The 65,445-nt window shown below is 37.8% G+C and overlaps 2 protein-coding genes across 3 annotated transcripts; one reads left to right on the forward strand and one right to left on the reverse strand.

Annotated features, from left to right (window-relative positions):
* The first annotated feature begins 6,228 nt into the window (after positions 1–6,228).
* Positions 6,229–20,172, forward strand: LOC100893517. Its single transcript, XM_003727607.3, has 14 exons — positions 6,229–6,293; positions 6,897–7,056; positions 7,733–7,915; positions 8,327–9,355; positions 10,308–10,397; positions 12,097–12,189; positions 12,904–13,000; positions 13,715–13,806; positions 14,666–14,768; positions 14,929–15,120; positions 15,717–15,887; positions 16,779–16,908; positions 18,381–18,448; positions 19,639–20,172. Exons 2-14 carry the CDS (start codon positions 6,944–6,946, stop codon positions 20,170–20,172), a joined length of 2,895 nt encoding a protein of 964 aa, XP_003727655.2. The 5' UTR covers positions 6,229–6,293; positions 6,897–6,943.
* Positions 20,173–25,045: 4,873 nt separating this feature from the next.
* On the reverse strand, positions 25,046–55,265 carry LOC115929199 (ZZ-type zinc finger-containing protein 3-like). 2 transcript variants are annotated; one of them, XM_030997695.1, is made up of 12 exons: positions 55,116–55,265; positions 48,863–50,806; positions 46,755–46,893; positions 45,779–45,917; positions 44,972–45,045; positions 43,674–43,754; positions 42,461–42,562; positions 41,456–41,554; positions 40,804–40,953; positions 39,066–39,161; positions 37,740–37,867; positions 25,046–25,963 (listed from the first exon to the last, which is right to left on the reverse strand). In XM_030997695.1, the coding sequence occupies exons 2-12, from the start codon at positions 50,761–50,763 to the stop codon at positions 25,807–25,809; spliced, it is 3,066 nt and encodes a 1,021-aa protein (XP_030853555.1). In that variant the 5' UTR covers positions 50,764–50,806; positions 55,116–55,265; the 3' UTR covers positions 25,046–25,806. The 2 variants fall into 2 exon arrangements, with proteins under 2 accessions (XP_030853555.1, XP_030853556.1); XM_030997696.1 differs by lacking the exon at positions 41,456–41,554 and adding an exon at positions 41,667–41,765.
* Between the last annotated feature and the right edge of the window lie 10,180 nt (positions 55,266–65,445).

Below are 65,445 nucleotides of genomic sequence, written 5' to 3' on the forward strand. Positions count from 1 at the left end.
TATTTAACTGTTACTTGATTTAAAAAGACGTTATCATGCACTGCATTTTATGGTCTCCATTGTGTTAATAGATGCCAGGAAAACATCACTTACGGGGTTCAAATAAACACCCCAAAAAAATCGGCTCGCCGCTTCGCGGCTCGTGGACGATGCTCCGCATCGTCATTATTGGTCAACCCCCCCCTGAGCAAAAAGCTAGATCCGCCCCTGAGTATGATGCTTGCATTGGGGAATCCCCTTCCCATCCTGCATGAATCAGATCATCTGATTTCCTCTTTGCCTCAGCTGTTGATCTTTGACTGATATTCATCAAAAGCACACGGTCACACAGCTACCGACTACTGTGCACTTACATGTAGAATAGTAAGCAAATAACTACCGTTGGTGAAGGTGATGGGACAAACTATCACTTCCGAGGCGATTTGGATGTAGCTATCTTTCCGAAGCGAAGCTGAGGAAAGATACATGTAGCGTATACATTCTGATCGACGAGGAAGTGATAGTTTGCCATCGCCTGAAACCAAAAGGTGATTATTTGCTTTATATTCCACATCTAAAAACAATATAACTACAACAAGAAAAGGACGTGTATGCATCTACATGAAAGACACCAGGCCCAAATTCACACCAAAAAGGTTAAAAGTTTAACCCAACCCCTTGAGGGTACAGTGCGCGCATGTGTTTGCTTTAATTGCGCTCATTGGTAATGCGCGCTTAATTACGCCTATTTTAGTGCGCTTTTGGATAATCTTCAGTGAAAGTGCATTGCCCTTTGTAGATAGTACCTTTATCTTCAGTAAAAGTGCATTGCCCTTTGTAGATAGTAGTACTATCTACAAAGGGCAACAAACTTTTTGCTTCTCCCATCAATGATGGGCGAACTATCTTTGATCACGTGATTTACTTATGACCAATCGTAGAGCAAGATTCTTAGTATGTGGAATATAATAAGAAATAGTGTGCAAGTTCAGTTACGACCATAAACATGAGGAATTTGGTCACGAATGCAAAGATTGCAAGGTTTGTTTCACAGTTCACTTGTTTAGACAAGTTTTACACTGTCATAACATTTATATTTCACAAAGTTTCTCGGTAATCTTAACCCCCCCCCCCCTCAAAGGGTACCCCCTCTTTTGTTATGCATCAAAATAATCTTAATGTAAATGTACAATAGTGGTTGATGGAAACAGATAAGTTTGTGAAACAAATGTAATAGAGTTCATATGCATCATGATTCATAGATGTAGTTGGGCCATTCCATGAGAAGAAGGACATGACATCAAAAAAAGAAATGTACCTCTTATGTTAATTCTTTGATTTATCACTAACCTTATGCCATGGATGTTCATAAAACATTAGGGCCTTTCAAATTCAATACAATTTTTTTTTCATTTTTGTTGATTTCCTATTCTCAAACTATCATCAAAAACGTACATGTGGGACTGCAGCTGAAAAAAACCAATTTATTGCAGATTACACAGGATTCTTGTAATATTTTTTCCTGAAAATTTCGCTAAATGGAAAAAGATGAATATATTTCCCTATTCTAAGGGGTCCTGGGATATTTAATCTATTACATAGGGGTAAAAATGGCCTCCGGACAAAATGTAACGCGAGTTATCGTAACGTGAGTTACCGACATATTTGCTTCCTGCATTTTACTAGTCCATTGTTTCTTATCTTTAATATTGTGATCTTATACTAGTAAGTCACAACCTACTATCAAATTAAAGTAGGAAAGATTTTGTCAAGATTGTCTAGTATGAGGAGAAAAGAGGGTCTCGTAGAATTGACCATGTCCTTTTTTTGTAACGCGAGTTACCGAAATTCAATAATCCAAGAATCTAAAAATGTTTGTTCTTCAATTTTCTTTTTTGTTTCATTCAGTTGTTCTATATCTACCCTGTCCATGTTTGAAAAAAGTATCTTGTAGATCCTAGCAGTTCTAAAGATATAGGCACATTATCGTGTCAATGTACCCATTAAGTGTAACGCGAGTTACCATGGAATGGCCCAGTTGGTCTACAGCAAAGTAAACAAATAAGTCAATTTCTTTATTAATAGTTGGAGAAAAAACAGAAGGTCTGGGGGTTTTGTGCTGGAAGATACATGATGTATATGTTTTCCTTATGAATATGACCAACTACCGACAAATTTGAAAGAGAATGAAAGACTTAAGATTATATCATTTAAACACACAACAGCAAAAATCAGTAATTAGCATAAACAAACATTCTCACTTGACCTGGGTTTTAATGTCACAACTGTTTAAATCAATATGGCAAAAAGTGTAAAAATTCAAAAAGAAAAAAAACAGTTACAATTTCTTAAAAACAAAACAAATGTCTCAGGGAACAGACTTGAAGATGAACGAGACAGAGATCTACGAGATAACAAATAGAAAGGTAGAGTCCACACTCCAGACCTCTAATTTCTAAAGAAAAGCAATAATGACAAAAACATCAAACTCAGTCAAACTCAGTCAAAGACAAAACAAAGTCAAGTAAAAGATTGACCTTGTGTTGTGGCCGTTAATACTCAAAACCGTCAACACTTTTCTTGGACATCCCATTTAGAATTAACACACATTTCTATAGGAAGTCCGCGTAATAAAATAACCTCAATTCACTGGCTACTTTTATGGGTTGTCTTCGTGAAAGTCAATGTAAAATGCATCAAGAAAATCATCGCGGAATCTGTTTTTCGCATCGCCAACTTGCGGATCCAAAATCAGAATCGTTAGCGAAAAAAGCAGACGATGCCTATTTTCACAGACGTGAAGACGATCCTCGTTTGTGCGATCGATCCTTATTCTTGGACCAGCGCCCCCTACTGCTGATGTCGCGATGACGCAGGTTTTAAAAAAAAAAAAAAAAAAAAAAAAGTAATTTTTACTAGGCCTAGAGTAGAGTCTCCGGTTTGCGGCATAGCCCGGTTTGCGGCCAGGGGTATCACTTTTCAAAATAAAATCAAAATGACTCGATAATAATCATTGAAACCTACCGTGGATTCCCCGGTAAGTTCTGCGCTGCCGAAAACGTCCGTAGCAGATGCTCTTGTCGGTACGGAGTATCCGTCAGCGATGTCGGAAATCTACGGCACCAGTCGGCGATGAAAATTCCAGCAGGTGCTTACTTTTAAGTTAAGAGATCGAGGCATGACTAGATCAATATTGTAGCTCTATTTGTCCGATATTTGTCCGATTGGAGGTGAAATTTGATGTTTTTGTGGAAGTATGATGGCTGTGGTCTGTCTCCTATCGCAGATATTTTGATTGTGCCACCGCATGGCCAGTTGCATGGGGTGGCCGCAAACCGGCACGTAATTACGTGATTTTCTGGTTTGCGGCGGGGGGTGTTAATACACACATAACATGCGGGATCGTGTATGATGGTATGTGTGCTGATGTGTGTACCCGCTGTGACCCGATAGTTTCTAGTAGTACGTACCCCCGTATGGGATGATCCATTCAGTAAAAAGGTGAAATTGTTTAAAACTTGTAAAATTTACCGTAGCAACAGATAAACATGAGAATTTGGGTTACCCGTAGTAATTTGGTATATGCTTTGATCGTGACGTAGCGCATAAAGCTTTGTGACGTACGCGTGCCGCAAACCGGGTTACGCACGGCCGCAAACCGGGCAACTTTTACGTCTTCTAAAGTGGACAGTACTGACCACGCTGTGGGTCAGTTACGTTATTTGTGCCTTCTATTTAATAACTAAATATATGAACTCTCTATTGACGGTATTGAAGTATTCTGTGAGTAATTGCATCAAAAATAAAATCGGCAATTCCCACTGGACGGCCGCACACCGGAGCCGCTACTCTAGACTCTACTAACTTATATCTAAATCTAGTCATGACTCATGTTCTTAATCTTATTTTTAGATCTAGGTACATAGTACAAGCAAAGTAGAAATGGAATGATGGTTGGTATTTACACAACGTCTGAAGTGAAATAGACTTTGCGTTTCAAAGCCTTCGGACTTGTTTAGTGCATGCCGACCGAGCGCGAGCGCTCAGCTCCTAGCTCCTTGGAGCATGGAGCTGCGCCGACCGGTTAGCGTTGTATTTAGTTAGATTAAGTACGGGGGTCTACACACCTTTACAATGGTATTCCGCTGCCACCGATACAGCGGTTCCCCAGTAGAAATAATTCCTCCAACAAAACGGTGATAGGCGGTATATAAAAGCAGGTTCAATCGCCGATGAAAACGTATGCATTAGATATCATCCGTTCAATTGTACATCTGTCAAATTAAAACCACGAAACTTGTCCATTTAGAATTGCTACTTGTGATTCCGTTTGCAACGTACAAAAAATACATAACATTAGCAGAAATATGGCCGGCTGAAGTGAGCAACCGAAGTAGCGGTGCTCAGATATTTCGATATGGTGGTGCAGAAAGAACCCATGCAAATTTGTTACAGTAATTTTTGTTTTCCTTAGTTCGGAATGGGATCATTGGAGAAACACAAACACAATAGTTGGTGAGTTAAATCCATGATTGGATCAATCAATCAGTATCAATAAATAATAATTATTTTCATTTTAAAAATTTCAATTAATTGTCAAACATATGTCGAAAAAAATAATATCGGATTCAGGTTTGCCCGGAAACGATTTATGCACTCTTGGGAGCTTTTCAGTCAGGTACCATTTTACAAACGCTCAAAAAGTTGAGCAAAGTATAATGACTTTCGCATCATACCTGGAACCCATTTATCACCTTGGTAGAGAGAAGCCAAGCAGAAAAAAAAAATTGGCTTAAAGACATAAACGATCAAAATTTCAACATGTTGCAGGTTTTAATATAATTAGAGCCATTTTTAACTGAAACATGATTCTTTTATTTATGCAGATTGGTCATTTATTGAAAAGTCAATCTTGTATTATACGCTATGATTTTCCCTTTGTGTTTTGTTTTGCTTGATATATTCTGACTTTCTGTTCATAAGGAAATATCCCTCGTTTACTTTATTTTCATTTCATTTTTTTTTAACCACTATCTCGAAGATCTTGACTCACTCACAATAACAGAAATATATATATATACTTTGGTATTACTAAAAGATTTGTAATGAGTACAAAATAATTTTGGGAAAATAGTACTTTGCCTCCGACATGCATATCAAAATAATATAAGCTATCACTTTTATACATTTCAATATAAGGGCAAGTTACAGAATTAAGTTTCATGTTATATATCGATTTTGTAATATTTTTTGTTTTCATGTATCCGATTATTTTTTGGGAGAGAGAGTACAAGAACCAAAACAAGAAATAATTCCCCTCGTAAAAGATCCTTTATACTAGCTAGGAATCACAATGTTTTAAAAACAAAATATATACAACTTTGGGACAAATGGATTGTCTGACATCGGTATCATAGTGACATTTCAAACTAATCAATTTGATATCACTGGAGGGCTGATAGACAAAATGCAGAGAGGCATGCAGAATATACAGAGGCAATCGTTTGTGAGAGGGGTTATCAACTTAGTATCAGTTTCTGTCAGCGTTGCATACCCCCTCAGTATTCTCTCTCTCTCTCTCTCTCTCTCTCTCTCTCTCTCTCTCTCTCTCTCTCTCTCTCTCTTAATGTACATTCTTCCCCTCCTGTTATCACTATTATGGGAGGGGACACTGCCAGCCTTGAGCCTGCCCCCTTGAACTTAAGTACATCGTTCGCCTTTAGTACACAGGAAAAAGAATGTGCCCCTTTATTGGCATGTGTGGAAAATTTGGTCTTAAACAGTTACCAGATCTTTTCTTGTCAGGAAATTTTAGAGTAACTATATTGGCTCTAAAATCCCAACACCCCCTTATTTCTTTTTAAAAACTTTCTGGCTTGCTTTGGTTGTCACGAAATTGGAGGATGAACTACTGCACTCCATTTTTGGCAACATTCCTGGATCTGGGCCCGCTTTGATAATCATAATTAAATCAATTTGAATGGACACAATGATACCGGTATATTCAAAGCTTCTGAATTAAAACAAGTGCGTCTTCAAAACTAAAGTCTTGTATTCTTTTCACTTTATTGTATCAGATCTAATGATCTATTCATAAAAGTGTGATAATATTTATGTGAAATAGAAGAAGAAAACATGTTGCTTTTCCAAATCAACATGATTGTTTTGAATATTAGTCTGATCAACTATAATTATAAAATGACTTTTGAACGTCAGGTATTTTCTTCTTTTATTCCGACCTTTCAAAGACACCAACAACAACAAATTTCGCAATTCAAATTCCACTTCCACGTCAAAAGTACAGAACTTCAAAGGTAATAAAGGTATATTTTAGTATTGTATGTGTAGATTCGGACTATTTAGTTTATTCCTATTGATATTCAGCGACTAATTTTCTAGAAATGGCATTTAGATTGGTTAAACATAAGCCAATAACCAAAATATCTGAATCAGGTATTAATTATAGCAGTCCCATTTGTTAACATTCATGTCATGTATTTACATTAGAAATGGGGAAGGGGAAAGGGGGGGGGGGGGGGGGTGGGGGAAAGCGTCAGTCCTAAAAAGGAGGGGGACTTGTTAGGATTATCTAATCCCTTGAATATCCAGATTAATTTACAATTGTTTTGTATATAACCATAAACAATAATTGATTCTAACTGAGATTATCATAAATTCATATCGTCATCAAGTGACGATATTTTCGTCAAATGTGTCAATCACTCGACTCGATTATAGTTTGAATAATCTTTGCCAATTATTGGCTTGTAAACTTAAACATGTGCGACCAAATACTAAATATTTCTTCTTGAATAAACTTATAATTCATTTGTATCTAGATCTGTTTCTATTTCAAATACAATTTCTATTTTAGTGTGCATGTGTTGATTCTTTGCTTCTTTTTTTCTTCCTCAAAGTACAGACATGTGAACAATAGTACCAAATTGGAATAGAAGACATCATCATGGCTGTTCGTCGTGACAAACACAAGACGCCTGTCTTCTTAGAGAAAGCAAATAAAGAACAGACTAGGATCCAGGAGAAACTGCACATTAAACTTAAAGCTGATATTTACAGGTACAGATCAAATCATTTAATTTTATGCTGAATGAATAATAACATTACACAGACATTACTTAAAAGAATAATACAATGAAAGTAGGCTTATAATCTTTGAATTACTACTCATTTACCTCAGTGACGCTGTATCTAATTTGATTATTCTTTTTAAATGGTGGTTATTACTATATTGATAATTTGAATAATTAAACCATTTATTTAGCTGTTAGTAATATGAAAGAGATGAAGAAGGAGTTAAAAAAAAGAAGGATAGAGAGATAGAGATAGAGAAATAAGAAGATTAGAAGAAAAAGGAGAAGAAATAAAGAATAATAAGAAAAATTATATGAAATACTTGCCATTTGTAACTAGTTTCTGAATCCCTGAGCCATGTCTAAAATACTCCCTGTTTATGTCCCATTGGTATCCCCATCAAAACAGGTTATTTCAAGATGGGACCTATTCAGACATCAGAAGAAAGAAAAAAGAAGTAGAACAAGAAGAATAAAGAGAAGAAGAAAGATAGAGAAAATAAGAAGATTAGAAGAAGAAGACAAATAAGAAGAAATTAAAGAATGATAAGAAAAAAATAGAAGAAATACTTACCATTTGTAACTAGTACCGGTATCTGAATCCCTGAACCGTGTCTAAAATATTCCCTGTTTATGTCCCATTTGTATCCCAATCAAAACAGGTTATTTCAAGATGGGACCTATTCAGACACCACCCTCCCATGTGGACCAACACCCATGCACATCCATAGGGCCATCTTTGAATCAAGAGTTCCTGGTCTTCTGGATATCCTCTGTCCGGATGGTGTACCAAATAAGACGGTCCTAGACCTCATAACGGCTGAAGACCTGGCACAGTTTGTCAAGTAAGAAGTTTGATGGTTTTGTTCTGAAAGCACATTAGAGGTTGACTGTTGTGATGGAAAGATGACTTCTTTCTCTCTCCATATAATCTCTTTAGAGCCAGAAGGTCGTTAACTCTTTGTTCAAATATATGAGTTAATGTCCTTCTAGCTCTACACAGAGGGTGTATAAAACCCCTGAAATAGAGCACTGATTCTTAGATGAAGGACAGTCATGCTCCCTCTTGTATTTTTGAGAAAACAAAAACTGTTTGTCATAAATTATTTCTTGTGTGCAACTGTCTGAAAATATGTATTCCTCTTAAATTTTAAGGGAAGGTATGCAGATTGTAGTTGACTCAAACCTTCTTTAGAGACTTGCTGTTTGGAATGACTACATGACTTCAAATTCCATCTTCATTTCTATTTTTCTAGGTGTGTATACCAGGAGGATGATCTGGCGAAGGCATGGGAAATGTTTCTCTCTCACATTGCTATTCCTGACGAGCAAAGAGCAGGTGGAGAACCAGTAGAGACTTCGTCTGCAGGAGATGCAGAGCTACATCCTGGAGGTGTCAAGGAGCTGGAAGATGTGTTGCTGGGTGCGCAAGGTGGAGCAGCTGCCTCCGATGTACCCATACCAAAGGAATCCTCAGAGGTTGAGGAACCCTGTCAAAGACACAACGCCTTAGAGAGTGTAGATCCTGCATGTCGGGATCAAGAAGAAGGGCCAGGAGAAGATGGTCGGACATCAAATTCACTGCTGCATACCGAAGAGGCTGATTCTGCCAACATTCCCCTTACAAATGGGACTGAACAACTAGAATTGCCTGTGGATGATCATCAAGGAACAGAAGCTGTTTCGGCAGCCACACCAGGATCTCAGATGGACAGTGTTCAACAGCTAGATGTTTGTCAGTACGTAACTATGGACTCACCTATGGGCCTCGTTCCCATGCGGTTGCTGCAAAAGGAGGAATCTGCTGCCGTCACCTTTTGGGATGAAGCTTCAAGCCCTGGGCCGATTACTGATCAAAACATTCCAAGAGTGCACTCTGAGCAGGAAAGTGGATTGGATAAATGCGATGAAGCTGATGCAGCGATCGTTAATGGTATCCCTGCTTTAGTTCTTAATGGTCCTACAGTGCAAGAGACCAATGGCACTGAGCATAAACAGATAACCAACGAATCACTCCTAAATGGTGATCCAACATCAAGTAGTCAACAGGAAAACTCTGATGATCAAACAGTTTCACTAAAGAAGCAAGAGAGTCCTGTAGAAGATCTCAATGCCACTAACACAAACAGTGATGAATTGCACCAGTTTGTTGCAAGGGTTCATAAACTGCCAGCGCCCTCCGGAACCCTGGCGCAAAACTTGATGCGTCTCCTGGACAGCGATTCTTCCACCTTCAGTGATGTTGCTCTGGTACCTGCTAATGATACCAGGATTCCTGCGCATAGGTATGGTTACTGTACGGTGTGAACTTTGAACTCTGAACTTGTGCATGACAGGATGTCAATCTAGGCCCCATCTTTAAAGAGTTCCGATTGATCCAAATCAATCCAAATTAATCGCAAGTCCTCTAATCGATTGCAAGTTTGCAGTCTCTTATTTCTTGAGTACATAGTTCAAGGGGATATCAATCGCAAATAAGTTGTGATATTGCAACTGTTTATAAGACGAGGCCCTGTTTTTACGCTGCTCCTTGTCTGAACTGAAAGCCAGTCACATTGATATTATTGTGGTCAGGGTTTGTGGCAAAATTGGTTTATCTTTGTTTCAAATTGCATGAACTTGTCCATTTCAGTGATCAGGCATTTGCCCCTGTGACACTTCTCTGTGGTTCTATTTTGTAAACAAAACAAAAACAGGGTTTAGGCTGAAGTTATAATTAAAATTGATGTTAGGTGTAGGGTTACCGGTAGAAGCAGTAATGGAGCCAGGATTAAAGTTCGGAATTCAAATAATATTGTCAAGAAGTACTTTCAGATTAGAGGACATCATTTCTGTAGAGAATATCTTGTTGCTTCATGGATAAAGAAAAGGGCAGACAATGATTTTTATGCCAAAGAAAAGGAACTTTTATTTCTGTACATGACCATTAAACTTTGAATGTACAATGTATGAAAAGAGAAGTGCTTATTCACTTTCAATTCAATTCAATTCAATGCAATTTATTTATGTTTCCAAAGAAACATTACAAATCAATTATAAACATTTATAACAACTTAGGAATACATATATTAGAAACAGAGGGGTCCACTAAAAAGCAGTGCTTGTACAAGTGTGGCTCCCTCAAATGATACTTAGAAATAATGAGTAATTAAACTAACTTTCTAAGGTTGTGGGAAAGAACCTGCTTATTTCTGATTACTGCATACAATGACTAGTCTGACCTTGCTACTTTCACAGATTTCTTCTTCACTGCCGCTGTGAGATCTTTGCTGCTATGTTAGGAGGTGGATGGATAGAGAGTGAGACGCAAGAGATACAAATGAAAGGGTGAGTCGGCTATGATAGAACATAACTTTGCTGCAAAAAAACAAAAGTGTAATTATTGTTTTGTACACAATGTAGCTCAGAATGACCTTGGGGGTGTAGCATGATGAGACTATGTGTCTTTCCCGTGGCCTGACTCGGGGTCAATCGATATAATACGACTACGGATGACACGACCGCAGTATATACGTGCGTACAACATATGCGAAACCAAAGCGTGAGGAGAACTTTGGTCTGTTTCGCGAAAGCTAGCACACGCTGACCGTTAATCAAGTCCATTCGTTTACGTGCAGTTGTCCAAAAGAAGTCGTAGATGCGTTTAACCAGTATTTGCCATGCTACACCCCCTTTAAGCAATGCTAAGTATTAGCAGAAAGCAAAATGTATTCTCCAGTGCAGAAAGCAGTTTGCAGAAGTTGTTACAGAAAATAAATGGCATGAAGATTTCCAGTGGGTCAATAGCTACACTACATAACAATGTTGCCAATTTGAAGATGGAAAACTGATTAAATTTGCTCTTTTAAAGGTGAATTGCCGTTTAGTCTACAACCAGTTCGTCTACTACCCAATTAGTCTATTCCCAATCAGTCTATTCCCATATTGTCTACACCCAGCTCGTCTTCTATCCACATTTTGTCTACTTATCATTTGGCTAATGACCATTTAGGCTAATAGACATTTGGTCTAATTTCCATTTGGTCTAATCTCCAATAGGTTTACTACTCATTTGGTTTATCACTCATTTGGTCTAATAGTCAGTCTGTCTATGATGCCCATTTTGTCTACTATTCTATATGGCAAAATAATCATTTAATCATAGCAATAATAATCATCTAATGACTATTAGACCATGTGGTTAGTAGATTGGCTAGGTGTAGACCATATGGGAATAGACCAATTTGGAAGTAGATGGACTAGTTGTAGAACAAATCACTATAAACCCTTGGAATGACCTTTTCTTCCATTAAGACATTCTATGAAACTGGTACAAGTCATGAATATCGAGAGCTTAATCTTTATAAACACAAATAAACCAGAGTAAATTCATTTCTTACAAATACTCTCCTAGCTTGCAATTACAATGAAGCTGATCTTGGCCCTGTTTTATGAAAAGTTGTTTCAATAATAACTGCCGATCTATGATCAAATCTGCTCATAGCTAATCAAATGTGAGGATTTTAGTAGCTAATAACAATTATTGTATCTTTTTATTGATAAAAAGTTCATGAAACGGGGCCCTGAATGTATCAAATGTATATATTTGTAGAATATATGTAAATGTTTAAAGATAAACTTTAGTACTGGTAATGCGATTGCATTGTGAAAGAAAAGGTGTGGAAAGGATCAGAAACAGTTGGTCATGTAAGTATTGGTGTGCACTGCAAGGTTCTGGAGTCATCAAAATCATAATAAATTTGACCGAGTCTTGGTAAAGTAACAAGCACTGTACACAGAAAGCTATATATGGGACAACACACATGGTGTCGGGGCTAGTACTACCTTGATTTCCTTGTCTTTCTATGCTCATTACTCAGCCAGTATACATTTTCTTTCAAAATTGTTTGGCACACATCATTTATTTGTAATCTTGAACATTCAGTGTAAGTTTCGTTTGATTCTGTGAGAATTAATTTTCTTTTTTTAACCAGAACTGGAGTTTATCTTTAAATCTTCTTAAAAAAACACTTCATTTCTTTTCTAGCCTTGATTTCACCATGAGTCGTCTGGTTGTGGAAACCATTATACAATTCCTGTATGGAGGTGCTGCCAGTCTTTCAGATGATGTCAATCTCAGGTAAGCTTGGGAAAAAAGTTTTGAAGTTTGAGCACCAATGAACGCAATCTTGAATATTGATTCATTTCATTTTTAGGGTTACATTAACCAAGTACAGTCAAACTTAAGGCCATGCTACTCAAGGGAAACACAAAAAGTAGCCACTGTAGAAAGGTGTCCTTTCTAGACAGGCTCTTTAACACATGTTTCCTCCTAAAGGGAAGTGACCACTAAACACAGGTGGCTTTTGTAAAGAGGTGGCCTCGAAGACAGCATTGATTACAATATAATTTTGTAGTATCTTTATCTACTAGAATTTGAGAATACTGAATGTTTATACTTGACAAATGGTTATTTAAAGGTCCTTGTTTTGTGCTGTTTACCTGTGTGGGCTATAAACCTGGTTCAGAAAACCGCTGTGCAAAGTCTATGGAGTGGGAATGAGGAAAGTATTGCGTGTGACGAAATGAAGCGCTACAGTACGTAGAAAATGGTGGTTATCATATTTCATCATATTTCATCATAGTGCCCTAGTTTGTTTGATTGGATCCTTGAAATAATGATTCTGTTAACAATATCCTGATCTTCAGCTATATAAGTAATTAAATTTTCTAGTGAAAGTTTGTAGCTACGACCTTTGCATTAAAAAAGAACTTGGGTTAACATAGTCTTACATTGTTTTTTTTCATTAAATTTGTAAAAAAATATGCAATTTTTTAAAATAATCTTTTGCAGAGATCTCCTTGGTGCAGCTGATATGTATGGGTTAGAGGGATTGAAAGAAGTCACTGCCTTTCATCTCAAAAGAGACTGGTGTCATCTCTTTCACAAGGTGAGCATTTCCATCTTCATGTCAGTCATAGAAAGAAACTATACTAATCTGCTCTTTGGTCGGGAATTTAGAAATTTTTCATAATACATGTAGATCAAGTAGCAAAAGGAAGATTATGCTATTAAAGATAATTATTATTATTGATTAATTTAGTATTTTGTGTCACCTGTTCCTGGAAGGGGGAAGCAAACAAAATCACTGCAACCCTTTGGTCCCTCCCGATATATGAATTCATTTCTGCTCATGACAATATTTTATTCAGTTCTGATTTCTCATGATTCCATGTACGTACCAAGTGTCATGTATTTTTGAGGATAAAAAATGTTGTGATGTGGCAGTTGCTATTGATAATAGTATTCTTCACTTTTGTGATTTATTTACCGTTACAGATATAGCTACAGTACTCATTCATTTAAAAGAATCAATCTAATTTGGTTTTCAAAAAGTTATCATATGAATCTTATTGTAAAAGAAAAAAAGCACAGAAGTTATTCCAAAATCAAGTTAACATTCTTCAAATTTATCAATGGACTGATGGACTTTCTTTTGTGGGATTTCCCCGGTTTTGATGATTTTGTTTTTCATCTTTTTAGTGTTTGATACGATTTTCAACTTTTAGTAATCAATGAAAAGGTCAGTAGATTCTGTGTAAATGTAGTACCATCTACAAATCTTTCATTGCCTATGACTCAATATCCTTGTTGTTTCGTACAGCCGCTGTGTGCTGAATGCTCAGCCCTGGTACCACATTGCTATGCATTAAGTGAGAGCTTTGGGTTGCCTGACCTATCTCAAATGTGCCTCAGGTAAATAATGATATACAGTGCGTCCCAGAAAAACGAAACCAAGAATTATTGATGTTTTAATCACAATTATAATTGATAAATGACACATATTTGTAAAGCTTAGATCCTTCAGTTGATACAACTCATATGATGCACATTTCACGCATGAGAGATTAAAAACAATTTGAAGAGAGGGAACCAAAAAGTCATTTTCAGGGCGGTATCTGAATTTCAAAGAGAAAATCACATTTCTAGAGCCCTTACATATGACACTTCAATCAGGAAAATTGAGCCAGGAATAACAACGTTCTGTTTGTTTAAAGTAATGCTTGCATTTCCATAATTTGATTAAACAAATTCGTTTTCACTTGCTGCCTGCCATAGCAACAAACAGAGTTGACAAAAGACTAAACTCCGTTTCGTTGACGATCAGCCATGTACAAAGAAGACGAAAGACTTGATGCATGGCTGATCGTCAACGAAACAGAGTTTAGTCTTTCGTCAACTCTATTAGAGAAACAAAAATGAGAGCATCGTAAATTGTAAGTATGCTATATTAGCTTTACATTTCTGAAAAAAGTTTGTACACATTCTGTGGAAAGTATTAAAGGAAACCTTACTATTTTGAAAGGTCACAATGTGAACAAAAGCTTTATTACTTTGTATCAATTTTAAATGCTGTACAGAATAATAATATAATTCCAACAAGGGGTATTCCACAAGTAAGGCTTTTGATTTCAAATTTGCAAATCATCAGACCTTCCATCAAATGGAAACATTAAAGTGATCACAATAATCCTCAGTTACTCAGGCCCTTGGGTAGGACATAAAGCTGTAGGTCCCCTAATTTTTAATCATCATATTTCATTCTATGCCCTAGGTGGATGTCGAAAAACATGGACCGTTTCTGGGTCCAAAAGACATTCTCCAATTTGCCTCCAGAGATGCATGAAAAGTGTTCCAAAGACGTCATGGAGATTTTGGTAAGTACAAAGTACAGTACTTTAAGACATCGATGCAGAGAATATCTGTAACGGGATATAAACAAGGAATATATTTAAGGGAAACAAAACAAATTGGTCATTCTATACAGTTGATTGCTAAAGCAGGTTTGACTGTACCTGTAATGTTCTCTCTTTTCAGAACGGTAAAAATGCTATTGAGGTTTTGTTCCAACTGGATAAGATCAAACTAAGCCTTCCTCTAGGCCAGAGCTCCTGGGCCGAACCCGCCAAGGAGATCACCTCCAAAACTTGGAAACAAGTCCTGCAGTTTGCAGCCAACTACTTTCACAACATCCTTGATGGACCAATGTTTGAGGATAAATATCTGAAGGTAAATATGTCTGCATTATGTTTGCATTATGTCAATTTTAATTGTATTAATTCATGTCCATCCCCCTAAAATATAACGCTTCTCGATGATAGGAAAGAAGAGGGGGGGGGGGGTGAAGGGGCTACACAGGCTACTGGGTATGTGATTGCAAACATACAAGTTGAGAGAATGAAAGTGTTTAATAAATCTGACTTTGCATCTTGATGGTAGTGTGCAGGTCAGCGCACTTTGACACCATATGACCCCTGTGACCACCTCCAATACTCTCATGTACATTGTATCTTGATTGGTAGGGCATGGGGTGGACGAAGGACGTGATGGATCCGGTGTTAAGAAAGCTGGTTTATTATTGGGTTTAAAGCAGAAGGTCAATTACAAAATGACCTCCTGTGACCCTGTGAACTCCACTATTACTTAGCTTAAGCTGTCCTTTGTATAGTTCATGGGATCGAGGAAGTTTGTGATGAATCTAGTATTAAGAAAGCTAGTTTATTTTGGGGCTCAAAGGTAAAAGTTCAACTACAATATGACCTACTTTGACTCCTGTGACCTCTGTGACCTCCGCTAATACTCGTCTTGACCTTTCCTCCATGTAGGGCATGGGCTGGAAGAAGGACGTGATGGAGCCATTGTTCAGGAAGGTGGTTGCCGGACTGTCACTGGGGAATGCTGATCTGAACTTCAGAGCCGTCTGGCGACTCTACAAGAGGGAGAGGACAGACAAAGAGAAGGAAGAGGGGAAGACACCAGAGGAGGAGTGGAACCCAGTAAGTACAGCCTAAGAGGTTCAATATCAGGGCACTACACGTGTTGACCCCTAATAAGTTCTTGCCTTTAAAGCCCTACTGTACTACTTGTAGCTACTTGCTCCCTCTATATAGAAAACAATGCCTAATCGGTGACCATTGGTCCCCCATGATCCTCTTTTTCTTATGTTAATTGAGAGCTGAGTTGATGAGGTAGCCACTTGTCAGTTAACCACGGGTGGTCTAATCCCTCCTAGCCAAACTAGTACAGACAGCTTTTAAACCTTTCAGAACAGGATTTATTTTTAGGGATAAAAGAAGGCCATACTATACGAGCTCCAAACATTGCTTCTCTAAAGAAATATCAGATACACTCTCCAGAAAAAAGCGACTCGTGTGTAGACTAGCTGATGCATCCTTTCACACGCTCGCATAGAATATTACCCACACATAACCCAATTAAGTCTTGGGTTGCGTGTATGGGGCTTTATGTTACTCTTTATTGTTTCATACTTCTTTAACTGTTAGCCCATAGAATGCTGAGTGGGAAAGTCTTTTGAGGTTTATTTTATACATTCTAGCTGTATACAGTATATATTTTTAGGCCATGGGTACACTTTAAGTTCATGTGTAACTTACTATTCCCTACATGAACGATTTATTACATACAAAAGCCAATAAAAAATTAAAGGGGTAGTTCACATACTTCACAGAGTAACCAATCAGCGTTTCACTGATCAAAAATTTATAACTTTCTTATTTTTCTTCCAAATTAGTGCTCAAACTTTCACTGACCTGTTCCTCTCAATTTTCGTCGTCTATTAAAATCAACTTAATATCAGGGTGGAATCCCCCTTTGTAATTGAATCATTGAGGTTCATATTGAATAGTATGATTGCAATCTTTTTGTAGGATGCTTATACAGCTTTTGGTGGATTCTATGACAAGATCTATAACTATGTGGTGAGCAACGCAAGTTACATCGTCAATACAGAAATCTTTAAACAGTTGCCTGAAGATCTTCAGAAACAGATAAGAAAAGGTGAGAATCTGTATGATATGCACGTCATATCCTTTTTATAGTCAAACCTGCTTTCCTGACCAACCGTCTCCAAAGACCACATTTTATTGTTTCCCTTGAAAATGGTTTCTCATTGAAACATGTACTAAAGGAACCTGTCTACAAAGACCACTTTTAATGTTTCCCTTGGGCGGTCGCTATAGACAGGTTTGACTGTAATATGTCCAGATCGTTTTGTTCTGTTTCGTTTGAGTTCCTTATTGTTGATATCATTACTTTATTCAAGTACAGTAAAATACAGACAGAGTAAACATATATGTTTGACAAACATGAAAATCATTTAACCATGTAGTGATGTAGACATGATAATGAGAAAGTTGCAATTCTACCAGGTCCATTTGCTTATAAAGACAGGCATATACATCAAATTCATGAAATTAGTTTGTAATCTGGTAGACACGCCTCTGAAACTCCCTACTCTTTGTGTAACTGACAAGCTAGAAAGCTTTAAGTCGGGCCTCGATACCCATCTTTTCAAGCAAATGTGTAGTACATGACTATTGGAGAAGCCGGCGCCTTTGAATGTTTGAAACAGATACATGGCGCCATACAAGTGCTGTGGATCATCATCGTCATCATCATAATCTTACATGATGGGCTATAGAACGGTTCTTTCCTGCTGTAAAGTGTAATGAAAGACGCTAAGAATACCTGTTTACTTTAGTTGTATGAGGTTTTGGGGTTCCACATTATAGTTATATAAATCAGGTACTCGCTTTGGTCGTTGTTTGTTAGATTTGTTGATTTGCCCCATCTGCGTGTGTGTGTGTGTAATTGGGTTTTTATAGACGTGTATCAATCAGATATGATTATTTACGTCTTTGGACCAACCTTTAACGTCACCATCCGAAAGACGTGACTCAGCTTCGAACCTGCGTCCTAGGGTGAATCAGTTTGTCACTTCCATTGTTAGCTGGATTACAGGCACATGCCACAACGCCCCGTTGCCCCATCGTTACTGCCTTTACTATCACAGTACAGTTTAATAATTTCCTGTAGGTCTGCTATCAGAGTTTTGTTTCTTTCTACTTTTCTGTGGTGGGCGGCACAAACTACTATGTTTGTTTCAAATGGATTATTTGTCTTAGTTTAAATGATTAAACAAACACATGTACATTAAACTCTCCTTTGCTGTTCCATAGGATTGGGTAAATACTCTTTATCATTTCCCTCTCCATTTCAAGAACGCCTGCACAGACAAAGGAAGATAACATTGTCGTGTTTACTCTTCAATCACTACAGAAATACAAATATCTTTTATAACCAATTCTGTTCTGCAATCCTGCAAAATATACAGATATAGACAAACGAACACAAAATGACATGCAGTATAATAAATTTTTTATAGATTTTTCAGGATTTATACAAAATCAGGTTGAACCAGAGAAAGATGCTGTGGTTTTGAAATTATTTTTTTTGTTTTCCCTTTGCAGATGCAGTTTATGTGGATACAGGCATGTCCAAGACACTTAAGAAACCTGTACTCTCCAGCTCGCAAAGGGTAAAGCATTCCATTTGTTTGCCTCATTTCACATTCCATTCTCTTGCTTTCTGTTTTGATGATATAATCAATTCTGTATCTAGCTCATATTACATATTCAATAATATGCTATGGAAATGATTACTGTGACTTTAGTTTAGTTATGACACTTCTAAGGTTTTGATAAAAATTAGGCTTATGATTACCGTACACCATGTGAGAGGCGAGGATTGGGGAGTCCTGAAAAGGACTGTTGGTAATCTTTCTTGTGTATAGTCCTAAAAAGGACTGTGGTAGTGATAGATGGACTGGTTTAATCTTTCTTGATCTTATAGTTTTAAAAAGAACTATAGCGCCGTTATAGGCTATAGTAAGAAGAGGATGGATGGGGTAGGAGGGGCTCGATGTTTCAAGTTGTGGTACTTGAGTAGAGAAGTCTGTAGATTGACTGTAGCAGAGATACCCAGTAGTGAAAATAAGACAATGTGATAATGGGTGACTATTCGGTGGCCTGTTATACAAAAACATGTTAGAAGAAAGCCATGTCTATAGTAGAGATTTCTTGTACATGTATCTTTTTGAGTTCTTGAAAACTTCTTCTTGATTCATAGCTGGCACATTACGACACCTGCGCTCCATTGTTCTGCCCCATCTGTTGATATTTCGTTGTTTTGTACTCTGCTTGTTTGTATGATGTGGGCAATTCCTTTATTGATCACAATTGCATGTGATATCAATTGCAACTCTATTTATAAGAGATATACAACCTTTAGCCAATCATCATGCACAGAGTCCCACGCTGAGCAGATAAAATGCAAAAATGATTTTCGCCTCGTAGCTGTGCCCCTCACCTCTCTTCTAGAAGTAGGTTTGAGTTCAGGGGAAAACACTCCGCTCATCAGACAGAACTTGAGGTTCTGTGTGTAGGAGAGTCACACCCTATGCATGTTAATACGCTACACATCTCGCAAAGAGAAGGGTGTAAACCCGATGTAAAGTGTGCCTGTATACAAAACTGGTAATTGACATACAGATCTTGATGATAGGCTGCATAGCTCTTTCAAGATTAACATTAGAAGCAGCCTGCAGTTGATTGGAAGACTTCTGATGTGAAGCAATTACAACTCTTGATATCGCAGGGCCCTGATGGACTTTCTTTTGTGGGATTTCCCCGGTTCTGATGATTTTGTTTTTCATCTTTTACTTTTCAGCCCAAGTCTGCTCAGGTGAGGAGGACACTCTCCCATCCTATCCGAGCTTCATCTCCTGCATCCTCCACCTCCTCGGCCTCCTCTGTATCATCCGCCCCATCCTCATCCCGGAGAGGAGGAGTGGGGACTGGGTCAGCAAGGGGTGCAGGCGGTTCCTCAAGGGGTGTAGGAGGTGCAGGTAGGGGTGTTGGAGGTTCATCGAGGGGTGCAGGAAGTTCAACAAGGGGTACAGTAGGTTCAGAAAGGGGTGTAGGAGGTGCAGATAGGGGTGCAGAAGGTTCCTTAAGGGGTGTAGGAGGTCCGGCTAGGGGTGCAGGGGGTCCATCAAGGGGTACAGGGAGTTCAACTAGGGGTGCGGGAAGCGGATCTGCAAGGGCAACAGGTAGGGGTGGTGCAGCAGGCAGAGGAGCTGATGGCTCAGCAAGGGGAAATGGAACTGGTAGGTCTAGGGGTGAAGAAGCAGGGGCGGCTGGTGTGGGTGGAGCTCAGAGACCAACAAGGCCAAGGGACGGAAGACACCCTCCTGGACGTTGATTGGAAAAGAAAAAAAAATTAAAATAAATAAAACCAACATTATGAAGTTTAATGATATGTTATATTGAATAGGATACAAGCATGGTACTTCCATGTTGAATATGTTTGATTTGATGTATAAATATATGAATTGTTTGGAATACAGTTACGGTTACATGTATTTCAATTTTATTTGCAATGTCTGATATATGTTCGTTAAAAGAAAAAACATGAATTTTTTAATACATTTTTTTTATGTGTGCAATTATACCAAAGTTTGTCTTAATTTGCTACTTAAACCTCCACTGATGCAATATACTTCTGTGTGATTTTGTAAATATTTGAGAAAGACCAATTTATTTTGTCACCTTAATTTATACAAATTTTATAAAATCAACTGGTTTGGTTGCTTAGATATGGTATGATACAAAAATGTACTCAATATATCTGTGAAAAATGCCTGGGATTGAAATGTTACGATCCTTGCAATCAATATCATGTGATGAGCTATGGACCAATCACACCTTTGTATATAAAAGAGCTTTCTAATACAACAAATGAGGAATGATACTACATGCTTATTAAAGGGAAATTCCAGGGGTCGTATTCTGAGATTTATTTTAAAGGTAAAGACCAGTATTGGAAACGCCCTAATTTCAAAAAATGAAATGGAAGCTCTTATTACCAATCATGTGAAAGAAGTTTTGACTATTAATACACGATGATACAAATTTTGACGGGAAACCGCCTACTAATTGATATATTTGGTAAGTTAGTTTATCTATTGGTCTGTGAGAGATAAATGTCGCGCAGGTGTGCGTATAGGCCCATACATATCTTCTGTGTAACGTGCTTGTAACTTTACAAATACTTGGCCAAATTTCTTATCATTTTGATGATTCCAGAACCTTGCAATACACACCAATACTTATATGCTAGATGATCAACCTTTTCTGATCGATTTCACAACGTTTCTTTCACAATGCAATCGCATGACCATAACTGGTCTTTATCTTTAAATCAGATAATATCTGAAATTTTATCCCACCGCCTTCATTTCCTGTCTAATTTTAGTCAAACTTTCAGCAGTAGGCTTCTTTGAATTTGTTGCTTTCCACTAAATTAGTTTGCAATCAAGGTTATATTTCTCTTTAACCAATGTCTTGTTCTAATTTCATTTTCTATGAATCCTATGACAATTTACCCATGAGACTGGAAGTAAACAAAAAATAGTGTCAATGGCAACTACTCGCTACCTCAGTTCGTTAAAGAAAAAATGTTTCCTTCTCGTGTGTAGTGTGTGCAAATAGGCAAGAAATGATTGCAATATAGTGGGAAAATTTCATTCAAGGCATATTGCATGGATTGCCTCTAAAAAAAAAACATCTTTGTGTGTGCCATGACTTTGGTGCCATCATTCAAAGCAACTGCCTTTTGCAGGTCTGTTTTATTGTGCAATGTACAATTGAAATATGGCTTTTTGTTCATTCTATCAGGATTCAACGGTATTCCTATGATAATGATAATAATAATAAAAGTGTCTAGCACACTGCCACTCCTACAGCGCTCGAGCATTTTAAGGTACCTGTATTCATTTCTGCCAGGTACCTATTTACCTCACCTGGGCGAAGTGTGGCAAATGTAGATTAATGTCTTGCCAAAGGACATTAGTGCTGTGACAGGATTACTTTTGCCATGACAAAACAAATTACTACTGATCGATGTTGTCCCTTGCAGTTGCATTTTTTTATTACTTTGCTGCAAATCTTAGTCACTGGCGAAATTTGTAAACATTTCATTCCTGCCAAAGTTTGTGGTTTACAGTGGTATATGAACTCTGATTTTTTAGACTGTTGAATGTTAGACATATGTACATGCTGCTGTGTTTTTGTGTAATCATGATGAAAATAATGTCTTTGTCTAAATATAATTCTCTGCGATGTTTACATTGAATGTAATGTATAAAGTGTGTGGATAGTGAGATTTTATATCATGTATACCCATAAAATGTGTAACACTCTGAGAATGAAAAAGTCCAGATGTGATTTGAAGAAAATTTAGGCTATAGAATTGAGATAAAGGACCAAAGAAAACTGATGTCTGTAGTATTTGTCTTTTGACAGTGTTAATATTAATACAGATAATTAATCAGAGTTGAATATAATGATGCTGATGATGAAGAAGATTAGAGAAAGCAGTCTGAGATAAAGGAAGAGAAGATTGGAGAGAGAGAAGACTGAGATAAGGCAGAGAAGATTACAGAGAGCAGTCTGAAATAAAGGAAGAGAGGATTGGAAAGAGCAAACGGAAAAAGAGCAGCATAGAGAGAGCACACTGAGATTAGGAACATTAGAGAGTAGAATAAATTAAGGAAAAGAAGATGAGAGAACAGAATGAAATAAGGGACAGAATGAGATAAGGCACAGATTAGAGAGAACAGAACGAGATAAGGGAAAATGGCAGATTAGAGAGAGCAGACTGAGATAAAGGAAAAGAAGATTGGGGAGAGATGGAGAGCAGAATGAAATATGGAACATATTAAAGGTAATACAAAGTTTTGGTATGGGGTCATGAATTTGGTTCAAATGAACATATTGGAAGCATATGTGATCCTATAATATTTAGTGATTGTTGTCGCGGTTGAAATCGAGTCTAAAGTTATGAAATTGTAAATAATAAACTATTTATGTTGTATAGCTCCCTCTCAAGGTCAAGATCAAGATATTAATTAAGCTATAACAAATCGACCGATTAGCTATTTCAGTTTGGAAATTATATATCACAACTAATATTCTGAGATTTTCATGGTCGCAGCTACCATTGAACGACCTTATGGGCTATTTGAAATTTATAACAATTTACCAGGAGCACCGGTAAATTTTTGTATTCAATTTTTATCGAAAGCAGAAGGGTTTTAGGGGCTAAATTTTCTAGTGCTTATAATACATCCACAGGGGTATCCAATTATATCAAAATTGTAAAGAATCATTATCCAGCCAATTTCAAAATTTCCCAAAACTTTGTATTACCTTTAAAGAGAGCAGACTGAAATATGGGAAGAGAAGATAAGATAGAGAGAGAGCAGGACGAGATAAGGAACATATTAGAGAGCGCAGACTGAAATAAAGAGAAGATTGGTGAAAGAGAATGAGCAGACTTAGATAAGGAACAGATTAGAGAGAACAGACATAAGGCACAGGTTAGAGAGAGAGAGACCGATATAAGGAAGTGATTAGAGAGAGAGAAACCGATATAAGGAAGTGATTAGAGAGAGAGAGAGACCGATATAAGGAAGTGATTAGAGAGAGATAAGGCACAGGTTAGAGAGAGAGAGAGAGAGAGAGAGAGACCGATATAAGGAAGTGATTAGAGAGAGAGAGACCGATATAAGGAAGTGATTAGAGAGAGAGAGAGAGAGAGAGAGAGAGACCGATATAAGGAAGTGATTAGAAAGAGAGAGAAGAGAGCAGACTGAAATATAGGAAGAGAAGATTGGATAGGAAGAGAAGATTGGAGATGGAGAGCAGACTCTCTTTCTCTCTTGCTCTCTTCTCTCTAACTCTTTTCTCTCTCTCTCTCTTGCTCTCTCTCTCTCATCCTCTCTCTCTCTCTCTCTCTCTCTCTTCACTCTCACTCTCTCAATCTCTTTCTGCCTCCCTCAGGTCTTCACCACATCAACTCCTTGATAGTCTCAAATAATATACTGATGAATTAAGATGAGAATAAAAATGTCCATGTAACCATTTTATACATGACCAAATTATTTGGCTACAAAAAGAAAATTGTACACACATTGAGATACAAGTTCACATAAAGTGTAAGCCATATCAAAGGCCCAAATACATACAGGAGGTTCATATGTTACATCAGACCTCTTTGTGAATTCTGGCCATTGACTTCTAAAGGGTTTGGGAGAACTCGGCATCGCTAGGCAATGTAAGGTTTCAAGAGTTGAATTACAAGATACACACCGGACTTTAAACAGCCATAAGGGTCATTCCATGAGTTTGGGGCAAAACAAAAATGACAATGTCTATTTAACATTAGTATAAGATCTTCTACTACACACGAAAAATGAAATTATAGTGCCCTCCCAAAATCATTTGTTTCAGTTGCTTATCTTCAAAACCTTTGCTCAATATGTGTAAACTTCTTTTACCAGCATTACATAGACATCACATTTACTGTATATAACATTACATAAACTTTGGGTCGTTAATGCTGATTCACCATGAAGCTAAAGTACAAAAATCATGGCCTTGTTTCTCACTTCTGGTACATCACAAAAATTCCTCAACCTCATGAAATGACCCATCCAAAAAACATTGAAACAACTCAATGCATTTCAACATTACCTTTTTGGTAACTACTTTACACATTATAAAAGATCTGATTGATGCAAAAATTCACCCATGTACTTGAATGCGATACAGCTCTCTCAAATAACTCAGATTTTCCAACGAGTCCGCGTTGACAATAATAGCCCAGCTCCCTTCTAGACATACATACATACATGTATCTGCCTATTTAGACAATACTTTTATGTACCTCACGGGTTGATTTCTTACTGTTTGTGTCATACATGAAGTAAACAAAAAAAGCTCAAATCAGAAACATGATTACAATATTGCAGCATTACTTAGCTCACATATGGCAAGCTACACTAATACTGGGGGGTGTTTCACAAAGATCCTAAGTTGAACTTATCTCTAAGTTGGACTTAAAAATTATGGAAAGCCATTAGCATCTTTGAAAATATTTTGTAAAAGTTATTTTGAAAGGCATTAATTGTTTATTCAAATCATTCATATTTTATATCATCAAGGAGATTTCATGTTCTGGATGTGGAATTTATAAAAAGTCTAAAATACTTGAATTTCTGCTTTTGAATATATTTCATTTTAAGACTCCAATGGCTGTCCATAATTTATAAGTCCAACTTCAAGTTAAGTTCTACTTAGGATCTTTGTGAAACACCCCCCAGGAGTTGTCATGCATACCAGAGAAACAGAAAGCTTGAAGCTGTTGTTGCAAATGTACATGTAGTTATTCAAAGTCCCCATCAAGATAATAAAGTCTGAATCTGACAAATTCTAGAATTTGCGGAATCGTGATAAGGATCGAGATAGTTGTAGTCACCAGGGTCGGTATTCAATTCGATACTTAGAATAAGTAAGAAATTTACTACGTAACTAAATTGCTAAGCTAAGAACTTTACTTATCTTGTATTCAAATCAGATTTTTAATCTTTTTTATCAATCAAAAGTAATGCTCAATTAATGGTCGCAATAAATGCGCGCTAATATAATTGTGCGCAGGTTATGATACTGCGTTAGAAAACCATATGCCTGCCAATCAATGCCTCCAAATAATTGACTTACGTCTGGTAGGGAGCTGTCTTAAATTTAGGGTAAAATACTTAGCCAAAAGTTTGAACTGAATACCCAAATTGGCTAAGTATTTTATCTAAGCTGAAGACTAAGTAAAATACTCATATATCAAACTTAAGTATTGAATTGAATACAGGCTCTGCATGATGTCTCCATTGCAGGGACAACAATGTTTTGAAACTCATTGACATACATGCACATCTTAAGACTGCCTTCTCGAGTTGACAAACAGGAATATTTGAATGGAAATAAGAATAATCATCCATCAAAGAACGGCGGGACTGTAATTCGGATCAAGATAGTTGTAGTCACCCGACGTCCCCGTGAAGCTGGTATAGTCCGAGTCAACGAAGCCTGCTGATTGGCCGATATGGACAGGGTCCATACGATGGGATGATCGGTGAACCTCCGACTGGAAATCACTGCAGAGGAGAAGGGGAGGGAAGAAGGGAATTTATTTCATCAATAAGCTTTGTACAACAATATGTTTATATTTATATGTCTGGACATGTATGTATATTCATGGATGCCAGTTAGAATTAATCAGAGGGCCTGGAAATCACTTTGAGCAAGCTATTTTGTACACAAAAAAAGCCTAAACTATGGTCTGAAAAAACCCTCCACGGCCTGAATTCAGACTGTTGCCTGAAAACTGGCATCCCTGTATATTTGCTTTTTTATAAACCAAATGTAGAAATAAACTACTGGTAAACTTGAAACAGAATAATGACAGAATTTAGTATCTTTTGTTAGAAAACTGAACAATGATTGAGAGGGACACCTCATCTGGGTCATTAGTCAGGCATGTAACCAAAAATCATGAAAATATTATGATTTAAAGTGGAAATTCCACCCCATCTGGAAATTTGTATTTATTTAAAAAAAAGAAAAGTGAAAGGAACAGATAATCAAAGGTATAAGGAAAATACAATCAACATTAAGAATTTATGAATCTTTAAAGATGCAATCATTCAAATGCAAATGGACAACTCTGTGACATAATTCAAGTACATGGTACTGTCCAAGTTTCTCTATCGCCTTGCACCGAAATTTTCATGAGCTTCCATTTGTAATTTTCACTGTACTTGTGGCAAATTAGACTTCTATCTACCTGTAATTTAGAGGGGTGCGGAAAATGAGGTTTTAGTTTGCTTTTGTATAATACTGAAAGGGGAAAATATTTGTTTTTCCTTTATATTTGTATTCTGTTTATATTTAGAGATCTATTGATATAAAGTTGTATTTCCATCAGATAGGGTCTTTTAAAGGGTACCATTAGGAAGGAATTCCTTAAATAAAGTACTGAAACCTGTAGCCTTGCTAAAGCCTCTGGAATATTGGAGCGCCTTGATCAACTTTTGTAGTGCAAATGTGCACTACCAAATATCCATTACCATTATTTATCATTGACATCATCATCATCATTAATATTAGTATTATTATCATTAGTATTATTATCATTATTATCTCTCCCTCTTCCTCTCTCTCTCCCCCTCCCCCCCCCTCCCCTCCCTCCCTCCCTCCCTCCCCCTCTCTCTCTCTTTCTCTCCTCTCTCTCTCTCTCTCCCCCTCTCTCTCCTCTCTCTCTCCCCCTCCCCCCTCCCTCCCCTCCCTCCCTCCCTCCCTCCCCCTCTCTCTCTCTTTCTCTCCTCTCTCTCTCTCTCTCTCCCCCCTCTCTCTCCTCTCTCTGTTTCTTCCTCCCCACTATCCTGACTACTGTATTTCTAATGAATGTCAAACTCTGTAAATATTTTACAAATTGGCAAATTGCCCTGGAAAAAAATCCTGAATTGAATTGAAATATTGATTTTTTCCATTATGTGACTTCTGAAATGATGGAATAACTGTTGTAACGCAAGTTTTTATCAACAATTGTGTAAGCTTTCTATCAGAAGGTGAAGTCAGTCATGCATGTGGCCCTATAAAAGGGGATGCTTTTCAAATCATTGAACAAGAATGATGAAAAAGAATATTTTTTTTACCGAAGAATGGAAACCCTGTTACGAAAATAAAATTGGTACGTTGAACGAAAGATTTATGAGACTTAAATATTGTTTGCTGCCCTCTTGTGCCACAAAGTCAGATGTCAGGGAACCATTTTGTTTGATGCGACAAAATTTGTCACGAGAAAAGTTTTGTCAGGAGCAAATTTCAATAGAGCAGGGCATAAAAAGGATTTTTTGAAAGGGCAGAAATTGTTTAGAGACCTTCTCGTCTGTTAGAGTGCAACATTTTTACCAGCAACGCAGGAATTATTCAACGAGACAACAATCAAAACTGTTGACCCGTAGATATCAGTACAGTACAGTTCAGGCCACAATGAAGTTATTCATTTTATTTGTATGTACATGTATATATACAGCAACTGCAGAATTGGTACGGTTCATCCAACAACCTACAACTGATAAGCAGTGTTACGAAGAAGGAGAAAATGGTACATTGACATTAGCTTATTATGTATGGGGTACTACACCCTTACATAGTTACATAGTAGCTCTCTCTACAAAACTAGATGGAAAATGGGTCTTTAAGAGCTATGGGACTGAACTCCACTGGTATGATACCAGTGATCGAGATACAAAACATGCTCGCTTCAGAGTAACAATGTCCTACATCAACAGGACTGTGGAGTATCGGATGGATGTAACTTCCTTGGAATACCATGATGAAACTGACCCATTGAATGCTTTCATCATCGAAAGTCACAGTGGTATCATGAGTAAGTCTTCGGTTAACGCAACGTTTCGTGTTGAAAAGACCTGTCCACAACCAACCACGTCATCTGTGACAAACAAGGGCAAAGGAGACAGCAATCAGGACCATACAAGAGATCCTAAAGAACCTCCAACGGCCACAGCTCCCCCGAACAATGATACCACCTCAACAGGATGCATTCCGGTGAGTTCAAATAGAAACACAGTGCCCAATACGCACTTACTGCACATGCAAGTTCAATATCTGCTTGCAAGTTATTTTTCGAATGGCGCAGACAACAGCCCTCAACACGTTTTCAAAGCAGGTTTTTTACTTTTCAAGATCACAAAAGAGGAATTTAATTCTTACAATGTTAAGATGTGTCAGTGATTTGTCTCATAAAATTCATAGAATACTTGTCTGTCAGGCCCACAAACAGTCATTTGATTATAAATTAAAGAATTCCATGAAGGTGGGCTGTCTATTCGGAAAATAAGTCTACCTTTCTGACAATCAAACATGGTCAAATTTCTCTAAATTTGGGGCAAGATGGAACTCTATAAAAAGTCATCTCAGTGATGTACATGTAAGTTTCTATGTAAAACTAGAGCTTGCAACATTTGAAAATGAAGAAGAAACATACAATGTGTAAAATCAAAACTTAGAAGGCACATGTAGTGCACAGTGTTGGACAATGCAGAAGTGATTTCTATTGTTTTATGACAGAAGATTTGGGTAATTTCAAAGTACTTGTACCAACAATAACAGACTAGAATATTCCTAATGTATTTGGCTTCCTGTTCTGGCTTGGTATCTGACAAAACCCAAGCGAATATTCCATATCAACCATTTTATATACCTCACTTAAGAAATCTAGCCATCTGATTGGCTGAAATTGGAGTCATGATTTTAACCATTCTCGTAAAGAAACGAAAAATGTCAAAACCGTTTAATAGTCCAAGAGTAAAATCCCTCAAAATTCTAGTTACCGGGACAATAATCAAATTTTGCTGCGATACCCATTGGTTTAGGTGTTAACCGCGCAGATCCTGACATTACCCCGAGGCGTGCCTGGGCGGGGGGGGGGGGGGGGGGGGGGGGGGGGGGGGGGGGGGGGGGGGGGGCATGCCCCCTACCCAGGCAAGCAGGCCTCTCAAAGCAGTCAATATCTCTATACCAATGAACTCCTGTCTTCGAAATTTCATCATTATTTCAATTATTATTTTTTGTTGCTAGCCTTGTACTCAACTTCCATATACCTCAAAATCTTCTGTCTTATGCAACTATTTAATGATTAGATATATTCCAGGAATTCATTACCGGTATATTTTTCCCAATCTAATTTACAGGCTAAACCTACCATACCTGAAGTTTTCTGCACCAGTTCCTACATCCTATTGGCGATATGCCTTTGCATCCTGGTCATCTTTGGTATCACCGTTTTCATCCTGTACCGGTTTTGTATCAAACGGACGAAACCCAAGCGAAAACGCCGTGTCTTTTGTTCAGGAACTCAAATGAGCCATGGCAACAGAAACCGGTAGCGTACTGTTGTGGTGATGACCACTTATCACAAGCATCATATGCAGTCATAAGGGCATCCAAGTTTACATATCACGTAAGATATTGTTTAGAGTGAGTCTTTAAGTTCTCATAATCTCAAAATAGTTTGAAACAAGATGACTTCAGGCAGCAAAATACCTGAATACCTCCATATTTGGGCTACAAGATGGCCAAATATCCTTCTATAGCTGTATTTGACAGTGAGTTATCTAAATAATGTCAGATTCGGGCAGTAATAGAGTGATGCCAAGTGAATCTTCTATGATGAATTTGATATTGGGGTGACGCGCAACTTTATATCACTTATAAGGGTGCCACAAGTTAAAAAAGGTTTAAAAAACGCTGCTCAAGATGGTTTTAATGAATATCAGACAACATGCTATTGTGAATGACTACATGTGCAATGGCAACCTTCTTCAATTATCAAATGTATCCACCCTCTTTCATACAATGCCTTTGTTCCTGTGCCTTCTCAAATTTTGAAAGTCAAATTGCCTTTCATTATTTATTAGTACCATATCATCACTTTATCAGTCTTCTGTTCAAAATAGTGCCTCCAGAACAACTGCCTTGTATGGGTCTTTCTTTTACTACAAGTATGCCTCCAGAAGAACTGCCTTGTAATTAAGGGTCTTCCTTTTAAAGGTACTACAAATATGCCTCCATAAAAACTGCCTTGTACATGTAACTTGTAAGGGTCTTCCTTTGACTACAAGTATGTTTAAATCTGAAACATACACGTTTGTACAGGTGTATAGTGATCATGTATTCAAATGAGATATTTATTGAATTATTAGATTCTGTTTATATATAATTACACGTACATGAACATGTAGAAGCTAATGAAACAGACTAGTATGCAAGATGAGTGCTATTTTTATGGTAGAAATCAGATAGGCCTGCACGTAAACAATTATCTGTAGGTACACATGTTTATATATATAAACTAAACACCAAAGAAACCTGTTCTTTTAATACCTATGTCTATGCAGGGTGTACATGTGCTTTTATTCATACACCTTTTTTTAAACAATGATTGTGGAATTAAAATGTATGCACAAACCAAGGAAACATTATGACATTGTAAACAGCCTGTACAGGTATGTAAACTATTATCTGAAGGTAAATATATTTATACAGTATATTCAAACGAACACCAAATAAATCTGTTGTTTACCCTATGTCCATGCTGGGTTTACATGTGCTTTAAACATATCTCGCAATCATTTTTGCAATAAAATATATGCACATACCAATGAAATATTATAGCAACGGCATCAGTCTATTAACTGATGTCCTTGTATGCAATATTGTACATTTACATGTAGGTGATATATATTGTGGCCCAGATGGGACATCGCGAATCGTGAAATCGCAAATCGTTGTTGTAAAATTTGTGTCAAAATATGCGACGTCACATGTGTCGTTGTGAATTTCACAACAAAGATTCGCGATTTCAGAATTTGTGATGTTCCTTCTGGGCCACCTTAGATATAAACAGGGTTTTGTGTTGATAAGAACAAACTATAAAAAGTTGCACATTTAAGTTATACGCTCAAGTTTTCTCTTGAGAATTACACAAAAGTTGTGTTATTAATTGTTGTTTGTTTATACAAAAAGAGAAACCATAGTCGGTTAGAATAGCAATTTGAAATAGGTAAAATGTCTGGATTTTACTTTAAAATCTATTTTCCACTTCAATGACATGCTTACCAGTATTCTCTTTTGCTGACACCTTGTTTATAAACAGTATTGTTGACTTCCTTGATATAGCTATATATTATTCATTGATTGTAAAATCAGGTGCAAAATTTCCCAGTATTTGTGAGTGGACATGATATATATATATATTGTTAAAGGCATATTCTTTAAGTTGTAAGCGCTATTGTGCAATGTGTATGATTTTAAATTTCAAGAAGTATTAAAATGATTCTCACTATTTTCTTCATGTTACTTGTCATAACCACAATAATGTAAAGTACTTATTGAACCCTGTTTATGCACACGTACATACATGTACGGTATATAGTAGCTCATGAAACAGACTAGTATGCAAGATTAGTGCTATTTTTGTGGTAGGGGGTTTTGTGTTGATAAGAAAAAAATATAAAAAGTTGCACATTTAAAATATACGCCAAAGTTTTCTCTTAAAAATTACACAAAAGTTGAGTAATTAATTGTTGTTTGTTAATACAAAAAGAGAAACCATAGTCGGCTAGAGTAGCAATTTGACATGGGTAAAATGTCTTGATTTTACTTTAAATTTATTTTCCCACCTCAGTGATATGCTTATTCTCTTTTTCTGCCACCATGTTTATGAACAGTATTGTTGAATCTTGATATAGCTATATATTATTCATTTATTGTAAATTCAAGTTCAATCGTTTCCCAGTATTTGTGTTTTCGGACATGATATATATATATATATATATATATATATATATATATATCTTCTACCGGTATATTAAAGGTATATTCTTTAAGTTGTAAGCGCTACTGTGAGATAAATTTTGAATTGTAATGGAAATAAGTATGTGTGTTCTCTTTAATATTTTACAAATCTACTTCTTCCATTCATTGATTTAAAATTATAAGTTCTATTATTATGAAGAAAATAATACATTTCTTCATCGGTATAATTTATATGATTTTGTGTTTTGCTTTTTCATTTCATGTCAGTAATATTGTAGTAGTTCAATATACAAATGTTGCATGCTCTGGCGTTGCATATTACAAAATATATAAATTGACATATTCAATATTTCCAGATTGATGTCATATTTCACCATGGCCACAGGCCGAGGTTGAAATAATGGCACACAAGAAAAACTGGATATTGAGGTGAAAATATGTTATATTGATCATTGAGCAATGCATGCAATATTTGTATACATGTATTATACATGTACATATATATATTTAGAAAGAAAAGAAAAAATTCATTGTAGGAATATATCAAAAGGCATGCATCATCTGATCATATATACCAAGGAAATGCTTCTGATATTTAATCAACCGCTTATCATATATACCTTGCTTTTTTGTATAATTATCTTGTAAACAGACAATGTGCAGTTAACCAAATTAGTCGACTGTACTTCTTGTAAATTTCATGGTTTTTGTGGTTTTCGTAACTCAAGAATGAAAAGTTGAGCTGGTTGAATTAGGGTGTTTGTTGAGTACTTTTGGATGTATGCTTTAATGTCTCACATTGTCAAGAAATGTATATTGGGACAAATCAAGTTTACACATACCAGGGGGGTGTTTCACAAAGATCCTAAGTAGAACTTAACTCTAAGTTGGACTTAAAAATTATGGACAGCCATTGGAGTCTTTAAATGAAATATATTCAAAAGCAGAAATTCAAGTATTTTAGACTTTTTATTAATTCCACATCCAGAACATGAAATCTCCTTGATGATAGAAAATATGAATGATTTCAATAAACAATGAATGCCTTTCAAAATAACTTTTACAAAATATTTTCAAAGATGCTAATGGCTTTCCATATTTTTTAAGTCCAACTTAGAGAAAAGTTCAACTTAGGATCTTTGTGAAACACCCCCCTGTACTTAAAAATGACAAAACTTGGTAAGGGTATGAATAATTCAGTTGTTAACTTACATGTATAGGACTTAAAGTGAAAGCACTAGCACAATATTTGTTGTCCATGTGCGTTGAAATACAGTGCTTTACAAAAATGATGTACACCCCAATCAGTTATACCAGGAGGAGAAACCTGAGGGTTACTGGGATTCAGTTTGCTTTAGCCTCCCAGGAACAGGTGACGCCAAATGCTAGTCCTTTATTTATTTTAAAAAATGCACTTGTATATCAGCTTGATTATCATTGATTTATAACCGTTTTGTTAATCAGAACTGATTTATTACATCGATACTAGCGTAATTTTCTGTCTTAAACAGTAAATCCATGTATACAATAAAAACAGTTAAAACAGTAGAACCATACAGTATATTCCAAATGTATAAGAAGTACTATACATGTACTTGCTTTAATTTAAAAAAGTAAATAAATGAATCCGGACAGATCAATTTTTCACATACTGAACAAAATATTATTAAATTCATAATTAAGGTTGTGAATAATTATGTTGTTAACTATATGCCGTTATGAGTTTTTAATTCCTAGGTAGACAATACTGTTTTCTTCTTGAGTCTTATGTAGAAACACATTCAAGTATTACATTTATATATGCTCTATATTGTTCAACATCCTAATTACAAATTTGGACACCAAACAAAGAAATCATTGCTAAAATCCTGTTTTGTTTACTCTGTCTCACATCATTAAAAGCTTGCATGCAAAAAAATTCATAAACATGTATATGCTGTTCTTTGTTTTATGTTCTTGTTCAATTTCTTTTTACATGTTTTTTACATGTACCGTACATGTGTGGATGTTGCTGTGTTGCTGTTTAAAGAGAAGATTGAGTTTTGGGGAGAGGTGAACAATAATTTGTGAGTGTTTTCGTTGTTATTATGCAAGTGTGGAAGAACATCAGGGAAAAAATGTTTCATGGAATGCATGGCTCTTCAAATGCCTTCATATTCTAAATATTACATGTAAAAGCTTAAAAATGAGGACATGTTTATGTAGCCCCATATACATTTTTCTGTGTACAGTGCTTGTTACTTTTACCAAGACTGGGCCAAATTTCTTATCGTTTTGATGATTCCAGAACCATGCAGTAACACCAATACTTATATGCTACATGATCAACTTTTTCTAATCGATTCCACACCGTTTCTTTCGTAATGCAATCGCATGACCAGAACTCAACTTTATCTTTAAGTCTTGTTGTGGTTTGTGCATTACTGAATGTGGATTTGCAAATATGGAAAAGAAATCATAAAGGATATGAGTTTAGGGGGAATGAAAGGAGGAGAAAACAGTCCTGAGAATGAGAATGAGAAAGGGTGAGAGATGAGAACGAAAAAGAAAATAAAGTTGGAGGAGGAAAGACAAAGTTTGGGAGAGTGATTACACACTAGCACTGGCATGAGAGATTTCAGGGGCATTTTACATTGCAAGCACAAACCGTCGGTTTTTCTAACATTCCGGAGTTTTGTCAGAAGCTGCTACAACCTCTGGAGGGTTTTTTTTTTTAAACGCCGGCTGAAACTCCACCGGTTTTTCCAGTATAAATGCTCGCTCTCAAATTTTTTTTTGCAATGTGAATGGGCCTTATAAATGAAACTGGTAACTAAGGTTACACAAAAAAACAATGAAAATAAATTGTCCTTTGCCCGAGAGAGAAAATATATCACTAGAGACTTAAATATACATGTACATGTAGGCAGTGCACAATTTGTTTCACACGGGTCATGTGATAGAAGTTCTCGACCTAGATTTTGATTCAAGAAGCAAAAACATAACTTTTTTTGGTCACAATTTTGTTTACATGACAGATGTAAAGAGAGATAAAAGTATATAAAAAAAAAAGAAACAGGAAGAAACAAAGACAGAGGAAAAAAAGCTAAAACATAGTTTGAGCAAGAGAAATTTCTGAGAGAGATTGAAATAACAGAAAAGACAAGTAAGACAGAGGGAGAGAGATTTAAAAAAATATAGATAAAGAGAAATTGAAATGAGAAACCAAATTATGAAGAGCATGTTTAACATAGTTTTTAGTAAGAGAAATTGAGAGTAATTTATAATGATACAATCAAACCTGGCTTTTATAGTGACCACCCGTCTACAAAGACCTCATTTTTTGTTTCCCTTGAAAATGGTTTCTCATTGAAACATGTACTAAAGGAACCTGTACATAAAGACCACTTTTCTTGTTTCCCTTGGGTGGTCTTTATAGACAGGTTTCACTGTACTGTATATACAGAGCGGAAGCAAAATGAGAGAGAAAAGGGAGACTTATGGAAATCCATATGGAGGGGTGAGCACAAGCAATAATAAATTCGATTGTAGGATTTGTAGCATTACATAAAGCAAATGAGCAATTATCAAAGAAAGAAAACAAAGTCTCTCTCTCTCTCTCTCTCCTTCCCTCCCTCTTACAACACACACACTCATTCGCTTTCTTCCCCTCTGTCTCTGCTCATGCAATTATATGTCTCCTTCAATCTCTCTCAATCCATCAATGTATAATCAGCTCTCTATACATGTACAACAATCTTTAGCTCTGGTTATTTAAAGTACTAAAATGCTCTTCACAATAACTTTTATGATCACTTAAGAAATGGAAATTGGAAAGAAAATTGCTTAATAATAAAAAAGATCTTCTGGCATTCAGCAGCTCACGTACACTGTACCCTCTCCTTTCTAGATTTTCATTTCCAAAGCTTGACAATTTTCATCAATAGCTTCTACACATGTATAGCTTTATTTATTGTCCTAGTATACTTTACTTTTTACTGTTGCTGCCCTGCATGTACATGTAGGTAACATTTGCATGACCTGGGCTGAATTTTTTGTTTGATATGCACATACAATTATTATGTTCCTATGTTTTATTTCGATGGTAAAAATAGCCATTTCCGCCAAAATCTAAAGATACACAGGCAAGTCATCTATTTTCAGCTGTCACATTTCTTGCTTTCAAAATCGACTGCACATGAGCAAGCCGGATTCCAATGTAATCTCTCTCTTCAAATTGCGCATAATATAAAGATTAAACTTTAAACGCTAAGTTTTCATTTAATCCTTCCATTAGACATGAGCAGAATAACTTTCGCGCTATGTAGAATAAAATTTTTTAAAAAACCCTGAAAAATAGTTTTTACGGTCTTCGCAAAACTATACACACATGTCGGATTTAAACCCTTATTCACGTACAGGATTTGGTGCACACATACGTCTTTAGAGATTTCCTTTAATAGGGCAGTTCTCATGGTGCAATCTTCGACCAACAAAAATCGATAGGCATCAAAACAGTTTGATCAAAGTTTATGAATGTCATGAACTTGTAATTTTCCACAGTAATGGGTGTTTCATTAAAGTTTCTTCAAAGTTTCTCTAAATAGTGTAACTTTCAAACGTACCAATCCCCAAAACATGTTGTGCTCTTGATGTAAAGGGTTTCCTGTTGCTACACGGTAGTCAAAGTATGAGCTTCAAATATTACTTCTACAAAGAGATATTGCAATATAAATACATTCTCAGTACGCAGTAAAACATCTTGTCGAGTAGACTAGCTAACACACGCCCACACACTCACATAGAATAGGGCGCACCCGGAACCCATGTCAGACTTGGAGTCCGCGCCCTAAATGCGGGGTTTAATGTTATCCTTTATATCTTTTCGTACTTCCTTAACTATGTACCTATAGAATGCCAGGTAAACGGTTTGTTTGTTGATTTTAAGCATTCTACCTATAGAGAAATTATGTTTTTAGAGTTAATATGTCCCTTTTGCAGCCAACATCAAATTCTGTAGAACTTTGCAGGAATTATGAATATGTCATGTATGTCCTATCTGTGAAATTTAAACGTTAGCAGTGTCCTAGTATTCAAATTATGCAAGGAAACCCATTTAATTTCTAGACTTCACTGTCAGTGACTGACTAACTTTCTTTTTTCTTTGGTATTAACATACATAATGAAGGGTACATGAGCATTTGTCTCCATCAATAACCCACTTCTTGTAATAGCCAAAATTAAACTGGTTGAATCTTTGCGTAGCACAAAACGTACAATACATGGGCCTGAAAGTCGGACTATTTAACAAAAGGACTACAATCCCTAAAGTCGATTTGACAACTAACGGTTTTTATTTTCTCACAAAAAGACATTTCAAGCCCTTTCGTTTTTAGGGAAGTTCTAAATTAGTATTATCTTTCAAATGCCTTTGGAATTTAACCTTTTCATATTGTGGCCTGCAAATGGGAAATAGTACCTTTAATGTGATAAGGACACTGTCCAATCAACAAACCTTGCTGCCATGTGAACAGGCTTACCAATACTTACTCATTCACACAGCTTTGGCATAGGTCTGTGGAGATTTCCATGGGGCAGTTCACACAATGCCATCTCACACCAACGATGGGTGAAACGTCACAACCATCACAGCTATAGCCAGCGTGGCTCATGTCCGTCTGTTGGAAGATTTTTATGAGAAAAAATGCAAATAGAGGGTTGCACTACAAGGTACACGGTCATTTCCTTTTCAACAAATAGCCGATGGTACAGTGAAACCTGCTTTTAATACTGAGTGACAACCTGTCTAGAAAGACCACACTTTTTGTTTCCCTTGAATGGTGTTTCTCATTGATAAAATAACCTGTTCGTAAAGACCACCTGCTTATAAAAAAATAAAAAAATTCTTGTCTTGCTTTGGCAGTCTTTAAATACAAGTTTCACTGTGTATTATCGGTACAGTAAAAATATATCAATAAGAACTCAATAAAAAGTGTTTCAAACTGTCTTTGCATATTTATTCTCTATCTGGTTGGGTCAGGCATAAGACCTAGTTGCTCTCTGATGTATAATGTGTACACTTAATAAACATTTGTAAATTGTGTGTTCCATAACATCTCTTTCTTTTTATGTGTTAAAAATGCTTAGTGACTCTTAAAGGGACTTGGTAACATTGTTCAGATGAGAGATAGTGGTTCTAAGGTAGTGACTTCAATGCTAGATGTACGATTAAAGATAATCTGAAAATTTGAGTGAAAACGGACCATTATTCATGGTACAAATTGGGCAAAAACTGATCTGATCGATTCCTTAATTCTCCCAACTAGGTCTAGATCTAGATTTATAGAACAATTTAGTTACACTTTAGGTGAATGGAAATCTCACAAAGCAATAAAATGGCTCTACATTCCATTCCAGACATTTAAGTGTTGACAGATTTTTTATAGCCTGTTTTATGTCTTTTTTTTCATGGAAAAATGGTTGGGAAAATTCAAAAATGGTTGGAAGAATTTACTGTTAATCACTGTTAGAGGGTGCCTCATATCGACGCCTTCAAAGAAAACCATAGATATCTTTGTGGTTTGAGAATTTTTTCAGGATTTTTTGCCTGTCAGAAGGATAGTACAGTAGAAGGAATATAGTAAGTAACATTTTATACAACAATTAAGCAATTTTTTTCATCAACCTTCAACAATGTTACTAAGTCACTTTAATACACTGTATGTTTTTAAAAAAAATTAGCTACTTATCTGAGCATCAGTGAACCGATAGGATTGGCCTATTGGGATCCTATTTGGGACAAACAGAAAGACGAACAAACAAACGGAAAAACAAACAAAAAGACAAATGAACATACAAAGAACTTCCTCTACCTACCTGCTGTTTGAGCGTGATGTTTCTTAACTTCTTGAGTCTCACCAACTCTTTGTACTCTTCCGAGCCTTTCAACTCACTTGGGATGTCGTCTTCTTCCTTCAAAGAAAAGAAATGAAAAGCGTTATTAAAGATAAACTTGAGTTCTGGTAAAAAAAGAAAACGAATTCTCACAGAATCTAACGAAACTTACACTGAATGTTCAAGATTACAAATAAATGTCATGTGCCAAACAATTTTGGAAGAAAATGTATACTGGCTGAGTAATGAGCATAGAAAGATAAGGAAATCAGGGTAGTACTAGACCCGACACCATGTGTGTTGTCCCATATACATCTTTCTGTGTAAGTGATTGTTACTTTACCAAGACTCTGCCAAATTTAATGATGATTTTGATGACTCCAGAACCTTGCATTACACACCATTACTTACATGCTATATGATCAACTTTTCTGATCCATTCCACACCTTTTCTTTCACAATGCAATCGCATTACCAGAACTCAAGTTTATCTTTAAGGATAATCATCCGCATGAAATGGTATGGAATTATGTTTCTTTGGATACTGGAATTATAAATTCAAATTCAATCCTCTAAATACTGATAAAGTACAAGTAATGAAGAAACATGTAAAAAATAATGTGCTGAATGATAGAAAACATCTCTGGGTCCCTTTAAATAAAAATTCCTATGGATGAGTTGAACATCCTACTAACTCAGTTAGGGCTGACACCCCAGGTTTAGTCGTATTTAAGAAAGGGAAAACCTAGAGTGCTGTCTAAATTTGTTTTTTAAACTGGACTTAAGACCAAACTTAAACCCATTGTTAAGTTTGTATTTTAGTAGCATAGAGACTAAAATGTTTAACTGGGATACTTTTGCTAAATATATACCGTAATTAACGGTGTATTAACCGCACCTATTTGCCGCCGAAAAAAATTCAAAGTCGGGGGTGCGGCTTATACACGGTGCACCATTTAAAAAAAAAAAAAATTTTTTTAAGTTTTGATTTATGCCCCTCTACCTGGCGCTATGCCTGGCAATGTCTCCCAGCTCGGTAATCGGTGTGTTGACTCACCACTCGGAAACTAGAACAACACTCAAATTTGTCTGTCATCTTGGTTTGAAAGTAATCTTTCTGATAGATCTCAATATGTAGTTTATAATAATAATTCCTCCAATTTTTTTTTTTTTTTTTTTTTTTTTTTTTTTTTTTAAGGGCGAAAAAGAGGGGTGCGGTTAATACACGAGGGCGGTTTATACAACGTTAATTACGGTAGCTTCCCTTTCATCTATATAACGACAATTCTGGGCCCAATTTAACAAAACTTGTCATCAGTGACAAATGACAGTTTTTGTTATAAGCTAGTGAAATCCTTGCTTCTGAATATCAGCAGATTTGTCCCTGATTTTTGTAATTTTTCATTGAAAAAAACGGTTTTGAGAAACGGGTCATTAAAAGGAGAAATACCTCCACTTTAAGATGACATTCTATTCTGTTACTTTGTGTTTACAATAAATGGGAAGAAAATGGTTTTTGTACCATCATGGGAACAGAAGAATCGAGAGAAATTAGTAATTGTACAATATGGAATTGAAGAAATAGAGAGAAATTGGCAATTAAACAATATGGAATTGAAGAAATAGAGAGAAATTGGTAATTGTACAATATAGAATTGATTAAAGATGACTTTCTGTTACTGTGCGTTTGCAATAAATATGTATAAATGGGTAATTGTACCATTATGGAATCTGCATCGTAGTCCATTTCATAGTCGAATGCATCGTCGTCGTCTTCATTCATGAGGACAGGCGCTCGGATCGACTGAAGGAATGTAGAGGGCGCGCACGTCAGTCTGTTGTAAGGGTTCATGTAGCGACGCTGAGTTGGCTGTAGGGTACAACAGATTCCGTTAGAAAAGTGTGAGGTAAGAGAAAGATCTTAAAGCTCACATACATACAGTTTGGGTAATATAACAAAAAAAATCTTTAATATAGTCTGCTGTTCTTCTTTTAGGCCTAAAGAAAAAGGGGTCATTTGGTTGTCCTTGTCCATATCATCTGTCAATCATCAGCTTCCCATTACCTTTCTTTTCCTGGTGATGCTACAGCACATCTGACATAGCAACTCCTATGTTGGTATTGTATGGTCTATTGTTAATAGGTGGTCAGATGATGTCACAAGATGAATGAGAGCTGGAACATTTTTTTAGGGTGGAGCTTAGCAAAACAAAAATTATATTTAAAAATCTTTGAAATATACTTAGATGTTTCAATAACAAAATATGCAGCCCTGCACATCAACAGGAACCAACTTTCATTTTGATTTCACCCAACCTGTGTTATCCATCAATTAATGTGCAGCCTATTTCCTGATGTGTACAGGAACTTACTTTCTTCAGAGTGTATGTAGCCATGTTAGGCATTCGACCGGGGATGGGCAGCCCAGCTTTGCCGAGCTTGATGAAATACTTCTGCACTCTACTGGCAACCTGAATGCAGCCCTGCATATCAACAGGAACCAACTTTCATTTTGATTTCACCCAACCTGTGTTATCCATCAATTAATGTGCAGCCTATTTCCTGATGTGTACAGGAACTTACTTTCTTCAGAGTGTATGTAGCCATGTTAGGCATTCGACCGGGGATGGGCAGCCCAGCTTTGCCGAGCTTGATGAAATACTTCTGCACTCTACTGGCAACCTGAATGGAGGTAATTAATGAGGAATTAAAAACATAAGCTATAATTCTTTGCTTGAATACAGTGAAAATAGCAGTAAATGATTGAGCTAATTACTACTAATATCTCCTCATTTTCTGATCTCATTTCGAAACTTATTTTGTACTACATCAATACATATCAATTCCTCCCCCCCCCCCTCAAAAAAAAAAAAAAAAAAATTCCTGGAAAACACCTCCTCAGAAATTTACACTCCAGACAACTACATAGGATAATTGATGTAGGTTATAGACGTCCAGGGGTAAACATCATAATACAATCATATTCATTACATATACATCTTTTCTTTCATCTCTCTGACTTCCATCTCTATGACCATCATCATCATCATCAACAAAGACAAAGGCAAAGATCTCTAGCATGAAACGCTAATCTGTTTACCTCTCTTTCTTTTCACTTTATTTTGTCAGGGTTCGTGCAGTTCTGTATCCCTTATAAAATACACTGTAAATGTAAATTGAATCTTTTACACTCAAAAATATATTATACATCTTCAGTTATATCGTTTACGTTTTGTTTATTGACATTTTTAATATTGAATTTACTTTTAATTCTTATTTCCCCATGATTGTACAAAATATTTGATTTTGGAAGAACAGACGTATTTTGTTAATACACATTTTATACAGAAATAAAAACCCAAAACAAACAATCTAACCTGATGGCGGGTCCTGTTCCCAAGATCCTTGGCAATCTTTTCCCATCTCCTCGCTTCCACTTCCTCAGACGGGTGCGTGGTCAGTAGGTCCTCTAGACGCTTCTGTTTCCATGACAAACCAAACAAACAAGCAAATAAACAATGGTTAACTATTGTAAATTTCATTCCAGGGCATTCCACTCCGGGAATTTGTAGAACACTGATATCAAGCTTTCTTATTAAAGCCCAACTGTCCTACTTGTAGCTACTTGCTCCTTCTATACAGAAAACAATGCCTAATCGGTGACCATTGGTCCCCCATGATCCTCTATATTTTACGTGAATTGAGAGCTGAGTTGATGAGATAGCCTCCTGTCAGTGACCACGCTGGGTGGCCTAATCCCTCCTGGCCAAACTAGTACAGATGGGCTTTAAGTTGTCCTTGATTGGCCTAGTAAAATGTAATTTGTATTCTTCTGTTTCTTCAACAAACAATAAAGAAAAGAAAATGTAAAATGCTATGTAAATATTGTAAATTCAAACCTGAAAAAGAATTTCTTAAGACACTTGACTTCTTCAAAAACATCTGAAAAAATACCTGAACAATTCTTATCAATTTGTTGATAGACTAAGGGACAGTGCCTTGTACCCTTTGGAAAAGGCACTATATAAATCAAATTATTTTGACGAATATTTATTAATTCAAACCTATAGAAATTAATTTGAAGCTCCTGTTTACATAACAACTAGAAAAAGGAAATTAGCAAAGGTTTATTATATGTTCATCTACTTCCAACACTGATCTCTGTGTCTATGGAATTCTTTAGTTCAGCATTGATATATAATTGATCTATTTCACTTCTAACAGGGTCTTCACCATTAGGACCATCACTGTCCTTTGAATTTGATCTGGGACCCGTTGCACAAAACTTACCATTGATGATAAGTTTGCAATCAATGGTAACTACCATGGAAACCTTGATTTTGATTGGCTGTTGAGCCCTAATATACCATGGCAGTTGCCATTGATGGCAAATTTATCATCAATGGTAAGTTTTATGCAACAGGGCTCTGATCCATCCTTTAATTAGTCTAAGAACTTCATACAACCATCAGCTACACTTTAAAGTTAAAACATATATGGAAAACACATCTCGGGCTTGCCCTCTAATATGGATATTGAAATTAATTTTTTCACACTTAACACAAAAATTATAACTGATGAACATCATACCTGTTCACCGACTGTCCAAAGTCGATTGAACGTGTCTGGTTTGGTTTCGTCCCAGAGGCGACCACGAATCACACTCTTGTTCTGCGCAAGACAAAAAAAAGTAACAAGAAAACCAGGTAATAAGATAAAATGATTGTGTATTTAATATTTGGAATGCTGTGATTTGAAACACTGAGGTTGTAGAGGAAATGACAGAGATTGGACATGTAAAAAGAACTATAAAGTTACAGTTAAACCTGCTTTAGTGACCACCTGTCTACAATAGGGACTTTTAGATTTGCACGTCGACAGCTTTGACTGCAACGTGTGACGTCATTTTAAGGCACTGCGCATGCGTCTCGTCGTCTCAGTCGGCGATCGAGAATGCGTCAACATTGATATTCCTAAATCTTGATCAGTATTAGTATCAGTACCTCAGGTAGACAAAAGAACATCCCTTCCCTGCTATTATGTAAAAATGTGTAGAACAGGTGTCACATGCATATTCACCTGCATTCACAAGTACCACTATGAACATGACGGACAAAGAAAGAGGACAAAATATACAGTTCCTCATTCTACCCTCAACAATTGCTGTGGTAGACAAAAGAACATCCCTTCACTGCTATTATGTGAAAATGTGTAGAACAGGTGAATAGTGTTACTTCCTGCATGCATGTACATCGTCTAATGAAATCTAAAAAGATTTCTAATTGTAGTCAACATGGGCAGTTGAGTACGTTGACACGCATGATCAGTTGGCGTTCGTCGTGTTCTCGTCCACTCAATCTAAAAGTCCCTAATGATAACTTGTCTACAAAGATGACCTGTTTACAAAGACGACTTTCTTGTCTCCCTTGGGTGGTCTTTATAGGCAGGTTTCACTGTATTAACATGGTTCAACTTCATTCAACTCCTCCATGGAATGTTAAGTGTCTACCTTACTTTCGCTTCATTGGGGAAGGGGGAGGGAGGGAGGGAGGGAGGGACGGACGGAGGGAGGGAGGGAGAAAGGGAGGGAGGGAGGGAGAAAGGGAGGGAGGGAGAAAGGGAGGGAGGGAGGGAGAGACAGAGAGAGAGAGAGAAGGAAAGTAATAGAGAGAGAGAGGGGAGGGAGGGAGAGAAAAGGAAAGTAGGAGAGAGAGAGAGAGGGTAGGGAGGGAGAGAGAGGGGAGGAAGGAAGGGAGGGAGAGGGGAGGAAGGAAGGGAGACAGAGAGAGAGAGAGAAAGGGGGGAGGGAGGGAGACAGAGAAAGAGGGAGGAAGGGAGAGAGAGAGAAAAGGAAAGTAAAAGAGAGGGGGCACAGAGAAACCTATTACCTTTTCATCCTCATCCTGATCATCGATTGGAATTGATGATGAGCTTGTTCCTGCCCCAGGGTCCTCCGCCGAATCTAGACATAATGAAACAGAGTCACTGGAGACATTCGACATGACACACATTTTCCTCTAGCTTGGGCTATTTTTCATGAACACTACAAACAACATCATTTTGGTATAATGTGCTGTCTCTTTGCACAAGCACAGGTTGAGGCTCCAATAGCTATTACGAGACATACTGTTGGAAGAAATTTCTTGAATGATTGAGTGCCTTATCCTGTTATAGCTACATGTACTGTACATGGTAGCCACTCTTCACCCAGGGGGGTCTTTCACAAAGACTAAGATCGACTTTCAGTTGGACTTAACTATGGCAGGCCATTCATGCCACTGTTTGCTCTCACCATTATGATCTTTCGATATATTTTTCCTTCAATTACGAATTATTATAAAAAAAAGTAAATTCTGTAGATTTCTGACCATGATTTGTACGTCCCTTGAGAGACCATTGTCAGTAAACGGTGACAGCAAACATGCCAGGCATGCCATAGTTAAATCCAACTTAAAGTCAATCTTAGTCTTTGTGTAACACCCCCCCCCCCCAGGTGTAGTAAATGGGTACTGTTATTTATGTTGATTATTTCTTGTTCACTTGATGATATACATGCATGGTACACAAAGGGCTTATCCTTTGGATTTTAAATGGAGGCCTGTGTAGAGGAGAGTAACCCCGGTGTAGTGGTCCACTTTTTTTGCCTCCCCGTCACAGGTGACGCCATATTCTTAATAATAATAATCTATACATACCTTTTGGTTTCAAGCTGGCCCTCGTCTGGTGAGACAGCCCTAGGATCAGCTCCTTACTGTCCGGATGACCTAAATAGCGCCCCCACGGGATCTCTGGGAGAAGAACAATGCGCTGGGGTGACGGCAGGTGCAGGGTGTCCTTTGTAAATGTAAGCACGAAAAAAACATGAAGAAAAAGTATTTCCTAATGCATATATATCTAAAGTTCATCTTTTGCCATTTAATATGTTTTAGAAATTGCTATTTTACTTCTTTGATAGCAATATTCCAAATAACAAAAATAATGTGTTTCTTGTCCGGACTTTAAAAAAAAGGACAAGGCAGGGCATTACTATTTACTATTTTCCAATTATTTGCTATTATTATTTCCAAGATGGCTGCCATGCTAATTATAGCTGGCCAAGCCAAGTTATTCACAGTTAATGTGCTATGTGACTATACTGATGCAATCTATGACCCAAAAAAATGATTTGTATCACTGTAGAAGCTATTCAAACAAAATGTATATCTTTTTTTGTTCTTTTTAACTTTTTCTTTTCTGAATAGTAAATAGTTTTTAAAAAAAAGGCAGGAGGGAACGAAAAACACTTAATTTTTGTTGTTTGGCCTTATGAATGCAATTGCTTTTTAACCAACTGATAACTCAAAATTTAAAAGTGGATTAGTTTGAGAAATATATTTCAAGCTCTTATTGTGTCATGTATGACTGCCCTTCATATAAAAACTTTACTTTTAAGCATTTTTAAGCATAAAGCATTACGTTTGACAGAGAGTACACATTACAATGTAAAATAGCAATAAGGTACTAACGATAACATCTCATGCCTAACATCATTGGTAATGTCTTGAACAGTCCACATCTTACGATCAAATACACCTCTCTGAAGTTTGTCCCATTGCGTACTGGAACCTGGTGGTCCCTGTATGAAGCCTATGGGGATTAGAGAATTCACTAGTCAAAGGGTTAATAACTAACCTTTTTCTGCAATCTATGAACAAACTTGAGGGGGTTCCGGAGTGCTTCTCTTTGAGCCGTCACCAGTTTGTCCAGATCCTTGACGGCCTGCTTCCTCTGGGCCTCCAGCGTGGTGATGGTACGCAGCAGCATCCTGTAGCTGAAAGCCAAAAAAGATAAACACACAAATGAATACGATGCTCCCTAGGGAGTGGAGAATGTGCATACATTGTGTGCGAGTAAGCCTGAATCCGATCCTTGACGGCCTGCTTCCTCTGGGCCTCCAGCGTGGTGATTGTACGCAGCAGCATCCTGTAGCTGAAAGCCAAAGGCAGAGGACACAAAAAAAGATAAACACACAAATGAATACGATGCTACCTAGGGAGTGGAGAATGTGCATACATTGTGTGAGGGTAAGCCTGAATCAGATCCTTGACAGCCTGCTTCCTCTGGGCCTCCAGCTTGGTGATTGTACGCAGCAGCATCCTGTAGCTGAAAGCCAAATGACACAGAGGAAAAAAAAGATAAACACACAAATGAACACATTACCTAGGGGGTGTTTCACAATGATTCTAAGTCAAACTTAACTCTATAAAGTTGGACTTAAATATTATGGAGAGCCATTTGTAGCCTGATAATGAACAATATTCAAAAGGAATTTTTTTTAGTAGTTTAGACTTTTCATGAATTTCACATTAAGAACATGAAATCTCCCATTATAATAGAAAATATTAATGATTTGAATCAACATTTTATGCCTTTTAAAATAACTTTTACAAAAATATTTCAAGGATGCTAGCGGCTTTCCATAATTGTCCAACTTAGGATCTTTGTGAAACACCCCCCAGGTCAAGTAGTGTTGGCTTACTGGTGTTCAGGTCCAGCTGGGTTGTCGGGCTACACAACCATGCGTGAAGACATACCCTTAAATTCAAGATAGGTCGGGTGTGCATCCCATTGTCGGGCGACACAAACTTTGAATACATGCTTAATGTTTGGTAAATTAAATGCAAGTAATCCCTTTTTTTCAAAGATAGTCCTTGACAAATGGCCAGTCTGTTTACTAGTACTTGTACATTTGTGAAAACGCGCCCATACTATGACAAAATGTTAATCGATTGCCTTTTCATGAACTCTTGATTAACAATTCTGATTTTTCTCATCATATAGTACAAGTACTTGGGGACTATAATTACGGACAATGGTTCATGTAGAAAAAATTGCTAAGGTATCTTTACGTGAGCAGCAAATTGTCAGCAAAAAATTCAACTTGTATCTAAGGAAAAGAATCATGAAAACTATGGTTTGGAGTGTGCTGCTCTATGGATCAGAGACATGGACTCTGAAAAAAAGCAGACATAAAAAAGTTGGAGAGTTTTGAAATGTGGCTGTGGAGGAAGATGGTAGAGATAAGTTGGGTGGAAAGAGAGGCAAATGATGGAGTTTTACAGAGAGTGGGGAAGGAGCAGAAGTTAGTAACAACATGGAAGGAGAGACAGGAGAAACAGATTTGGCATATCCTACAGCATGATGGACTCCTGGGCCGTATTCAAATCAATACTTAAGTACAAAATTTAAGCTCTTTACTTAGTATTTGGCTTAGATAAAATACCTAGCCTATTTTGGTATTCAATTCAAACTTTTGGCTCAGTGTTTTACCCTAAATTTAAGACAGCTCCCTACCAGACTTAAGCCAATTATTTGGAGGCCTTGATTGGCAGGCATATGGTTTTCTTACGCAGTATTATAACCTGCATACAATTATATTAATTGCACATTACTTTTGCTTGACCGTGTGATGGCACAATGCTTATCATTAAGTATCTTACTTGCGATTGCAAAATGCGATTTGAATACGAGATAAGTAAACTTCTTAGCTTAGCCATTTACTAAGTAAATTTCTTACTTATTCTAAGTACCTTTTATTGAATTTAATACCGGCCCTGAGAGATATCATTGAGGGAGGGTTGGAAGGGAAAGGAAAAGAATTATGATGTTGCACGGTATCAAGGCAAATGATATGCCAAAAGAGGAAAGAGCTCAAGACAGAAAAGACTGGAGGGTTTTTCATGCTTAAAATCTGCTAACTGGAATGCATTACAAAAAACAGAAACTTGACTCATACTCACTCTTTATTGCCTTTGAGTGCCATGTGATCAGATTCATAGTAAAACGGTTCACCTTCATCCACTTCCTCTGCGTACCACTCCTCTCCCTGGAAACCAACGCTCTCCTCTTCATGCACCCTCCATTCTCGTATCTTGGCTGCCACTTCATCAGAGATCTCCGTCACATCGTCAGCCGCCTTGGCCTGCTTCTCTGCTGCGAGCAACTCGCCGAAGGTTGGTGCGCGTTCCAACTCTGGCAATGGCCGCACATCCTGCTCTTCCCCCTGGCTGACGGTTACCCCCTTCTGGGCCATAGAAGTGTATGCGGAGACTGGTGGAGGGATCTGTTCCATCTCCATCGCAACAACCTTCACCTGTTCCTGCTCTTGGGCCCTGTTGTGATCAGGAGTACCATCAGCCCTTCCTGACCTCAAGCCCTTCCGAGGAGAGAGTGAAAGACTGTCTCTTGGAGATTTCATCGGACTTCGACTTTTCTTTGCTTTGTTCGACTTGGAATCCCAGGACAATATTTCATCATCTTTGCCAGGGGTATCCTCCTTTTGGGCTGGGAAATCTTCTTCTTTCCTAGCTCTGGTTAACCGTGTGGGAGATTGAGGAATTTCTTTAGACTCATCAAAGTCTTTTGATATATCCCTACAAGCAATTGCAGATTTCTTCCTCTTACCCGGCTTATCTTTTGTTTGATCTTTTTCTGATGCGGTGTTGAGTTCAGTTGACTCTTTGTGGCTTGGAGCTGTTGAAGGTGTATTAATCTCTTCACCAGAATTCTTATCCTGGGTGTCTTTACTCTCGATGGATTCAGGATCATCAGAGGACTTCTGTCCACTTGGCTGTCTAGCCCTTCTAGGACTCATCCGAAGTGATGGACTAAGAGCCCCTCTTGGGGGTGGTTTGCTTGAGGTCTTTACTGTAAGTTCACCAAGATCTAAATTGATGTTAAGCAGTTCTACTTTGGCAGTTTCTACCTTCCTGCTTTTCTCTGGACTTCTTGGTGGACTTCGAAGTCTGGGGACGTCTAATTTTTCCTTGTCCTGTCCGCTCTTGGATGAAGGTCTGCCATGATCTTTGCTACTTTGGTGTTTCGCTGCTGGTTCATCTGTACTTTTGCCTCCATCACCCTTCTCTGGAAGATCAGGTTTGGAGTCCTGCTGAGTTGTCTGATGTGAGTGAGTAGACGATTCTTCATCTCCATCAATTCCTTGTCTTCCAGAGCGGGTTCTCCTCCGAGATTTACCGCTTGGCTCTATTGATGCAGTTGTACTGTCCTCAACTTTCTTGTGCTCTTTGGTAACATTGTCTTGATGCTTATCCTTTACCTTAGCCTTCACTTCTTTGTCCTCTTTCTCTTTTGGATCTTTCTCTTTTACACCTTTCTCTTTCAGGTTGCCATCATGCTTTCTTTCTCGGGGAGATTTACCTTTCTTCTCTGAAACTTTGTCCCGTTTATCACCATCATCTTTCTCATCTTTTTCTTGCATCTCCTGTTTCTCCTTTTCAACATCTTCTTCTACCACGCGACCAGATCGTCTTCTTTTCTTTGTGGATGTTTCTCTTGGAGATTCTTCTGCAGGGGACAAGCCTCTTTTCTCATGCTTGTGTCCACCTTCTGCACTTCTCCCACCTCTTGGAGATAGCTTTGGGGGCTCTGGAGACCTCCCACTACTTCCACTGCGCTTCCCTATCCTCGTGATACGAGGCAGCTCCAGGACAACGAGGTCCTCTGAAGGCTTCCTTGATCGTGTGGCCCTCTCTTCGGGCTCCTGCCACAGCTCTGCGTCTGGACTGATTGGGAGCCCAGAGGGTTTCCTAGATCTTGTGTTCCTATCCTTGTGATACTCCTGAAATAGTTCTGCATCAGGACTGGTAGGACGCCCTGAAGAGGATCTTGTGGCTCTCCTCATGGTGAGTGACAAGTGAACAAAGTCAAAGCCAAGTCGTGGAACCCTGCAATGATAAAAAAAGTCACAAAGAGTAACAGTTAGGCGGGAATACAGTGTTAGACCTCCTGCATTGTTTGTACTACTGTAGGGGCGCGGGCGATGAACAGTATAGTACACACACACATAGCTGCATTACTATCCTGGCGCTTGGCTGTGTATTAAAAACCGTTTTAGACAATTTTTTCAAACACCACTGTGACTGTACAAAACTCAACCGAGTTCACTAAAAATTGGTACTTGTCTTTAGTGACAATTGATGACACCTAAATAGCAGTAAAATATAATCTTTTCAAATTACGATGTTAGAAAGAATACTTTGAGTTTGAAAATTCAAATTGTGAGTCTACTGTCAGCTGTCAAACTTGCTGATCAGCCACATTGTATTCAATAATTGTGTGCATTAGTGTGCAATAGTGTGCAATGTGTGTATTGTGTGCAATTTCTGCCCCTTACTCTTAGCACGTAGTTCAGCATGGCTTCATCGAAAGGGTGCGGTGCGGTGCGGCGCGGTGTGGTGTGCTCAATGCACCCATTCGATAAAAGAGGGGGGGCTTTTCTCGAAAGGGTGCGTTGAGAGCGGAGTACCGTTTTAACACACCCTTTCGATAAAAGCAGGGGGGCTTTTCTCGAAAGGGTGCGTCGACTAGTCTTTCGCATCAGTCGTTTAAAATAAGGATCTGGGACAGAAGGTAATAGTTGCCAATTTAAGTATATCGAAAATGTATTAAATAAAATGGAATGGTTGTTGTTGTTGTTTTAGTTTTAAGGGCGGGTGTCATTCAATTATGAATATTTACGCCGTCTCTTTCGTTATTACTATGTTGATGGGGGAGACAGAGAGAAGGAAAAAAAGGGAAAGGGAAAGGGAAGATAAAAGGAAAGAAAGAAGAATAAGAATTAGAAAAGAGGGAAACGGGGGAAGGGCAAAAGGCTCTTACCTCCCCCCCCCCCCCCCTCCCGCCAAAAAATAAATAAGAGAGGGAGAGGGAAGGGAGAGGGAAAGAAAATATAAAAGGAAAGAAAGAAGAGGAAAAAGAATAAGAAAAGAGGGAAACGGGGGCGAAGGGCTCTTGCCTCCTCCCTCCCTCCCCCCCCCCCCCCGCCAAAAAATAAATAAGAGAGAGAGAGAGAGATTGGAAAGCGAAAGGGAAAGAGAAGATAAAAGGAAAGAAAGAAGAGGAAAAAGGAAAGAAGAAAAGATGGAAACGGGGGCGAAGGGCTCTTGCCCTCCCCCTCCCCCCCACCAAAAATAAATAAGAGAGAGAGAGAGAGAGAGAGAAGGGAGAGGGAAAGAAAATATAAAAGGAAAGAAAGAAGAGGAAGAAGAAGAAAAGAGGGAAACGGGGGAAGGGCGGAGGACTCTTGCCTCCCCCTCCCCCCGCCAAAAAAATAAATCAGAGAGAGAGAGAGAAGGGAAAGGGAAAGAAAATATAAAAGGAAAGAAAGAAGAGGAATAAGAAGGAAAGAAAGAAACGTGGGAAGGGCGAAGGGCTCTTGCCTCCTCCCTCCCCACCCCCCTCCCGCCAAAAAAATAAATAAGAGAGAGAGAGAGAGAGAGAGAGAGAAGGAAAGGGAAAGAGAAGATAAAAGGAAAGAAAGAAGAGGAAGAAGAATTTGTGTCCTGCCAGTGTCACAAATAGATATAAAAATATGCTCATCTGACGATAATTTGATGTATAAAACCCCTCACCTTCTTGGGGCTCCGCCCCTTGGATCCAACACCAATTCGTGTCCTGCCAGTGTCACAAATAGATATAAAAATATGCTCATCTGACCGTTATTTATTGCCCAAAACCCCTGAGCTTCCGGGGGCTCCACCCCCTTGACCCCACGCTAATTCGTGACCCCTGTGTCACAAATAAGGTATAAAATAATAATAATTTAATGTACAAAACTCCTGAGCTTCTGGGGGCTCCACCCCCGGGACCCAACACCAAATTGTGTCCTGCCACTGTCACAAATAAGGTATAAAATTATGCTCATCCGACATTAATTTCGATGTTTAATACCCCTGAACTTCTGAGGGCTCCGCCCTGTGAAAAAAACGTGTAAAAAAACATGTTAATTTTACCGTTTTGGGGAGATAGGCCCCCCCCCCTCCCTGGCGTTCAAATTTTTGAGGGCCCCCAAAAAAGATTAGTGCTCTCTAGTAATTTCGCGACTACTCCGGAACCGCGGCAGATATAAAGTTTTTCTTTCATGACTTTTTTCTTTCGAGTCTTACGCATCTTTTGAAACATTTTTTTGTTGAAAATTGGACGTATAGTTGCGGAGTCACGTGACCTTTTGTTTTTGCATGTAGCCCTAAAATCGCTCATTTTTGTGATTTATGTACCAAACATATGGAAATACCATTTATTCTTTTAAAAAAGAGAAAACATTGGTTATTTGGTTTTGTTTTCAAGTTAATGTGTTTGTTTTTGGGTCAAAATAGTTGAATTGTGGTTAGAAATTAAATAAAACAACAAACACAATATAATACATAAATACAAATTATCAAAACAAGAGATAACATAGGGATAAACTGGCTCTTCCAACTTTGTTGTCGTATTATTATTCTAACGAATATATGTAGTGAAAAAGAACGCTTGAATATGAATTATATATGATTTGTTTGCATAAATTACCATAAATATGCAAATGAGTGAATTTTTCAAAAAATGGGAAATTACCATAGTTTTTTATACACTTCACTTGACATGCATGCACATTTTCGCGGCGATCGGCTGTGAAACGGCCGAGATCTTAGGGGGGACCCCCCCCCCCCCCCCCCCCCACCCTCAAGTCTACTCCAATCACATTGAAAAAAAGTATGACTTAAATCATCTCTCTCATCATTATACCGCTATAGTATTCATTATTTTAATATTATTTATTATCCTTCCATTGAACAAGTTCATAGAGAAAATACTTATCTCTCTGCAACATTAAAAAAGAATCTTCATTAATATGTCTTAATTTGTATTGATAGCCTTGTGGTCGCCAACAGTGGCGTAGGTAGGGGCGTCTCCAAAGGGGGGTGTGGGGGTGCGACACCCCCCCCCCCTACCTGTCAGATATTGTCGGTAAAATTGCGCTGCCGTCGGGAAAAAAGAGAAAAGGGGAAGGGGAAAAAAGAGAGGGAAAGGAAAAAGAAAAAGAAAGAAAGAGAAAAACGAAAGAGGGAGAATAGGAAAGAAAGGAAAAAAAAAAGAAAAAAAAAGGAGGCAAGAGCCCTTTGCCCCAGTTTCCCTCTTTTCTTCTTCTTCCTCTTCTTTCTTTCCTTTTATCTTCTCTTTCCCTTTCCTTCTCTCTCTCTCTCTCTTATTTATTTTTTGGCGGGGGGGGGGGGGGGGAGAAGGCAAGAGCCATTCGCCCCTGTTTCCCTCTTTTCTTATTCTTTTTCCTCTTCTTTCTTTCCTTTTATATTTTCTTTCCCTCTACCTTCCCTCTCCCTCTCTTATTTATTTTTTGGCGGGAGGGGGGGGGGGGGGGGGTAATTAGAGCCTTTTGCCCTTCCTCCGTTTCCCTCTTTTCTTATTCTTCTTCCTCTTCTTTCTTTCCTTTATATTTTCTTTCCCTTTCTCTTTCCCTTCTCTCTCTCTCTTATTTATTTTTTGGCGGGGGGGGGGGGGGGGGGGTGAGGAGGGGGGTGAGGAGGCAAGAACCCTTCGCCCCCCCCCCCCCCCCGTTTCCCTCTTTTCTTCTTATTCTTCTTTCTTTCCTTTTATCTTCCCTTTCCCTTTCCCCTTTTTCCTTCTCTCTGTCTCCCCCATCAACATAGTAATAACGAAAGAGACCATGCTCGCTCTAGTAATCAAGACCATACCATTTTATTTAATATATTTTCGATATACTTAAATTGGCAACTATTACCTTCTGTCCCAGATCCTCATTTTAAACGACTGATGCGAAAGACTAGTCGACGCACCCTTTCGAGAAAAGCCCCCCCGCTTTTATCGAAAGGGTGTGTTAAAACGGTACTCCGCTCTCAACGCACCCTTTCGAGAAAAGCGGGGGGCCTTGGCTTTATCGAATGGGTGCGTTGAGCACACCACACCGCGCCGCACCGCACCGCACCCTTTCGATGAAAGCCGTTCAGCACATAGTACAGCGCTAGAGGTCAATACACATTAGCATTGACTCTCCAATGCTTGCTCGAGTGAGTGCACATGCACACACATCATCATCCAACTCGATGAACATCACGTAAAATAGACTAGAGTCTAACGTTACACTGCACGCAGTTGAAGGTGTGGGACTGAAGTGAAATATGAAGTGAAACGGCATCAAATTAAGTCCATGAATCACTCATGGGTTTAATTATCTCTTACCGGGCTCAAAATGAGTCTGGAATTATCCTTGTGCTTCACTTCATCTGTTCAGTCTCCATATTTATTTATTAGCGTGAGCATGAGGTTAATTTTCCCTCCTTTTCGCCGTCTAAACGTGCTGTTGTTTTTTTACCTAGTACGCTAACAGTTCATTGTGCTGTGGTAGTAGACGTCCCTGGCGGCGGCTACATTTTTTTAATCGCATGATAGGCAAGACATAGAAGAAAAGGAGGAAAGGGGTGGGGACGGGGACACCATGGATAGGGGAAAAACTTTGTGGTTGTAGATAAGTACTGATGGGGGGGGGGGGCAGTCGACCCCCAAAATAAAAAACGGGGTTTTCTAATTCGATACCAGCTACAACTGTTGCTGAAATGACATGATTTTCCTTTTTTTCTCTCTCATTTTTGCCCATTAATCCAGAGGCGGCACTCCCGGTGGGGGGGGGGGGGGGGGGGGGGGGTTCACTGTGCCACCCACTTTTTCAGGTACCCACAAAAGTCCCTTTTTACATAGGACAAGTACTCTTTTTCTTTTGTAATATAACTGTCTTTTCCTCTCTTTTCATCTCTGGTGAGTTCCTCTTTTCATGCAGCTAGTACCGAGAAATTCCTCTTTTCACCTCTGATATTTTTGCCCTTTTTTAAAACTTTGACTCGTGCCCCTTCTCCTTTTTTAATAAGTGTACTTTCCCCTTTTAAACAACAACCCCCTTCACTTTCTCTTAAATTCCATATGTGAAAATAGGCACTTCTAAAAAGGGCACTTATGAGAATGGAAAATGGACACTTATTGCAAAGGAAAAGGGAAACTTGTCAAAGGAAAGGGGGCACATGTCCAAATAAAATGGGCACTTATCAGAGCTGAAAAGGGGAAGAGACACTTTTACAAATTAATAGGGGCACTTGTCAAAGTAAAAGGGGCATTATTCCTATGTAAAAAGGGACACTTCTTACAAAGTTCTTACAAAGTTAAAGGGGCAATTTACCTACGAGAAAAAAGGGGCACTTTTCGGGTGCTTGAAAAGGTGAGGCCACTGTGCACCCCCCCCCCCGTGCCCCCAAGAGGGCCGCCTCAGTAACCCTATCAGGATTGTTTTTTTTTTCTCCTTATCAGATGTAATTTCTCGCACTGCGACCTCACAAATCTTAATAGCTTTGCTCGCTCGCAAATGATTGTTATTATTATTTTTTTTTAGAATTTTTTAAGAAAAAAAACATGAAAAACACTGTTAAAATGGATCTATTTCTGATTTTAAAAATATAAAAAAAAGGTCGGCGGCCATCTTGAAAAATAGCCCGACTGTCAGGGAAAATGTATTGAGCGGCCATTTTGAAAGAAAAAAACAAAAACAAAAAGGGCCTCCTCCTTTAAACATGTTTTTTTTTTTAATTTGGCCTAAAGTATGATGCTTAAGCAATATTTTATTTGATGTATGAAGATAAACATATATTGACATACCTGATAATGTAGTTATAGGGGTATACCAATGTCTAAAAAATTGTATATTTTCGCTTTGAGATTTCCCGTTGTAGGTGCCCCTTTTTTCCAGAAAGTGCCCTTTTTTCTGTTGGTGCCCCCCCCCCACTTCGGAAGTCGCTCCGCTGCCTCTGGATATATGTCTGTTCAATTATGATTTATTTCTAACACTGTCTATCTTGATTATGAAATGAAAATGCTTATATATACATTTAAATGATTAAAAATATATTTTATGCTACTTAATGATAAATATATAATGGAGTGACTTTATCTGTCTGCGATCATTGAATCGCTATCATTTATGATGTTAATGAAAAGGAAAATACAAACGGGATTCGAATCCTGAACCCTTTGATTGAGAGCCAAGTGATAACCACTATATCGTGACTCCTCCAATACTGACAAATAAGAGGTAATGAAATGTCAACCATCTTCTAAGTATATAATCTGGCAAGTGGTGTCTGTACCGGGGTCAGTAATGACGAAATTCCCCCCAAATCGACTGAGAATTATCCGATAAGCAAACAGAAGGTCTTCCTCAAATTTCTTTACTTGCCAGTGCCAAGGATAAGGCCCGGGGATAAGGATAAGAGGGCGGAGGGAGGTTATGGGAGGGAGATAGGGGTCATCTACTCTAAAACAAAAATGACAAGAGTGAATTTTCACTCTAATTTCACTTTTGGGAGTGACGTCAGTGATCACTTGTTAAGGAGTGAATATCTATTGATTTTAGAGTGCTCTCTAAGAAGAAAAGAGTGAATGTTTACTCTATTTTCACTACATTTTCACTCTCCAGAGGAGTGACGTCAGTGATCACTCGATTTTTTTTTAGAGAGTACCCACTCCCCTCGATTATCTATATATATATATATATATATAACAACGTCCTATGATACAAGTTAAACAAACAAACCTTGAAGATAATGTAGTGGTACGCTGATTTGGGCAACTCATTGAGCCGGGCTGCAAATTTTTTTTATTCCCAAACAGGTTTGCAATTTCTTATATTCCTGTTTTTCTGATTGGCTGATATGTTCTACGTCATTAGCAGCTTGGAAAGAGGTCACAAACAATTAGACGTTGATTATTTATTGCTTTGCCTCACTATTTATAGAGGAAAAAAACTGAATAAACTGAGATTTGAACCCTCAAGTCAACTTCAAATCAAAGTGATATTAGTAACAAGCTGTCCCTACTGACTGAGCCAACGATGGGTTGATGAAAAGTGATTCTGAATGATTTATATAACCCTTTCACTCACTCTTACGGTCAGAGGCGGCGGAGCGACTTCCAAAGTGGGGGGGGGGGCACCAACAAAAAGGGCACCTACAAAGGGAAATCTCAAAGCGAAAATATACAATTTTTAGACATTGGTATATACCCCTATAATTTGATTACATTATCGGGGATGATTTCAATATTTGTTTCTCTTTATACATCGTATAAAATACTGCTTTAGCATCATACCTAGCAGTTGGGTGTGATGGTCGAAAAAAATCATTTGCGAGCGAGCAAAAATATAAGATTTGTGAGGTCGCAGTGCAAAAACTACATCTTTTAAAGAGGAAAAAACCAATCCTCATCGGGTTATAAATAAGCACATTCTCATAACAGTAAAACCGAAAAGACCTTTGATAAGTAACATAATTATAACATCTATAAATGTGAGCGAGCGTAGCAAGTGAGCTTTGGGAGATATTGCTCTTAACCGCTTGAAAATTGGGGCACGTTTAATGATGAGAGGAAAAGGGGACACTTAACGGAGGGATAAGACACTTATTAGAAAATAAAAGGAGCACGTGTCAAAGTACAAAGGGTTATTATCAGAGGTGAAAATGGGGCACTCACTAGGGATGAAAAGGCACTTATGAGAATGTAAATTGGGCATTTGTCGACGGAAAAGAGGCAACCATCAGATTTTGATAGGGGCATTTCTGAAAAAGGGATAGGTTCCTCATAAGAAAGGAAAAGGGGCACGTATCATTGTTAAAAAGGTTAACTTTATCAGAGGTGAAAAGGGGCACTTATCGCATCTGAAAAGGGGCAGACACCACATATGAAAGAGGCACTTATGAGAATGAAAAAGGGGCACTAATAATAAAGGGACATGTGCATTTGTTGAAAGAAAAGGAGCACCGATCAGATTTTGATAGGGGCATTTATTGGAGGTGAAAGGGGGCTTTTATGAAAAGCGGATATTATGAAGGCAAAATAGAATTTATTAGGAAGGAAAATGGGCACGTGTCAAAATAAAAGGGGGTGTTATTAGACATGAAAAGAGCACTTATCAGGAGGAAAAGGGGGCACTTGTCAAAAAAAAAAACACGAACATCTCTCAGAATTGAATAGGGTCATTTACCAGACATGAAAAGGGGCACTAGTAGGAGAATGAAAAAGGACTTTTTTTTCACAGGTGAAAAGGGGCATTCATGAAAAGGCGAAGGGCTCTTTGTTAAATGGGGGCACTTATCATAAGGAAAAGGGGCACTTATTAGAAAGGAAAGGGGGCACATGTGAAAATATAAGGTGTGCTTATCCGAGTTAAAAAGAGGTTGTTATTAAAAGGAAAAGGGGCACTTCTTACAAAGGAAAAAGAGCAATTGTCAAAGTAAAAGGGGCACCTCTAAGATTTGAATAGGGCAATTATCAGAGGTGAAGGAGGCGCTTAACAAAAGTGAAAAGGGGCGCTTCTCGTACCCGAAAGGGGCACCTACTATAGATTAAAAAGGGCACTTATGAGAATGGAAAATAGACAGTTATTGCAAAGGAAACTGGGAACTTGTCAGGGAAAAGAGGAACTTCTAGTTCCCATTAACAACTTTACCTAAATATTAAGCAATACACATATTTACGTGTTTATGTTTTATACATTTAATAGTATGCAGAGCTATGTCTAAATATCGTTCTAAAGCCATTACTGTTCAATCAACATTACTCTTATGTTATGTATACATGTATCAGTATTATTCTTTGCATTGTATGATAGTTCATAATATAATGTACTTTCATTATTATGATGTGTTGTTAATAAATTCAAATTCAAACGTAATACTTCTTTATTAATAATTATGTAGTCGTAGCAACATCAAAAAATTTATTTTGATAATTAAAAAGGAATGATTTCAGCTGGTCACATTTGTAGAGGTGTTGTGGTCTAGTGGATAAGTTGTTGGACTGTGCAAGATATCAATCTACACTTGCCACTTTCCACCCAGGTGTTAAACGGGGATGTAGGAAGGAATTCCTTGAATGCTGTGAGCGCCGAAATCGGCTTCCTAGCAGAGCAGGGGTAATAGTTGGGAGCGCCTTGTGTACCATGCATGGTGGATATATGCGCTATATTAAATTTATATCCAATATTATTGTTATTATTATTATTTATATAGCTCACTTAAGAAATCCAGCCATCTGATTGGTCGAAATTGCATTCATAAACTTTAACTATTCCTGTAAAATTCCCGGTAAAATTCCAAACCCATGTAATAGTTCTAAAATAATAGTTCTAAAATCCCGGCAAAATTCCAGTTACCATGGTTACCGGGAAAATAGTTCAGTCTTGGTGAAATACCCGTAGGTTCACATGTTAAAAACTGGTTTGAGCGATCGAGGATACCGTACATATGTGCAAAGAATTGGTCGATATTTTTGATACAGCACAGCACAGAGCAAACGACCGTACGTACGGCATTCTCGGGCAAAAAAGGCTGAAGAAACTCTCCCAAGATTTAAACTTCTTGATGATGATCAATTGCAAGACTTGCTGACAGCAAGAACATCAAAAGGGTACGTCAAATTCTCCATAATGTATTGAAAATAGATCTAGTAGTAGTGCTAAAATCCTTCCCATAGACTCTCATGAGTGCGCAATGCATAGGCCGGGATGTGTGCAATCTCTAAGATAGAGATTGCTCACATCCCCATGATAGAGATTGCACACATCCCTATGCATTGCGCACTCATGAGATTCAAACTAATATTGCTCGTGATCCTGAAGGTGATACTCAATAAGTGAGGTGTCATAATTATGAAAGAGCAGGTTTTTCTCCATATTCCCCACAGGGCCGGCCCACCCCAAAAATTGTAAAAATATCTTCCTTAGACTAGTAGAATCTAGATCTAGTCTACTCTCAAAGATACACTCAGTCATAGTCATACAAACATATTGCTCCGATTGTCTCATTTTCGCTGGCGTGAACATTGCCAGCACAAACCACTAACCTCTACCTCCTGTACGGATCATCGCCCATTCCCATTCATTATACGTTACGTACTAAAAGGCTGTATTGTCTGACTGTTTATGAATATTCATGTTTTTGCTTACCTCGGCTAAATGTTTGCTTTTACTAAATTGAAAAATTACGGTGGGGGGTTGGATGAAATGGACATAATGAAATAGGCAGAAGTGATCTATGATAATTCATGCTTTTTATGTTTCGTGTGCTCGACCTATAATCTTCAAATCGCTTGGCAAACTGAGTGCAAAGTTAGACTTGTTTCACATGTGTATTATAGGCAATGACGAGCTTGCAACCTATTTTGAAAAATTACGGTGGGTGAACTTTCAAAAGTCAATGAGACATGAGGGCTCCAATGAAAGAGCTAGTGATAACGTACGTCGGGGTGGATGTGCTTTTCGTTTAAACAAAAAATGAATTTTTAACGATTTTTAAAAAAAACGTCCATAGGCTAACATGTTAGGCTGCTGACTCTGACCCTGCTCTGACGATAGGGGGCGTTGTGAAATGAGACTAAACGGAGCAATATGACAAACGTGCAGATAAACTAGAGAAAGGCCAAGGTGGCGTCATATGTTGACTCATTTTTTTCGGCATATAAAAGTATTAATGACTGCTTTAATATTCGAAAAATAGTTTGTTTTTCTCAATGCAGTCATTAATACTATATTATTCACAGTAGATAATGAATAGCAGAATATATATCTTCGGTACTATTCCAGTATTTGGCGTCGAATCATTTTCCAAAATTCATCAGATATTTCAATACGAAAGTTTACTTCGCTCCTCAAAAGTAGGCCATAAAATTTAACCCTGCATGGAGAAGTAAAGTCAATTTAAAAAAGAAAAGTAAATTATCATCAATAATATTGCATTGAAATCTTCTAGGAATATTCTGCGGTTTACACACTTAAATATCCTAGTGTTAATTATCAAAAAGTTTGTGAGATCAAATGGTTTCCATGGGAATGTTAATAGTTATCCATAATTGTTTAAGGAAAATAGCATATGCTAATTGTGAAGTGATAGAATAGGGTATCTTGAGGAGAACAGGAATAGCCATGAAATGTGGTGTGATATTTTCAGATAGAAATTAATGACACAAGTGAGCTCATTGAAAGGTTGGGTCTGCAAGAAACTGCCTTGGAAGTAGTAAAGAGGAGCGGATAGAGATATAGATGGGTCATGTGCTGAGAATGGAAGATGATGAACCTGTTAAAAGAGCGTAGGATCTGGAAGTGGATGTCAAAAAGATGGAAATGAAGAGCGAACATTTAATGAAAAGATATGGTGAAGAGAGAAAGCAGTAAGTTTGGTCTAACCTAGGCGGATGCCCAATTAAGACAAGAAGAAGTGGAGGGAGTGTCAACATGGCGCGAAAGTCGGTAACCCCTCGAAATGGTGAAAATCCTGACTCGAATAAATGATGATCATGATGATGCTATCCAATGTTAAAATTATGTAATGTATGAAAAGTAGAAGCTTCACAAAAGCAATAAAAACTTTCTAGATCCTTTTCGAATCGGTGTGAAATCCAAAAGATATAGATTAGGCTTAGAAAGTTTTCAATTCGACCCATTTTAAATGTAAGCATTGATTGAATGTACAGTTATAATATTTATGTTCATAAATATTTTTATTAAAGATTCAAGATTCAAGCTTTATTATAATAGTGACATTTATACAAACGTACAATATACGCATATCCATTGACAATATACATATATGTGTGTGTGTGTGTGTGAGAGAGAGAGAGAGGTTGTGTGTGTGTGTTGTGTGTTTGTGCGTGCGCGATCGCGCGCGCTTGCATAAATCAGTGTGGGCGTGTGCTCGTGCTAGTATGTGATGGCTATCGCTGATCATCCCCCACTCCTCGTTACGGATTTACGCCCCTGTTATATATTCGAAATTGCTTTTGATGATTAATTTTATTATACTCTATTCAAATTGATGTATATTTCATATGTATTTCAAGTTGTAGGTTTTTTTGGTGAAATTTTTTGTTGTTGTTGCTTAATATGTAGTTGTTTTGTCATTGTTGTATTTTGTTAGTTATAGCGCTTAGAGATTTCGGTGGAAATTACTTTATAAGCTACAATTTTATTATTACTATTTTATTGTCCATCGCTCCGACCATAGCTCATTTGTCAATACACCACGTTGATCAAAACTGGAAAGTTTTCAAATGACATTTGAATTAATATATATATATATATATATATACAATGCACTAAGAGGCTTCAGGTAATATTACAAATTCTCTGTGACTGGCTTAGAACTAGTTTCTGAGGGACCAGTCACCGAAGATCCAAGTATTTACAGGTGCCTCGAAAAGAGTGCATGGTACATATGATTTCTATCCTTCATCAAGAAGTAAAAAACTAAGAATGCGAACTATAGGCTATAAAAAATACATTATATCAGGAATCAAGTACAAATTCACACCTTTGTCCAAAATACACACAGATCGACACACCACCACCACACACAACAAACACACACATACCCAAACACATGTACAATGAATTTATACATGCATGCATACATGCACGCACATGCCAAATTTGACAACCATAAAGTAAAAGAATTGGACATATTTCGAAATACTGACAGCTGCAAACTGTAGTGTTTTATTATAATGAACTTCGAAATAAGACGACACACTTTCAAGTAGTATCATGAAGATTGAGTATTTTGTCAGGAAGATGTGAACTCTTTAATTTGAGTCCCATCACTTAGAAAATGATGTATAATGGTAAGGGGCGTCGCTAGACCTTTTTTAGTGGGGGGGGGGGGGGGTGTAGAGGCCAACGATTACCGACAAAATTAAATGTCCCAATATTTACAAATTTAACCCTATATACACGGGGCCGAAGGCTAAATTGTTTTTCCTACGGACTACCTATAGTACTTGCGTATGCGCAAATGGTCATTTTCCTCGACGACATAAATATACGAATTATTTCGTCAACTTAGTCAGCATCATAGCTATATATTTTAATAGGAAGCTAGGATCTCATTTTAGGGAGGGGCGGTAGTGAGCAGGCGAATCACTCAAAGAGTGCGCGAAGCGCGCTCATTAGGGGGGTGTGGGTGATAGGCCTACCGCGCGAAGCGCAGAAGCTTAGACGTTTCCTTAAATTATTAGGAAGAGAAGACGATTTATTGTACCGTTCTCGACTGTTAACCCTTGTCTGTATGAATTCCCCCGCCCCTCCCGCGCAAAGCGCGAAAGCTTTGGCGTTTCATTAAATTATTATAAAAAGAAGACCATTTGCTGTACCGTTCTCGACTGTAAATCCTTGTCTGAATTAGTTCCCCCCCCCATCCCGCGCGGAAGTTTTGGCGTTTCATTAAATTATTAGAGAAAGCAGACGATACGTTGTACCGTTGTCGACTCTTAATAAGCCCTATTTATCTGAATTCGGTTTCCCCCTCTCGCGCGAAGCGCGGAAGCATTGACGTTTCCTTAAATTATTAGAGAAAGCAGACGATTGGGTGTACTGTTCTCGACTCTTAATTCTCGTCTGAATTCAGTTTCCCCTTCCCGCGCGAAGCGCGAAATGCTTAGAAGTTTGATTTAATTATTATAGAAAGAAGACGAGAAGGCGAACTTTAGACCGTTCCTGAAACGGTCTAACCTGCAACGGCGCTTTATACTGACCGTTCGACCACACACGGCGCAATCAAGATCAGTGCAGTCGTCACGGTAACCTATTGGCACCCTACCTCCCCTAGATCGCGCGGGCGGGAAAAATTGTTCTGCATTGCTAGCGCGAGAGAGAGGAGCATGAATGCGGTGCAATAAATGCAGAAGACTGCGTGGCCGGCCGGCCGGGGCGCGGCCCAATGCATTTTGTGTATATAGTGGGATTCTTATTATTCTGAAGTTTATGAAGTGCTTGTTCGCACACGTCGCGCAACTATTCTTAATGATAGTGACATACTGTATACGTGTAGGCTATACAGTTATACATACATTAAAAAAAAAAAAATTCTCATGTATTATGCTGAAATTGAAACAATCACATTTTTTTCTTCTTCTTCTTCTTCTTCTTCCTTTTTTTCTCTCTTTTTGTTGTAATATCAGGGGGGATGTTTGTACAGGCAATCCCCCCTATACCTCAAGCCAGGGGGGATGCGGCCCCCCCCCCACCCCCCCCCCCCGGATTTACGCCCCTGGTGTATAATGTCATGTTTTGAATTGGTAGACAGTCTTACAGTTGTTCACATGCAAAGGTAGTTTGTTCCAAAGTTCAACAGAAGCTTTGCAAAAAGAGCGGTGATTATCGAGTTGACACCGAAGTAGACGCTATGTTGAATTGTGAAGATGACCGAAGATTGCATAAGGGTTTGTATTCGTGGATTAGTTCTTGCAGATAAATTTGTGCCAATTCATGAATACATTTATAAGTTAAACCAAGATTTTGTACATAATGCGGTACATCACCGGCAACCAATGCAATTTGCGAAGTACTGGGGGTGTTTCACAGAGACTAAGATCGACTTTATTAAAGTTAGACTCAACTATGGCAGGCCGTTCATGCCACAGTTTACTCTAACCATTATGATCTTTAGATACTATTTTTCCTTCAATTATTAAATTATCAAAA

This window comes from Strongylocentrotus purpuratus, unplaced genomic scaffold, assembly GCF_000002235.5.
Source record: "Strongylocentrotus purpuratus isolate Spur 01 unplaced genomic scaffold, Spur_5.0 spur5_scaffold_4, whole genome shotgun sequence".
Classification (NCBI taxonomy): Eukaryota; Metazoa; Echinodermata; class Echinoidea; order Camarodonta; family Strongylocentrotidae; genus Strongylocentrotus; species Strongylocentrotus purpuratus.

Bases quoted from the DNA above. Each gene is read 5' to 3' on its own strand.
- LOC100893517 (XM_003727607.3), top strand. From the start codon at position 6,944: ATGGCTGTTCGTCGTGACAAACACAAGACGCCTGTCTTCTTAGAGAAA. The intron at 10,398-12,096 runs GTGAGTCGGCTA...TTTCTTTTCTAG, and splicing joins CAAGAGATACAAATGAAAGG to CCTTGATTTCACCATGAGTC. The intron at 16,909-18,380 runs GTGAGAATCTGT...TTCCCTTTGCAG, and splicing joins TCAGAAACAGATAAGAAAAG to ATGCAGTTTATGTGGATACA.
- LOC115929199 (XM_030997695.1), bottom strand. From the start codon at position 50,763: ATGAGGAGAGCCACAAGATCCTCTTCAGGGCGTCCTACCAGTCCTGAT. The intron at 43,755-44,971 runs GTAATAGGTTTC...TGTCTTGCGCAG, and splicing joins ATCAGGATGAGGATGAAAAG to AACAAGAGTGTGATTCGTGG. The intron at 40,954-41,455 runs GTAAGTTCCTGT...TGTACCCTACAG, and splicing joins CTACATACACTCTGAAGAAA to CCAACTCAGCGTCGCTACAT.